At 34.0% G+C, this 72,089-nt stretch overlaps 6 protein-coding genes across 12 annotated transcripts; 3 read left to right on the top strand and 3 right to left on the bottom strand.

Moving 5' to 3' along the window:
* Positions 1 to 545: 545 nt before the first annotated feature.
* LOC140803374 (heavy metal-associated isoprenylated plant protein 7-like) lies at positions 546 to 2,797 on the bottom strand. The gene is made up of 5 exons (XM_073159236.1): positions 2,645 to 2,797; positions 2,303 to 2,543; positions 1,961 to 2,160; positions 1,764 to 1,851; positions 546 to 1,391 (listed from the first exon to the last, which is right to left on the bottom strand). Exons 1-5 carry the CDS (start codon positions 2,651 to 2,653, stop codon positions 931 to 933), a joined length of 999 nt encoding a protein of 332 aa, XP_073015337.1. The 5' UTR covers positions 2,654 to 2,797; the 3' UTR covers positions 546 to 930.
* Positions 2,798 to 24,375: 21,578 nt separating this feature from the next.
* On the bottom strand, positions 24,376 to 27,764 carry LOC140803373 (SUMO-activating enzyme subunit 1A-like). Its single transcript, XM_073159235.1, has 10 exons — positions 27,597 to 27,764; positions 27,481 to 27,532; positions 27,166 to 27,361; positions 26,801 to 26,880; positions 26,576 to 26,692; positions 26,264 to 26,314; positions 25,167 to 25,233; positions 24,921 to 25,024; positions 24,736 to 24,840; positions 24,376 to 24,650 (listed from the first exon to the last, which is right to left on the bottom strand). Exons 1-10 carry the CDS (start codon positions 27,677 to 27,679, stop codon positions 24,534 to 24,536), a joined length of 972 nt encoding a protein of 323 aa, XP_073015336.1. The 5' UTR covers positions 27,680 to 27,764; the 3' UTR covers positions 24,376 to 24,533.
* Positions 27,765 to 29,334: 1,570 nt separating this feature from the next.
* LOC140803372 (uncharacterized) lies at positions 29,335 to 33,414 on the top strand. Of its 6 annotated transcripts, none has more exons than XR_012111858.1 (8): positions 29,335 to 30,175; positions 30,251 to 30,436; positions 30,532 to 30,688; positions 30,962 to 31,019; positions 31,225 to 31,311; positions 31,409 to 31,448; positions 31,662 to 31,806; positions 32,391 to 33,414. XR_012111858.1 is itself a non-coding variant. In XM_073159232.1 (5 exons), exons 2-5 carry the CDS (start codon positions 30,951 to 30,953, stop codon positions 32,497 to 32,499), a joined length of 363 nt encoding a protein of 120 aa, XP_073015333.1. In that variant the 5' UTR covers positions 30,663 to 30,688; positions 30,913 to 30,950; the 3' UTR covers positions 32,500 to 33,414. The 6 variants fall into 6 exon arrangements, 3 of the variants coding, with proteins under 3 accessions (XP_073015333.1, XP_073015334.1, XP_073015335.1); XR_012111857.1 differs by having other exon boundaries at positions 30,913 to 31,019; XR_012111856.1 differs by having other exon boundaries at positions 29,337 to 30,175; positions 30,921 to 31,019; positions 31,695 to 31,806.
* Positions 33,415 to 43,889: 10,475 nt separating this feature from the next.
* On the bottom strand, positions 43,890 to 46,232 carry LOC140802883 (uncharacterized). The gene is made up of 4 exons (XM_073158504.1): positions 46,217 to 46,232; positions 45,311 to 45,634; positions 45,099 to 45,237; positions 43,890 to 44,473 (listed from the first exon to the last, which is right to left on the bottom strand). Exons 1-4 carry the CDS (start codon positions 46,230 to 46,232, stop codon positions 44,470 to 44,472), a joined length of 483 nt encoding a protein of 160 aa, XP_073014605.1. The 3' UTR covers positions 43,890 to 44,469.
* On the top strand, positions 46,187 to 51,451 carry LOC140803371 (CBS domain-containing protein CBSCBSPB1-like). Its single transcript, XM_073159231.1, has 15 exons — positions 46,187 to 46,278; positions 46,382 to 46,565; positions 47,374 to 47,542; positions 47,677 to 47,809; positions 47,918 to 48,088; positions 48,229 to 48,307; positions 48,412 to 48,525; positions 48,627 to 48,693; positions 48,935 to 49,040; positions 49,142 to 49,200; positions 49,904 to 50,007; positions 50,080 to 50,213; positions 50,556 to 50,641; positions 50,723 to 50,812; positions 50,997 to 51,451. Exons 2-15 carry the CDS (start codon positions 46,408 to 46,410, stop codon positions 51,174 to 51,176), a joined length of 1,650 nt encoding a protein of 549 aa, XP_073015332.1. The 5' UTR covers positions 46,187 to 46,278; positions 46,382 to 46,407; the 3' UTR covers positions 51,177 to 51,451.
* A 15,692-nt stretch (positions 51,452 to 67,143) lies between these two features.
* LOC140803924 (thylakoid lumenal 17.9 kDa protein, chloroplastic-like) lies at positions 67,144 to 69,409 on the top strand. Of its 2 annotated transcripts, none has more exons than XM_073159763.1 (4): positions 67,144 to 67,522; positions 68,464 to 68,590; positions 68,677 to 68,746; positions 68,936 to 69,409. In XM_073159763.1, the coding sequence occupies exons 1-4, from the start codon at positions 67,188 to 67,190 to the stop codon at positions 69,154 to 69,156; spliced, it is 753 nt and encodes a 250-aa protein (XP_073015864.1). In that variant the 5' UTR covers positions 67,144 to 67,187; the 3' UTR covers positions 69,157 to 69,409. The 2 variants fall into 2 exon arrangements, with proteins under 2 accessions (XP_073015864.1, XP_073015865.1); XM_073159764.1 differs by having other exon boundaries at positions 67,145 to 67,522; positions 68,464 to 68,581; positions 68,936 to 69,400.
* Positions 69,410 to 72,089: the final 2,680 nt, after the last annotated feature.

Below are 72,089 nucleotides of genomic sequence, written 5' to 3'. Positions count from 1 at the left end.
ATATAACTTTTTATGCTAAGAATATTACTTTTTATTATGAATATCGATATGATTGATTCATGTCACAGATAAAGATTCATAAAACTATCTCACAAAAAACATATTCTAAAAAAAATTATATTTCTTAGATTAAAGAAGATAATATTATAATTTTGTAATCAAACTATATAGTATCAAAATAGTTAAAACAATTTATTAATCTATCAAATATTATAGAGAATTTAAGACATAACTTGAAGTCTATAATATCAACTGTTCCCCATAACTATAACCTATGATAATTATATAACTTAAATATTTTAAATTATAAATGACTCAAATACCACCAAGTTTTCATCTTCCAAAAATTATACTTAATGATAATCGTTAAGAGATACTGCAACTCAACATCACGTTTCAATCGCTCAAAAAACTATAGCTCATGATAATTATACAACTCAAATATTTTAAATCAATAATAAATCTATTGTGAGACAATCTACTGATCTTTATATTTGAGACAGATCAACCGTATCAATACTTACAATAAAAAATAACTCTTAGCATAAAAAATAATAATTTTTCATAGATGACTCAAGTAGGATATCCACTTTATAAAATACGACTCGTGAGACTGTTTCATGCAAATTTTTTACTTAAACCAAATGGATAGCTATCTTATAAACAAAGGTACAAAACCAAATTAAAATATTATACCACGTCATAAGTATGTGACAAATTATATTATAATTTATGATATAAAAACAAAAAACACAAAAAAAGAAGGTACAAAATCATTGCAGAACTCTAAGCTATAGATGGATACCCCAGACAGGGCCACATGAAGAGAAGCAGAACAAAGAGATGGAGACCAGTGAAATTAGGCAAATGGACATTTCTCCATCATGTGCCCACTGCATTCCCCCTTCTACCCCTCCCCCTCCCCCCTATTTACATCACACTACATGCGTTCGGATTCTCGTCGCTGAACATCTGCGGCGGATATGCCTGCAATTCATGAACATGCATCTGAGGGTAAACCTGGTAATTCTGCAGGTACTGGTAGTTGTTGTAGTATTCATTCCTCCTCATCTCCAGCTTGGAGTCATCCGCCTCCGCCACAAGAACCACCGGAGCCGGCGCCGGTGGCTCCCCGACGCCGGACGGTGCGGCGTGATTCTTTTCTTTGCCGCCTTCTTCGCCTTTCTTCGCTTCTTTTTTCTCTCCTTCCTCTGTTTTCTTATCCTCTTTCCCTTCCTTTTTCACCTCTTCCTTCTTCTCCGGCTCCGTTTTGATGATCACGGCGTGTTTTCCGGTCCGTTTGTGGATGTAATCGGCGAGCTTTTCGGGTTCGATTGCGCCTTTTACGAGTACTTGCGAGCTCTTGAGGTCTGGTTCTACACTCTCAACTCCTATACACTCGAGAAGCAACTCAATTCAATGATATATATTTTACATTGTAAGAAATTAAATAATTATTACATTACACCTGTAAAGCCCAGATTCCGAGTGATATATATATAATGAATTAAATGGGAATAAAAAAATAGTCAATAAAGAAGGTCTAGATTGACCTTAGTTTGAATGAATTCAAACAAAACATAAAGAATATACAGTTCTCACAATTCAAGAATTAAGGAATCACATGAAAAATCTATACTAAATTTAGAGAATGAAGAAAAGTTGAAAAGGGTAGCAAAAAAATCATATCTTGAAAACAAAAATGTTAAAACCAAATGATAAATATACATATATATATATATATATATATACACACACACCACCTTTCATTTTCTGAATCCGCTTCTTGATTTCTTGTGCGCAAGCTTCACAGTGCATGTAAACTCCCAACACCACTGTCATCACAGGTAGCTGCACCAAGAAATATATATATATATATATATATTAAAGGATCAAATATTGTTTTTTTTTGGTGAAATATATATATAATTTTCTTGAAAATAGATAATAAATAACGAACCTCCTCCTTTTTCTCTTCAACTTTGACCACCTCTTTTTCTTCAGGTTTCTTGGCTTCTTCAGGCTTTGGGATTGGAGAAATAAGCTCCACGAGGCGGTGGCTCTTCTTCTGGACCCTCTCCAAAACCTTCAATGGATCTGCTTTCTCGCCTCTCACGATCACTTTACTGCTCCTGGAATCTGTTACCACCTCCTCCACACCTGCGAAAACCCAGTAAAAATCCATTAAAAAAACGAAACAATCAAGCTAAAATCACAAATCAAGAAATGGGTTTTACAGAATTTGATGACATAAAGACAAAAATCCCAGAAAAGAAGGCTTGGATCTGGTTTCGTTCATTACCTTCGAAGCCTTTGAGACAGCGGCGGACTTTCCTAGCACACCCCTCGCAATGCATGTACACCTTCAACACAATCTCACGCGGCGGAGGAGGCGCCGGCGGCGCCAGCTCCGCCGCCTTAGGCCCCTCAGGTTTCTTATCATCTTTCTTCCCGTCGGCAGCTGGTTTCTCAGCCTTGGGGGCTTCCTCTTTATTCTCCTCCTCCACCTTCTTCGCAGCTTCCTGCGGCTTCTTCGCCTCTTCCTGCAAAAAAACACCAGAAAATACATAAATAAATCAAAACAACCAAAATTAATCAAGAAAAAATAACGAAAAAAATTGTGGGAAAGGAAAGAGAATGAGACCTCTCCCATTGGGTTAATCTCCGGTGAAGAAACGGATGATAGATTCAGAGATACTCAAGTAAAAAACAGAAGAAGAAACACGTAGAGACACCTTGGATTGGGTGTTCTTCAAACAGAAGTGTGATTAGTATAGAGATATAGATATATACAAAGAGAGGCAGTGAACCGAGACAGCGTGGCTTGTTTTATAGTAAGTGTGGCACGTGCAGTGAAATACTTACGAGAAAATTCGTGTCATCAATTTTTTTTACAGAAGAAAATTCTATTTTGGGAAAATAAATTATTTTTTTTCTTGTTTCTAATTTTTGTTCTCGAAATTACATAGAAACTCGTTTTTGTATAAAATTATATATTAATTTGTTGCTTTTTTTAATAATAAAGTGTACAAGTTAGGTTATTCATAAAATATAAAATCAAATTTTATATCAAATCCATGAATTAGTTTTCCAAAAAAATGAAATTATACATAAAATTTAATTTTAGACATTGAAAACTTATTATCCCACTAAAATAGACACAAGCATGCATCAATAATATCTGGCTATAAAAATTCCATTGATTTCACATTATAACATAGGAAATCAAACATAGGTTTGCTGTGAAACGTGACAAAAACACGGATATTTTATTTAGATTTTAAAAAAATTATTTTTTTATATTAAAACATTTTTTTTTGTTATAAATATGATTATGATTGATTTGTTATCAGCTTTTTATTTAGATTATGATCAAATAATTATCTTTGCTTGGATAACGATCTACAAGTAGTGTTTGAGTTGTCTTACGATTTAAATTATATCGTTATTGTTTCGAGATATTAAATATGTATTTTGTATATTAAAAAAATTGGGTTATATAAAAAGATTATAAATTTAAAGATTTTCATTATAATTAATCGATTATAATTAATAAAGTAGGATAGTACTATTTGTTATTTTTATAATTTATTATAGTGTACTATAATATTTTTTCATTTTGTTGACTGGACTAATATGATCATTTTGCAAGCAAACCGTAATATTAATAAACAAATTAGTGAGTTAATTGTTTTTAAATTAAATGGAAACAACATTAATTATTAATTATTGGCCTTCAGAGAACAAAATAATATAATTATATTAATAATTAATATATAATGCGCCTATCAAAGCAGGTGCCAAGAAAAGAGAAGGTACAGCTTGTTGCGTTTCATAGAGCTTTACATGTAATTTACATATGATCTATTTAAATTTTTGAAAGAATAATGTGAGACGATTTTATAAGTCAATTTTGTGAGACGATCTTCTATTTGAGTTACTTATAAAAAATATTATTTTTATGTCAATAACATTATTTTTTATTATAAACATAGGCAGGATTGACCAGTTTCATGAATAAAAATCCGTGAAACCGTATTACAAGAGACTTAATTTTAATTTTTTAATATATAATACATAAGAATGTTTGTTAGATGTGTGATTGATTTATAAATATAAAAAATATATATTAATCTCACATGTCTAACATTCCACCACCAAGACATTTTGAAAGTATACTTATTTTCATTATTCAAATCTTTGACAATTCAGCAATTGTGCCGTCTATAGGATTTCATATAATTTGGATACGTTATTTTGGGATAATAAATCCGCAATCTGAGATATGTTTAAAAGTTGTGCATATTTTAAATATCGATAATATTTCCGTGTCGAATATAAAAATAAATAAAATTGTATTTTTTGTTATGTATTTTTACGTTTCTTCAATTTTATATATTGTGTTTTTTTAATTTCATCTTACTCTGATGAGTAGGTCTCTTATGAGACAATCCAACGAATCTTTATCTGTGATACGGGTCAACCCTATCGATATTCACAATAAAAAGTAATATTTTTAGCATAAAAAGTAATATTTTTTCATGGATGACCCAAATAAGAGATTTGTCTCACAAAATATGACTTGTGAGACTGTCTACACAAATTTTTGTCTAAAAAATATTGTTTTTTGTGATTTATTCTTTTCCTAATTGGTAGCAAAGTGGCGATTTTGTGGCGTCAACATAACTCCAATGTGTGCACTAGTACCACATTCATAGCCTCGAGGAAGAAATACTAAAACTCACAAAAGTTGAATGCATAATTAAGATTGATATTTGATAATATGAAATATCAAAATCACAGGATGACGTCCAAAACCACCAAAGTAAAATATATATTACTAAAATATAATTTTTTTGCGTAAAATTAATTGTAAAGTGATTGATAAAGTTATGTAATTTTCCAGATTAAATACTGACAATGTTCTTAGTTTTGACTAATATTATAGAAATTACTTTTTATAAACACTAATAATTCTTCTTCTTCCTTTTTTCAGTTAATTTCTTATTTCTTCACGCACATAAACGACAAAGGGTCAATAATTAAAGAGCAAATGATCGATGAATATTTATCTTAATAGTTAAATATATGTTTAATCTTTGTCAGATTGATTATTTTTTTGTATCCTCTTACTAACGGTTGGATATAATAATTATCCATGTTGGATTGAGCAATCGAAACATTGTGTTTGACATATTGTACGTTTAAAAAAAATTAAATTGCATTATTATTACTAAATATAGTTTTTATAGTTTTTAGTGAAGTGAAAAACAATCGCTCTTACAATTGATATCAAATCCAATGTCACAAATTTGATTCTCATTGATTGCAAGGAATACAATTATTGAGATAAATATTATTAGGTGCAATATTTATTAGTACTAAAGAGAGCAATCGAAACTTGGTACTTGAGCAACAGTATAATTTAAAAAGATTAGAGTTGTACTGTTATTATGAGTTATAGCTTTTGGTAAAGTGACAAACATTCAGTCCTACGATGACCCCAAAAAAAATTTCTCCCTGGGCTCACATGTAATTTTTCGGATGAAATTCAATACAAAACATTGAAAATCTGGAACAAATATATGATATTTCAGGAGTAAATATTTTAGATATGATACTAATGTATGATTTTTTAATACCCAAACATGTGTTACAAATTTTGATATATTCGGTTGAAAATTCTATACAGACCCTTGAAAATCTTGTATTAATATATGATATTCGAGTATTAAATGTCTCATATATAAGCACAATCTACACAAATATATGATTTTTTAGTACACAAACATATATAACAAATTTTTGTATTAGTGACACGATTTTTACTGATGAAAATTTGTAAATTTTTTTAAACATATAGTATTAATATATAATATTTTAGTATATTTCAGATCGGGTGCTAATATATATTTCAGTATAAACTATTTCAGATCGTGTACTAATATATTTTATTTGAACACACAAATAAGTTAAATAAGTATTGATATTGATATAATTGATCCAATTTTATAATCAAAATTTTATCTTTTGTAGTAAACTAATTTTTTATACTATATATATATATATATATATATATATATATATATATATATATATATATATGTTTTAAATTTAAAAAATTTTGTATTTTTCGAAAAAATAATTATGATCTATAGAGTACGAAAATATTATTTTTATGAATTAGAGATGGAAGTGAAAATTTTGATTTGACGAAAATTGAACAAAATATTTAATTATGACGTTGAGGGAAGTTATTGAAAAATCCCCAATCAAAAAATTTCTTTGGCTTCACTCCCTACCCACAAAATTGTGGTACTATGTCATACAAAATGTGGTACATTTCATGTGGAAATGTGATACATTTCATGTGGAAATGTGGTACTAAAAAAGAACCTAGGGACTGAACACAAAAAAAAATGGCGGCTGGAGACTGAACCCAAATTTCTCGATTTAAAAACATCTATCACATAATTAAATGTGACATTGACAACTCCCCCACAGTCCATGTGGGGTCGAATGCCCGACAACTTTTTATTATTCCATTTGGGAAAATTACTATAACCTAAAATCACAATAAGAAATTTCCATTTAAAAACACTATTTATTTATTTAATTTTTCAATAATAAAGCCTCATCAAATCACAACCTTTTTTACCCCCTAAAAAGTAAAATGTCCTTGGTAAAAAAAAAAACAAACTCATAGAAAATATATTATTTTTTATGTTAAAGTTATTGTTTTTCATTCAAAATATAAATAGTATCGATTCGTATCATGTATATAAATCTGTGAAACCGTCTAACATGAAACATATCGACACGTATATTCATTAAGTGATGTTAGATTTCGAGTTAGGAAAAATTATAGATGTTTGTAATAAATATTTGTATAGTACTTTTGGGTGGTTTCTCATAAATATTATTTTCCCGTATAACATAAATTCATTGCAATTAAGGATTTAACTGCCTCCCTCGTGGCTGTGGATATTTGGCTGAGGGCCCTCCAAATATGAATGATTTGGAAGAAAATTAAATGTTTCATTTAATGTGTAACTTCATCTTTTTTGTTTTACCTTTCATATCATTGTTATTATAAATATTATCTACCTACCAATTGCCTTTTAGACACACAAAAATCGCATTTTTGATTCTGTGTATTCCTTTTTTTTACGACTGATAGTTCTCAATATTGTCAAATTTCAGTTTTAATTTGTTATTTTTGTAGTTGATGTGAAACTGAAGTTTGTAACGTCACATCAACACAATTTAAAAAATCTAAAAATTACCCTCAAATCGAAAAATAAAAGATCAAGAGAAATTTGATGATATAGATTACAGAAATTGTAAAAAATCAACCGTAATGATTAAAATTTCAATTTTTCTTTTCTAGATGTATTACATGCTATTTAAAAATAGAACAACATCTATTTATATTTATCAAAAAGTAACCAACACAATAGTTTTTAAAAATTATAACATTTCATCCAAAAATTAACGAGTGAGTCTCATGCGTTACCGTCTCACGGATCTTACTCTATGAGACATGTCAACCCTACCGATATTCACAATAAAAAGTAATAGTCTTTACATAAAAAATAATACTTTTTCATTGATGACTTAAATAATAGACCCGTCTCACAAATATGACACGTGAGACCGTCTCACACAAGTTTTTGCCAAAATTAATTGTAACATTATTTTATACATTTAACAGGACAAAAAAAAAACTATTGTAAGATTCTTTTAGTTAGTATATAGTATAAAGAAATTATGACGTTGTTTAACTTTCTCTAAAATGCCATTAAAAGATGGACTACGATTGCTTGAAGTGGGCATTTATAAGTGGTTAAATTAAGTTTAATTTTCCTTAAAAACGTGAGGTGGTAGGATACCTTTGATTTAAAATAATATTTTACAGGAGCCCGAAGAATGGATATTTCTGAGAGTTTCCTCTGGAGGATCCGTTTCGTTTTGATTCGGAACGTATCCAAACCAAAACAAAAATATAATTTTTTTTGAGACGAGTTAACTTTGTTAATAATTACATTATAATTAAATTAACAAGTAATATATTTGATATTAAAAATAACATTTTTTTTCATGAGTGACTCAATAGAAGATTCATTTCATAAAATTGACTCGTGAGATCGTAGCGATTTTTCTTAAAAAATTCATATCAGATACTGATTAATATGGGTAAACTTCAGTTTCGTTGTGTACACAAAATATTGATATATTATATGATTTTTTATAATTTTTTTGTTGAAAAAATCCAACGTTTGTGAACCAACCAAATTTACAAGTGGAGAAAGGTTGACACAGGAAATCCATTCTCCTTTGGAATCATTGTCACCAATTGAAAATAAAGTAAAATTGGTATCACAATGCATCTAAGAGATAAGCATTCATTGTCACAAATTTTGAATATTTTTTTTTTAACATACAAGATAAAATTACATCAATTCCATGTAAATTTCTAGGTCGGATCAAATTATATATATATATATATATATATATATATATATATATTTGTGTGTGTGTTAAAGAAAAAGGCAAAAACTTGTTAAGACGATCTCACGGGTCGTATTTTGTGAGACATATCTCTTATTTGGGTCATCCATGAAAAAATATTACTTTTTATGGTAAGATTATTACTTTTATTGTGAATATCAGTAGTATTGACTCGTCTCACAGATAAAGATTCGTGAGACCGTCTCACAAGAAACATACTCTAAAGAAAATGCACCCAATCTAAGGTAATTATTCTTGATATATATTTTACATCTACTTTATTTCTCCGAAATATCATTCAAATATAAAAACAGTACTTGTTTTAATTATAAAAAAAAAGATAAATTAAAAAGGTCATGAATGAGAATTTAATTTTAAACATTGAGTGAAAATGCTTGTTCATTTATATTTTACATTGAAATTTATAATATGTAAAAGTTATATTTTGTATCAAACTATAATTTATACACACACATATGTAAAAGTTATATTTTGTATCAAACTATAATTTATACACACACATTCACTACTATATATATATATATATATTAAATTTGCGTTAAATTAAACTTATATTATGAAATGACTTTAGCTTAAAATATATGTGACATGATATGAATAATATAAAATGTCACACCAAATATCATATATCAATTAGGATAAATCAAATTCGATGGGGGCTTTTAAAATTAGAAATGATTTAGAATTTGACATAATACATAGCCAATTTTTGTTTTTGCTTTTTCCTTTCTAAAATACCATAGGTATCCGTTGAGATCGGATTTTTCTACGGACGACAATATGACGCTGACATGAGATCGATCACACGCTACATTGTGCATCATCGTATCAACTCTTCATACGAAAGATGATTTAAAACGTTAAAATCTAAAAGTATTAAATTAAGATTTAATTTTAACAACATAAACGACAAAAATTGTATAAGAAAAACATTTAAAGATGATATCGATATGGTTCAAAGATATAAATAACAATGAATAAAGTAAAATGTATTGGATTTTAATCAAAGATTGTACCAAGTAAAGTAATATTAATGAGGAGATATAAAAAGACGATAAAGTTGGTTACCCTTTATGTACTAACGATTGATATTATTAAATACAACCTTATCAAGTTTTTACAATTATTAATGTGACATCGAAATGTGGGATTAGACAAGGAATCCCAACATTTAATTCTATCAACGAGCAAAACTAATATATTATTTGGAGTCGATGAAATATGATAGTTTTGATAGATAGTTCTGCATTATGATTTTCGGTAAAATAACAAACAATATTTATTCAATTGATTTGTACATAATGCAAAAAGTGAAATAACTTAGAGGGAGATTGCTAAGAAACAATAATTTTTCATAATAGACGAACGATCGAAACGTGATATTTGAGCTTATGCATTTGAGTTATAGGCAAAAATTTGTGTAAGACGGTATTACGAGTCGTATTTTGTGAAACAGATCTCTTATTTGGGTCATCAATGAAAAATATTCATTTTTATGCTAAAAATATTACTTTTTATTTTGAATATCGGTAGGGTTGACCCGTCTCACAGATAAAGATTCGTGAAACCATCTAACAAGAGACCTACTCTGAGTTATATTGTTATAAACACCAACTCGAATCCTACGATTTTTTTGATTCATACATTTTTTCAATTGCTGTACTAACATATGTTTCGTCTCATATATCATTTTATTATATGTTGATATAAAATATGAAAGGACAACACAAATATTAAAAAAATATTTTTTCCAAAAAGTAAATTTAAAAAGTAAGGTTAAAATAAGTCACAGCATGGAACCTTGGACGATCATTATAAATGTATTGATAACATAATTTGAGTTGAAAGAAAGAGGTGATATCTCCCTTTAATTATTAGCCTTATAGAATGGAAAGCCACAATGTGATATTATTTAATTTTTCAATTTATTGTCACATTATTCGATTCCATTCATTTTTTTCCATGAAAATCATAATATAAAATTTGAAAAATGTCTATAAAAGTAAATAATGTAAACCATCGATCCATCATGCATGCACTATTCTTCTCAAATGATATAGTTTTTAATAGATAAATGTCTATCAGATCTAGTTATGAAAATCTTAAAATATTTATTTTATATTAGGGGTATAGTTTTATAACACGATATTTTGAACTCGAGATATCGTCATTTTATTGAGACAACGTACCCATGGCTAGTAGAAGATTTAATTTTACAGTATATTACTTATGTGACAAAGATGTGGATTGCATATACACAAGAAACTTTTAAATATTTATAGATTGTACAATTATTAAACTATTTTCTAATTTTTTTCAAATATTTTTTGTCAGTTGTCTATTAAAATATTAAATAACAAGAACTATAGGACTGCCTCAAGTGGGCTAAGCCCATTTATACCATATCTTAGCCTACTTATTACTACTACTAATGGGCCTTAAGTTTACCAAACTGAAGTCGAAGTTAAACAAGATTTGTCTAAATACAAAAAAAAAATAGGTCTAATCCCACTTAAAATCTCATTAAGCCAAAAAATTTATTTATACTAAATTGAATGAAGTAGATTAATTATTTTATAATCTAGAAAATCAAAACACTTTTATATAGCTTCATAAATTTTAAAATTGAGAAAAAAACTTAAATAATTACTTTATTTCATTGAGTTGGTTTCTTTGTGAGATGGTCTCACGAATTTTTATATGTGAGATGGGTCAATCCTACAAATATTCACAATAAAAAGTAATACTCTTACGCAGCATTTGGTTTACCTGATAAAGTATGATTGTTTAATTTTGTCCCTCATGATCCAATGCTTGGTTCGTTTTTAACTAAACCCACTCAATCCCCTATCCAATGGACTCTCTTGTACTAGGATGGCTTAAATAAACACATGGCCCAACCCATTATTATTAGTCATGTTTTTTATCCAACGTATCTTTTCCTATTTTACCCTTTCATCCAACCCAAAAGCTCAACCAAAAACTCTTCGCCCAACTAGAGAACGTACGAAGGAAGTTTAGATTGTCGCTTACGTATTTCTTGTCTGGCTTGAAAGCTTCGGAAATCAGGTGATTTTAGTGTTTAATTTTTTTCGTTTCATAGTTTAATTTGTAGAATCTGTTGTCGAATTGAAGTTATCTAATGTTCATTTCTCGGATTTACTTTCGCATCAATTCGAGGAGGCTCTCACTGTGTCGTCATCTGACCTTTCTTCCTGTTTACTTTTTCTGGCTAAAACTGTATCTTGCCTATTTTTAACTCATTCTTGTTTTGTTTTGTGTTTGTGTTATATGTGTTTGACGTAATCGTTGTATCTCTCCTTTGTTGAACATTTTTCTGGTGATTTTTTTATGCGATTTCATCATTATATTTAATTACACTGAAAAACCAAAACCGATTAATAATTTCTCATCTGATTATTTAAGACATGGTGGTTGATGTGCGTGTAATAATCCATATTTAAACAGAGCGGATTTTGTTTAATCGTCAAGATTGAATTGCGTTTCTTACTGACTTAAAATTTATTTTTCTTTATATTACTATTGATCCTGAAATAAAACGATTTAGAAGAAATTTTTTTCTCAAACTTCCAGTGGTGTGTATATGAAATTGTATTGGGTATTTGTAACTGCAGTTTTAAACAAATATAAAATTGTAATATGTTTTCAAGTATCTGCAATAGATGACCATTATGCGTAGACGCATTCTGCTTTTTGTGATGCTTCACCAAATCATGTGTCGATCCTTGTTGATAATGTTACTCTTGAGACGACAACAAATAAAGATACGTTCAAAACGACGGTGCCATTCGCGTACAACAACAGTCACCTACAACATTACACAAAGAATAAATGTCCAATTGAACCATTTGCACCGTATTATTGAAATATGAGACGTTCAATGTGTGGTGAACTTGCGAATGAATAGGAATGCATTTGCACGATTGTGTTACTTGTTAACTAATGTTGGAGGACTACTCGACTCTACATATATTCTGTAGTGACCCGTTCCAGAATCACCTACTAATCAAAAACTAAGCATGCAATTAACCTAATTAACAATAATCAGAGATAACAGCGGAAAAGTCAACAAAAATAATGGTTATACAACCCAATCGAAGTCTAGAATAACTCCAAAATAAAATATCCAATACAACCATATCGAATCAAAACAATACCGATAAACTAAACCAACCAGCTACTCAACGTCCTCCTCCTGCTCCTCCTGAGCTGTCCAACCTGAGGCCTGCCCCGAGGGAATGGGGTGTCCAAGAATAAACAAAACCGAGGACGTGAGCGATAAGAACGCCCAGTACAAAAGTATGAGTATACAGACCTATATGAAATGCACATGCTATGATATGATACCAGGGTAGTCAAGAAACAGGAATCACAAAGGATCTCAAAATGCTCAGTCTAGAGGCGCCAAGTGGATAGTGCCGCGCGGTCCAACCTCTGGGTCACTGCATCCACTACAAGACAGACGTGGACCTAAAATGTCCCGGACCACCGAAGCCCTCCCGACCCGTCGGCCACTGTGTACTCTCGGTGTCCATGCGTCCACAAGACAGGGCTGAGCGGCCCCAAGATATAGCTTATCTCGAAAGAGATACAGCTCAACAGTAAAGGCTATCTCGAAGAAGATACGGCTCAACATGATATGCAATATGCATCATAACTCGTGACATAATAACATGCATCATGTGACATATATCAATGCACCACATAATCATGCAACACATATAAGAATGTATACTCAACCAGGATATCTCGGATAGTACTTCCGTACCTCTATCACAGCAAGCCTAGCCTTACGCAACACCGCTAATCAGGTCTAGCACAAGCCTACGCATCAAAAGCACCCAATGAACAATACTACCATGCTCGACTAGCAAAACCAGTACTCCCTAGTACTACCAAAGGTTTAGGGTTTACCTTCGTCCGTCGACAGCCCTTTGATGTCGATTGCCTTGAAACTCAGGCGCCGCTACGCTACTACTCCTGGCAGCTCTTAGCTATCGCTCGACCAACAACTAACCCTAGAAACCTTCCAAACTCTCCAAAATGAGAGAAAACTCAAGAAATTGGCAAGTCAAAAATGAGAAATCCGAGCACTATTTATAGGCCATGTTCGGATCCTCCGAACAACACTTCGGAACGTCCGAACGCTACGTGTCCATTGGCTCTTGACAGCTCATGATCGGATCCTCCGATCATACACTTCGGACCGTCCGAACATGCACGTGTCCAGCTGCTCTTGACACCTCATGATCGGATCCACCGAACCTACACTTCGGAACGTCCGAACTCCCACGTGTCGATCAACTCTTGACACCTAATTATCGGATCCACCGAACTCACTTCGGACCTTACGAACTCTTCGGTGCTTCCGAACCATCTTCGGTCCGTCCGATCATGACTCGGTAAAAATTACACCTTAAACCTTCTTAATCACCATTACTCCGTTAATTACCCAATTTGGAATTCGGGTTACTACATTCTCCCCCCCTTAAAAAAATTTCGTCCTCGAAATCAGGCTTAGAGAATAAAACACCATTGTAATACACTGCAAATATTCTTCATTACAACTGTATAACAATTACATCCCAGGCTGATCCTGGTTCAGCGCAAAAACCTGACCTTGGGCACGAGGTCGAAGATTCGAACTACCCACTGCCTGACCCTGTCTCCTCTGCTGAACAGTCGTCTGGGATCCAGAACCAGATCCTGCTCCACCTCGCAACTGAGGACAATTCTTCTTAATATGCCCCCTCTCTCCGCACTGATAACAAGCTCCTGCGGCTACTCGGCATTGCTCCGATGGATGGTTCTTCCCACAATGCGCACAAAAATCCTTCTTCTCACCAAAGCGAACAACACCGCTAGACCTTGATCCAGATCCAGAAGAAGAAGAACCAGATTTCTTGAAAGACTGAGGTCGAGGGCTCAAAACACTCGGAGGTCTAGAAGAAAGAATAGCCCTACCACGCTGGAGACTGATCTCTGCTTGACGACACCGGTTCACCAACCCATCGTACGAAGTAGGATTATCACAGACAGTGACTCGATCAAAGATCTCCTGGTTAAGGCCCTGAAGGAAATGATCGTACTTGGCTTCAGAACTGCCACTGATATGAGGCGCAAAGGGTAACAACTCGAAGAATTTCTGCTGATACTCATCAACAGACATACTCCCCTGCTTAAGGTTCAGGAGCTCAATCGTCTTGGCCTGGCGAAGGGCTGGAGGAAAGTACAGCTGCATGAATGCTGCACGGAAATCGACCCAAGTCGCTCTACACTGCGACTGAACTATCGGCGCAGAAGTTGATCGCCACCACCTGCGAGCACGGCCCTCGAGAAGAAAACTAAGAGTCTCTATCTTCTGCTCCTCGGTGCACTGGAATGCACGGAAACAACTCTCCATGCGCTCTATCCAATCCTCAGCATCATCAGGAGTCTCTCCACCAACTAGAGGCTTAGGCCCCATCTGAATGAAACGATGCAAATCAAAACGCCTAGGACCATCCCGACGATGACGATGCTCACGATGACGTCTATGATCGTCCTGGTCACCCCATCGACCTACACTCCCCTGACTACTCCCGTCATCAAAATGGTCAGCCATTGCTACAACATAGAATAGGGAAACTAGTAAATTGGTCAACGGAATTCCTAAAACAGAAATCTATATCCCAAAATCGTATGCATGCTCTGATACCATAAATGTAGTGACCCGTTCCAGAATCACCTACTAATCAAAAACTAAGCATGCAATTAACCTAATTAACAATAATCAGAGATAACAGCGGAAAAGTCAACAAAAATAATGGTTATACAACCCAATCGAAGTCTAGAATAACTCCAAAATAAAATATCCAATACAACCATATCGAATCAAAACAATACCGATAAACTAAACCAACCAGCTACTCAACGTCCTCCTCCTGCTCCTCCTGAGCTGTCCAACCTGAGGCCTGCCCCGAGGGAATGGGGTGTCCAAGAATAAACAAAACCGAGGACGTGAGCGATAAGAACGCCCAGTACAAAAGTATGAGTATACAGACCTATATGAAATGCACATGCTATGATATGATACCAGGGTAGTCAAGAAACAGGAATCACAAAGGATCTCAAAATGCTCAGTCTAGAGGCGCCAAGTGGATAGTGCCGCGCGGTCCAACCTCTGGGTCACTGCATCCACTACAAGACAGACGTGGACCTAAAATGTCCCGGACCACCGAAGCCCTCCCGACCCGTCGGCCACTGTGTACTCTCGGTGTCCATGCGTCCACAAGACAGGGCTGAGCGGCCCCAAGATATAGCTTATCTCGAAAGAGATACAGCTCAACAGTAAAGGCTATCTCGAAGAAGATACGGCTCAACATGATATGCAATATGCATCATAACTCGTGACATAATAACATGCATCATGTGACATATATCAATGCACCACATAATCATGCAACACATATAAGAATGTATACTCAACCAGGATATCTCGGATAGTACTTCCGTACCTCTATCACAGCAAGCCTAGCCTTACGCAACACCGCTAATCAGGTCTAGCACAAGCCTACGCATCAAAAGCACCCAATGAACAATACTACCATGCTCGACTAGCAAAACCAGTACTCCCTAGTACTACCAAAGGTTTAGGGTTTACCTTCGTCCGTCGACAGCCCTTTGATGTCGATTGCCTTGAAACTCAGGCGCCGCTACGCTACTACTCCTGGCAGCTCTTAGCTATCGCTCGACCAACAACTAACCCTAGAAACCTTCCAAACTCTCCAAAATGAGAGAAAACTCAAGAAATTGGCAAGTCAAAAATGAGAAATCCGAGCACTATTTATAGGCCATGTTCGGATCCTCCGAACAACACTTCGGAACGTCCGAACGCTACGTGTCCATTGGCTCTTGACAGCTCATGATCGGATCCTCCGATCATACACTTCGGACCGTCCGAACATGCACGTGTCCAGCTGCTCTTGACACCTCATGATCGGATCCACCGAACCTACACTTCGGAACGTCCGAACTCCCACGTGTCGATAAACTCTTGACACCTAATTATCGGATCCACCGAACTCACTTCGGACCTTACGAACTCTTCGGTGCTTCCGAACCATCTTCGGTCCGTCCGATCATGACTCGGTAAAAATTACACCTTAAACCTTCTTAATCACCATTACTCCGTTAATTACCCAATTTGGAATTCGGGTTACTACATATTCATATTGAAGAGAAGGTCACAATGTTTCTGTCTATATTGGCTCATCACAAGAAAACTCGACTTGTTGGTCATGATTACATACGTAGTGGCCATACAATCAGCACCCATTTCCATCAAGTGCTCGGTTCAATTCTCATGTTACATCCTATACTATTGGTGAAACCATCGCCTGTCGATGATGCTTGCACCAACGAATCTTGGAAATGGTTCAAGGTAAGTTGAAGCCCTTCTTAATTACTTCTACAAAATAAACATTTGAAGTTATCATGTATGAGCATGTTGATAAATACATCCATACGAACATATTATTCTTAATTGTACATGGATGTCTTGGAGCTTTGGACGGAACATATATAAGTGTACATGTACCTACCACAGAGAAGGCATGATATAGAACAAGAAAATGTACTATTGCAGTAAACGTTCTTGGAGTTTGCGACCGGTACATGAAGTTCATATATGCACTTACGGGGTGGTAGGGATCTGCAGCGGATGCTAGAGTTCTTAAAGATGCATTGACTCGTGACGATACAATGAAAATTTCCAGAGGTTTTGTTAGTATGATTTTGTGTTATTAACTGTCACACTTTGTTAAATTTTTTATTTCTTTGTTTTGGTTGCAAACATTTTTCTTTATTTCCTCATCAATTTATTGCTTACATAATGTTAACGAGCTAATAAATTTTTTATTATTTTCAGGTTGTTATTACCTATGTGACAATGGATATGCCAATGTCGAGGGATGCTTGACTCCGTACAGGCGAGTACGATATCATAAGGATGCTTGGGGAAACCGTGCAAATGGACCACATAATTATAAGGAGTTATTCAATTGGAGACACGCGCAAGCTCGAAACGTAATCGAACGAACCTTTGGTTTGTTGAAGAAAAGATGAGCCATACTTCGAAGTCCTTCGTTCTATCCATTGAAGACACAAAACAGGATAATACTGGCATGTATTTTGTTGCATAACTTCATCAGGTTTGAAATGCCAGATGATCCAATTGAGGACTTGAATGATGACGTAGTAAGTCCGGCCAATGACACCCAAGATGATTTATCAACAGCTTCGAATCATCGTCTGAGTGGGATACGTGGAGGAAAAACCTCGCCATGTCTATGTGGAACAATTTTAACTAAAACATTCGGATTCCTGTACTTATGTAGTTGTACTTTTTCAGGACCTGTATTTGTGGCATTTGATGTTCATTACTTTTAAATGTTGACAACATGATTGAATTTTAATTATGTTATTTTTGTTTTATTGATTTCTGGTCCAACATTGAATTTTTCTTTTCCTAATTTAAATCTGACAGTGTCAATTATTGATGTTTTTCTCACATGCTTAACTAGTGGTCTGTGTTATTTGCAGGAGTAGGACAACATAAGTGGCAACATCCTAATTATGGAAAGTGGATGAACTTCGGAGAGTTGTGTTGGCAAAGCAAAGAAAGCAGAGAGGACAAGACGTACTGGGAGTGAACGTGAGGAAGAATGTTTGATACAAGCACTGAAAGATGCTTCCACAGAAGGTTGGAAGAGCGGCAATGGATTCAGACCAAGCTATTTATCTTTTCTTGAAAATCGTATGAAAGTTGCATTCCCTAACACAAACTTACGTGACAACCCACATATTAACTCCAAAGTGCATGTCTGGAAGAAATTGTATGGCTCTTTGGTGAAAATTTTAAGTAAAAATGGTGTTGGATGGAACGACACAGAGAAGACAATTGAAGCACCAAACGAAATATGGGAAGCACTAATTAAGGTAATTTTATTTTTCCAAAATGTTCTCCACTTATGTTCATCACTAAAATTTTGCACCTTATTGTCTTGTTTATAAAATTTTTAGGCATACAACAATGCACGATCAATGAGACACAAAAGGTGGATGTATTACCATGAATGGTGCGAAATATTTGGTAATGATCGGGCTATCGGAGACAAAGCGGAACATTTTACTGCAGCAGTCCAAGAGGTCCTTACAATGACACCTGAACTACCAAACAATATAAGTATGAGCCTCGACGAAATGTTCTCTGTGGACGAGGGAGGTGCTGAGTCAATGTCTGTGTCTGTGACACCATCGTCACGACCAACGTCAAATGCAAAGTCGAAGGGAAGAAAAGGAAGCAGGTGGATGATGATGCGATAGTAGAAGCCATTAATCATTTCGCCATCATCACGAAAGATACAATGACGGATCTGATCAAGCAATTGACAAAAGAAAAAGATGCAGAGGATGATAAGATGCGCATTGCACAAGACAATGTGTTAAAGGTTATGGACACAATTCGTGAGTTGAGCGAAGACGAGAAAGTAACTGTTATTGAGATATTGGTGGACAACCCTGCCAAGTTATCACTTTTTTTGCGTTTGGGTGATGCCGGAAGATTGAGCTTAGCCAGACGGTTGCTAAAATGACGTTGACTCTATGCCTGTAGTTGATAATCTTTTGTTTTGGTGTAAATTTCAGATTGACATCCAATCTTTTGGGTTATGAACTCGGGTGCATTTTGAACTTCCTACGAATTTTGTTTTCTCATTTGTTGATGAGAATTAAGTTGTGAAGAAATCATCCTGGTTAGTTTAATATAGCATCAAATATGTTAAAATGACGTTGACTCTATGCCTGTAGTTGCTAATCTTTTGTTTTTATCTTGACATCAAATCTTTTGTGTTATGAACTCTGGTGTGTTTTGAACTTGCTACGAATTTTGTTGTCTCATTTGTTGATGAGAATTAAGTTGTAAAGAAGTCATCCTGGTTAGTTTAATGTAGAATCAAGTATGTTAAAGCATCATGTAAATACGTGCATTAAAAATCTTATGAAACAATTATACTGCACTTTGTTATCTTTTGTTTGATTAACACCTACACTTTATAATGAAGTTGGTTCTGCAAATATCGTAAACATAGACACTTACGTCGAACATTTTTGTTGGTAGGGAATTTCGTAAATACACATAATTCACAAAGGAAAAGGTGAAGATCAGAAGTTCATTACAAAATATCGTAATGATTCGTACAAATCCCATTACGCCACACCAAAGAAAACCAGTCTTGCAAACCTAACCATGCAGCACATATATACAAATATAATACATTCAAAAATATACAAAAGGGTGGTTGCAAGACCGCATGCCTTACGTAAGAAAGTATCATTTTTAGCCACTTGAATCGTCCGATGTTTCGAGATTGACAACAAGTACACATTTATCAGTTGCAACACGAATCTTTTTGGACCTACTATCTGCAATACACCCACGTTTTTTGGTTTTTAAACCTTCCATTAGTTCTTTGTAGTACATGTCGGCGACAGGTTCAAAACTCGTTGTTCGGCCAGCTGTTCTCTTCAACGAAAGATTAGATGTCGTAGGAACAATCTTTTTATTCTTCGAGGCTTCTTGAGGTTGATCACCACCTTCGATTTCTTCATCTGATAACGGGGATACCACTGAGATTGTGTATTTGCTAGTAACAGAAACTTCAGAGTAGGTGGGAAATGTGACGTGCATTTTTTTGCCTACAAATTTAAGAGATATGTTATTTTTAGATGATGAATAAGTCATGCTTCTCAAAGCCCTTTAAATACACACCGACAAGCATTTATTACACAGAAATCTACCAAAATTAATGTCATATCCTCTAAGATATAAAATTAAATTGATGTGATATTTTAGGCAATCTAGGTCAAACACTACACATAGACATTAATTTTCATTCAGTACGTGACTTCATTCAGTACGCGACAATTACAAAGCAATTGAGAAGTAAAGAGACAGAAAGTAAATAATTATTATTCAGACGTGAATTGAAAGCATATCTCATCAATCTGCCTACATGTTTGTAAAGAAACTTGACAAGTGTTAATTCAACATACAGTGCTCACTGACCTTCGGATGCAGGAAGATTGAAATTTCAGATTACTTGATTTCTTACAACAAATGCATCGCATTGAACAACCACAACTCAGCAACAATCATGTACCTTAAACCCTGGAAATTAATTGTCCTCTGCATTATGGGAAATCCTCTACAAACAGATGTTGACATAAGTTCTTCTTTAAATAAAAAAATGGTAAACATATGAGAATGAGAGAACGTGCTTCTTACTGTCATCTTACCAATGCGTCAATGCATCTTCTGGATGGCCTTAGTACTCAAGTTGCAATGATCGATGAAGGTAAGAAGCCAAATGTAATGATGAAAGTGGATTCAAAATTATATTCAACATAAGAATCTAAACTAAAATTAATTATTGTTACCAAAATTTCAATGAAACCAACAAAAATCTTACACATGCAAAAACTTTTATATTCCACAACAAAATAGTGACCACAAGAACTCAATCACACATACGATATCTAACACCAACGTGTTTTTTTTTCGCAACAGATATTACATAACAGAAAACTTAGTCACAACAAAGTATTTATTTAGAAATTATAATAAGAACCATGAAAAACATCAGTAAACACAGTAATAGGCAAAAGCATCCAAAACAACAACAAAGTTGTTCCACAGATACAGGTGTTTGGTCCACTGCATTAGTGGCTCTCCCGAATGTGGTAGATGGCATAACAGAATCCGTTGTAACTTGTTGTTTCCTGTCAATTGTATCGGTATTCTTCAGAGTAGAAGTTTGTGACTAGAAGCTTCAGTGGATGCTTGTGTGTGCCGACGAAATGTTAAAGGAGACGTGGGAATTTGTGACACATTTGAACCCCCAATATTTTTTGATGATGGTTCATTGTTCCCAGATATCTTTTCCACATTATAATCATCGTACCAAAGGAATCGGTTCCGGTGTTTTAAACCGGCGGAACATATAACGTAATATTGGCCCGGTCGGGTGGAGTATTGACCAGCTTCACGTAATACCATAGACCCATTGCCGCACTCGCATTGTGGTGGGGTCTTCACATCCATGAGAGCTATGGAAAAGATTTGTTGAATCAATTTTAAAATTAGTTAGGTAACTACAGACATGTCCTCGAAAAGAAGTTTTACCCAACTACTCATTCGTAAACTACATAAATTTATTTACTACAAAGAACAAGTATAATATTTTTCAACTTCATCACAGAATATGAAAATTAAGTCGTACATGAACGAGAAACACACAAATCATACGTGAATAACCTTTAAAAAATACACCCAAATAACTTGCAATCCATTTCGGTTGTTGTAAACTTACAAAAAAGAATTTTTTTCCATACATTTACACTAAACAATTCGGAAAAGAAACAAAATTTGTAAATAACACAAACAGTAAGATTTTCCCCAAAAATACTCACATTAATGGCCAGTCACAAGGTTGGATATCCAATTTCCTTCCGCACAATTGTTTATCTGTCAAAGTTTCTGGCTACGTCGACGGAAAGAGAACGAGAACAATCTATACATCAGTCCTTCTGATGTTTGATTCAGCTGGAACAAACGACGATCCACAGATTGTCGAGAAGATTGCATACATCTATCCGGATCTATTCACGTTGATGTTGGCTAGGGTTTTCGTCCAACATATTGGGTGGACGATAGTTGTCGAAGGAAATTTGAGGATAGGACATACTGTCTATCTGAATTTAATAATTAAACAAATATGGGAAAGGGTATTTTGGGTACTACATAGTTAATTTAATAGTTAATCACACTCTTTAAAGTCAAACCAAACGCAACACCTATTTCAACACTAAATTCAAATCTGAAGTAATCATTTTTTTAATCATTTATGTGATAATCATTTAAGTAATCCTATCATTCAAACCAAACACAGCATTAATATAAAAAGTAATACTTTTTCATGGATGACCCAAATAAGATATCTGTCTCACAAAATACGACCCGTGAGACCGTCTCACCCAAGTTATTGTTATAAAAATTGAGAAAAAAAACTTAAATAATTACTTTATTTCATTATCAAAAACTTTAAAAAAATATTTTCATTAAGTTCTTAGTTTTAGCATGACAAAAATTTTTGTGAGACGATCTCACTGATCGTATTTTGTGAGACATATATCTTATTTGGGTCATCCATGAAAAAATATTACTTTTATGATAAGAATATTATTTTTTATTGTGAATATCGGTAGAGTTCACCCGTCTTACAGATAAAGATTAATGAGAATGTCTCACAAGAGACCTACTCTTTTAACATAATCCATAGCTTCTTAAAATAAAATTAATACCAAAAATATTTGAGGCTGTATGCATAAAATTACTAGTCAATTAAAGCAGTCCATCTAAATACAACAATAATAAAAATAAAATTAATAATTGATTGGCTATAATAATATTCATGTTGGAACCAATTCTCCATGCACCGATTCCCCGTTGCACCTCATTGAAATTAGGACAAAAATGAACACAAACAGCAAAATCACTAACCAAGCCATTGCAACAACCATGCACCTTCCACCTCCGCCGCCTCTCATCCTCCTGCAGCCGCTTTTCTCTGCCACGTTCCCCGGCTCCACCACCGTCTTCTCCTCCTCCTCGACCACTCCCTCTTCCGACAAAATCGAACCCGAGAACGTGCATGATCGCGATCGGCTCATTTTCCCATCATCACCACAATTTTCATTCATGATCACTTCTTGTTCTTGGATCATCACACCGCTATTAACCTCATAATCCCACCCCAGTGCAATCTCATTTTCCACCTCCATCGAGTCGAAAACCAGGCGTCTCCCCTTCAGTTTACCGCTCATGATCACATCCCTTCTGTCCATAATCACTTCTTCAACAGCAATATCACAGTTTCTTGCGTTCGAAATCGTGTCCGAAGGCGATATTGTGCTTTGAAGAGAAGACATGAGCTCTCTAGGCGAATTCTCGAGTAGCTGATCAAAAGAAGTTAAAATGTTGCCACCTTTTGATGTGCCAGTTAAATCCCTACGTTGGTTCTGTGGGGGGTTGGGTTTTTGTAAAGATATCATCAAATCTTCTTCAAGAATCTCGAGTTTTTGGAACAATTCTTGGTTTTTCTCACTCAACTGTAATTCGTTCGAGTTTCCTGCTTCTGATGATTTTTTCATGGTGGGATCTGTCTATTATGTTGGTTATTTTCTTGATGAATCGATGTATTGGTGATGGTGTTAATGGATGAGAATTTAGTGGGATTTGAATTTGCCCACGTTCCTGATTTTTCTACTTTTTAAATTTAAAGCCTAAAGTTCTAGATTACGATATCTCCTTTTCTATCGCTGTTCTTGTTAAGGATAGAACACAGTGATTGAAAATGGAAAAAAAAAATCGGATTAAAATATTATGGTGGGGATGTACATTCAGATTTTTTTTTCAAATACCGAATTCCCAAATTATATTTTTTCTCAAATGTCTTACAAGAATGTTACTCATCGATATAACTCAAAAGTCCAGAATGAGAAATTATGTGCAGAGTTGTCACGATTATGGATGATTAAGTCAAAATTATTTGAAAATCTATGTGAAATTGATTTAATAAGACACTAATATTGTAAAAGGGTTTTTTTTTTAAATCAGGTTTTTTTAAATCCAAGTGTTTATCATCTAAGCTAATTGCTCGACACGAAACTGCTTCTATTTCTTTTTAAAGAGCTACTTGAAAAGGTATCCAATAGTTCTGGCTGTTTGCTTAAACAATGCTGCATTGAGTAACAGATTCAGATTCAGATTCAGATTAAAAAAAAACATCATTTTCCTAGACGGTAGTAAACATCTGTATTCCAGTGAGCTGGAAAACACGAACCATTAGCCTAATCCGAATAATTAATCGAGAGCCTAAACTTCAGCCTTCAGTTTTCGCCTTGGATATATCTTCGATCAAACCTTTACCATCCATTGCATCGTAAAAGAAGAAATTTTTTAGCGGATCACCCTTGCCTGATATGGCTTTAATGACTTCCTGCGTGGATGAAATTTTGGAAATCAGCGGATACTGTAACTCATTTGCACAGCTACATTCAAGAGACTGTTTGGAAACATGGTACCTGGCCAAGGATTCCACCAATGATGGCACAAACAGGTGGGAATTCTGTTTTACCTTTCAACAATCTCACCAGGAGGGAGTCGGGTATCAGCGACTCACTCACTGACTACATAAGATTATAAAAGATCAGGTACAAAAATGGATGTTACTCAACTGTATGATTGATGAAAAGTGCACAAGACATACGTTTGCCTCACAAAGTTCCCTCCTCAACGTTTGGACATTGAACAAGTCGGAGGTCGATGTTTCCCCTGGACTGCGGCCTTCAAGCTCTTCAAACTTTTCTATCACTGAAAAGATTCACATAACCACTTCCAAAATGACAAGGTATAAAAATTGGTAATCACAACATGTATCAGGAGCAGTATAAACCAATTGTTTCCACTTCAGTAATCTTCTGTATTGCAAGAAATGACGACACCAAAATCATACCTCTCATAGCTAGGTACAACTTAGAAACCCTCTTTGGAAGTGATTTCCATGGGACAAAAATAGCCTCCTGTGTGGAACAAAAAAGGACATACGCCTTATGAAATATCAAGACAGAATTAGCAAAAAAATCAAGATTGTTAAGTGCATAAATAAAGAGGCAGATGGAAGCTGAATGATAATGAGTTGGTGTGCGGTGAGCCAGAGGTGAGATTCATGTTATCAGGAAACAGTGCTGGTTTCCTCCATAAGAGAGTATTAAGAGTCAGTTTTATGTTTCGAAGTAAAGAGCTTAAGCCCAAAGCATCTGACACCAGCTACTATTACCATTCACCCCTCAGCTTCAACAATCGGAACTATCCCTTATCATCTCCCATCTGTACCCTCATCTCTAACCCGCAGTTAGCATCGGCCAGGCTGATAAATGTTCTTGATATCTGATTCCCTACTCATGATCAAAATAGATCAATAATTAATTAACCACCTCTTAGAAGGAACTTTAGAGGTTCCTTTAGAGTGTCTAAAGTTCCTTTAGTGTTGCAACAGCAGTGGTCTATAAATTGGTTTCAACATGGCCTCTAAATTTCTCTTCTTTGCATGAATTAACTATCCAGTAAATGATCTTGTCGGTGATCCAAGATGGATAAGTTTGTCCTTATAAGCTGACCTAAATAATTTTCTCATTTTACCCATCAACTTTTTTAAGCTCTGAAGTCTGAAGTGGATCTTTTATATTCCAGTATTCCACAAGAAATAATGATGGAATTTCTACTCCATACTATATCAATAAAACTGCAGCCCACAAACAACAGACAAACTAAGAACATGCTTGTTTTTATCCTCAAAATTCTGGAGTTACCAGTTTACTACTACCAGTAAAGTTCTAAGCTCAGTTTAACTTTCTTGGAGGTTTATGCATCTTATATGCCATGTCAAAAGAAATTCTACAGCATCTCCCAATAAGAGTAAAATGGTAAGTCCAGCAATCCGAGTCACAGTCTATTTTTATGCTTACATTTAGCAGAAACTAAACCATCATCTATTGTAAATAAATTGGTAAGGTGAGAGGTTAGAAAACTGGTCAAGCATAACAATCATACCTCAAAACTGGGATACTCTACAAGGCATTCAAACTTCTCATCACCTTTTTTCTGCCACAGGAGAGAGGAAAAGAAATTGAATTTCGATTTCAACCAAAAATACACAATGAAGACACGGTAATAAGTTCAGCTGAATAAACCACACAAAAGACTGAAAATCTCAAGCTCAATCCCATAAATCACTTAACAAGATCATTTAATTTAAGCAATTCACAGTCCATTAAAGGAAATAAAATCATGGAACATGAAAAGCATGTGCCACACAAAACCAAATAATCGCAAGGTAAAATGTTGAACTGAGTTATATATCACCTTCAAGTATGTGTAATTCTGCAAATCAACAAATATTTCAGCACATGTGTCTCTGCAATCCAATGTATAAAAGGCAACTCGTTTTAACATTTTGCGGCACTTCTCATTAACAGATTTCTGCAGTAGATTCATTCAAAACAAATAATAAGAAACCTGCATTATGAAAAACAGTAAAAAACAACAGCCCAAAGTTTAACTTTCTCCAACTACATAAGGGATGCTGACCTTTGTTGCTAGGGAGCAACAATTTATAACTACCGCGTCAAACTTCCCAAATAAATCAATACTAAAGCTAGATAATTCACCTGAAAGAATCAAGAAAACTTCATATTAGATTAAGAAGTCTACGACAATCATAGCAGCCAAATCCACGACACTTGGACCAGTTGATGATTAAAGAAGATGAAGCAAAAATTAAACCGGGGTTTTCCGGAACATTACTCAACCAGAGATCATAGATATTCGAAGCCACACATAAGTACAAAAAAAAAAAAAGAATCCACAAGCAAGAATCCAAGTTTCAGAATTATCTCCAAACTCCAAACTCCAAATCAAGCAATCTTTAATCCAAGACGAAGCCAGGATCCCACCTCTTTCAACAGAAACTCTAACCATGGGGTTAAAATCTTTCAAAGACTCGCAACACAGCTCAGCAAGAGATCTCCCAGAGTACACGCTCTTGTCTAGAGGTATCAAAAAGTTGGCCGACAACAACTCCTCAGTCGCCAAACGATCATCGTTTATAGTCACACTGCCTACTCCAGCTAACACAATATTCTTGCAAAACTGCATCAATATCAGAAAAATGGTTATCATAAAGTTCCCAATTGATTCAACCCCACCTACAATAAAACTAAACCTCAAACTCCGACAACTCAGGCATCATAAGAAAGTAGCACAAATACCTCAATAACACTGCCTTCAAGCCCACTGACGAGTATGTGAGACTTGCTCAGCCTGAAAATCAAATAAGCATTATACACACTGCGCTAGAAACAAATAAAGCAAGAATCTTTAATACCTTCGTTGAGCATCGGCGCCCCATACACGAATTTGGCGATCATAGAGAGCAGTTTCGTGCTCCGTTAACTCTTCTCCTTCCATTTTCGAGTTCAGCCTGAGGTTAACAGACCAAATAAACCCTAAGCGGGAAATTAAGCTAGCAGGGGAAGGATCTCAAAAGCGCGTTTTAATTGACAAATAACCATAAAATCGCTCTTCACCATAAAATCGCTTATTCAACAAAAAAAAAATCGAAAACAAATTAAATCTATTCAAGCATTAATATTAAGAAAATTTAAGTTAGTAATTAATCCAAACATGTTCCCTGATTTCTTACCAATTACTTTTGTAAAAACATAAAATCATATAATTTGAAAGAACGATATTTCTCTTCATATATACAAAAATGTCCAAAATACGGAAACAAAAAATAAAGTTTATAGTAAATACCTTAGATTTAAAAACCTAGAAACGAGCTTTTGCTGATTGTTTCTTGACAATAAATTCGAATTCTCATTATCTTTTTCTATGTCGTCGTTTTCCAACAACATTTTCAGACCTAAATCAATAAAATATAATCCATAAAATGTAATCCATATAATCCATAATTTTTTTCCAAAATCCATGAATATTATCGTATATCGACAAGTAGTACACATACCTGAATCATGAAGGTCGTGTATCCATACTTTGGACATATCCCCGGAACTTATCTTGAAGTTGAAACTAATGAGAAGTGTAGATTGAATCTATTATATAAGCTTGGTGGATTCATGGGGGCAATACTTTAACAACAAGAAGTTGTTCATATTCCATTTTATCAGCAATTAATGACTTTCAAACAATTATTATTGGCAATTATATTATTATTATAATTATAATAATGAAATAAAAAGGATAATTCATGCAATTTTAGACTCCTAATATTCCTCCCTTTTTCAGGTGAATTGCACACCAACAGTCGAGCCTGCATTTTAATTATAATTTTGTCAGTGATATCACAAAAATATATAGAGGTGAATTGAAATATTTTAATACTAAACAAAATTTTGAAATAATTTTTTTTAATTTAAAAAATTAACATTTGTTAAACGGGAGTGTAATTTTCGACATTGATAAAAGTAATAATATTCCCGAAAATCATTTAATTTACAACCAAGTTAAAAACATAAAGTTTATATTTTAAATGACAAATTTTTTTTTAAAAGAGAGAAAAATGGTTTTCATTGGAAAAATATAAAAATAACTGTTTTTAATTTGGATTCCGATTATTTATTATTTCTACGTATTAAGATTCTAAAAAACATGAAAGGCCTTTAAATAGAAGTTTAAGCGTAAAAAAATGTTTGTAATTTCTAATATAATTTTAATAAACTTGAGCCAAATAATAGTTGAGATAGTAAGCCTATATTTTTTAGGAAAATAATCTCGAATTGTTAACTTTTAATAGTATTAATGCTTAAATTAAAAATTCAAAAGATCAACACAGTAACTTGTAAATCACGTTAAAATTATCTATTTGAAGTTAGTATTATGAATATAAGAAAAATGAAGTATATAAATACAATATAAAATATGAATTTTGATTTTCACTATCGACATTATAATGTTATGTTGACGTTAAATATAAAAATAAAATATAATAAAAAGATTGAAATTTGACATCATAAATAATTAAATTTAATACAAATACACGTCTGATTTGTTTTTAAATTTTGTTTTTACTAGATTAAATATGACACTGGGAACTAAGAAAATAGAATCGTTTTTCGCTTTATGTATTAGCGACTGCATAAATGCGACTCTCGCTTACATATTCATAGTCCTCCGTACACAGTGGTCCGAAGGCTCCGCTACTCTTCTTCTCAGGCCGAAAGCGGCGATGGAGAAACAGTCCATTCGATCATTGAAGAAAATGATGAAAATGAAGGAGAAATTCCATTCAGCAAAGGTGGGCGGCGAGGATATCATCACCGAAATCAGCGATTTAGTAGAAGATCTCTTACAAAAAATCCTCAGCCAACTGCCGGCCGTATTCTTCGCATCATCGGCGTGCGTCAGCCGCTCATGGAGCGCTCTGTTAGATGGAAACTGGGTTCCTTAGTCTGATAGGCTGTTATGGATTTTTAACTGTAGTTTGCTGATTTTTGAAACTGGATAAACCAAATCTGTTATCATATAAACCAGATATTTTGCAATGTCATAGACTGTGCGAGTTCGATCCATAATTCCGTGCAAATTTAGCAAGGGTACTTAAGGATATGTTTAAATCCATACTGACATGTAAGCTTTTAGTTTACTGTTTTTCAATTATTTTTTAAGAACTTTATGTAGCAATATGATTTGTGGCTTCTAAGAAAATGCAGCGCGATCATAGGAAAATCTATCTGTATGGTGGACGATTTTGAATTTTAAGCATTCGATTAGTCTTATTTTATCTCGGCTCTATCCAATAATATTATGTCTCTCTGTTGTTATGGTAGGATGCTGTGGATGAGGTTGTGAACAAGGTTTCTCGGAACCAATTCGACCTCATTTTGTCCTGGTATCCTTTGCCCCTATAACCCCTATTTGCACTTTATAGCAGCTCAGGAGCTGGTATTGTTCCCAGTTCTCTGATATGGGTATCCTATACATGGTGTTTTAGCTGGGTAACAAGTCGATGCTCTGCAGATTGAAGAAAAATTTAGTCCCACGATTCCATAGTTTTCACTGTATCTGAGTGAGTCGTTGGGAGAGACGTGCTTACTGATGAGCTAACAGAGGTAATTACTTATTGTTACGATGTTTATGGTGATTCGCTGCAATAATCTTGAACTTTTGTAAAGTCAGCATCACGCCTCCGTGCTTATTACTTAGGTAATTGTTCTTTGATTTAGCCTTTTAAAGTGTTGATTTTTTTTTAATTATATACTAGGTCAAAAAACATTCTACATTATCATATAACGTTACAGACTTATCGGTTAGGTGCAATGGGGAACACATGAGGAGTTTGAAAATTTTGGAGATGGGTCTCCAAAGGAGGAACTTGGGAACATAGGATTACTATTGATAGTTGGCTTTCTACCAGGAATAAAGACAAATATCATTTCATTGCCGGTCAACCATCAGGTAATTGTTGTTGGTTTATGTTCCTAGAACAAAAATGTTAAGCTCGATGCATACTTTTTATTTCAAAGTTTTAATGTACTACTCTGGAGATGTGGCTCTGTACTTGTGATCTGAGAGTTTAAAATTTGGAAACACAGCTACCTTCTGTGCTAACTGCTAGTTATCATACGATAGTCCGAATACCATTGTATCTCAATTCGCTTATATTTGATATGGGTGCCAAGAATCTCAGTCACCGGGCCTTCACACTGATGACTTTGTGATGGATATCAGACATTATTCATCAGCTGTTTCGGAATCTTCATCTCCTACTGGAATCCTACTATTCGTTGTGAGTTACATTATCTTGGGATTTTCTTTATCATTTTGTCTTAACGATGTTTCAAATAATTTGGTTTGTTTTTATCCAGAAAATCTAGACATGTACAATTTCTTGAACATTTTCCTTGTTTTGAGATTTGAATGACCCCCTATGGATGTTATTTACCTTCGATATCGGCTTTAGCGGTGACTTATCTCATGTTATTACTCTGTAGAATGGTGCATTAAATTTTTGTTAAGCTGATCATGTTTGCAAGTATGGAAACCGGGAACTCTAATACCAGTTCAATAGTCAAAGACTTGTAATAACTTTATTGAAGTTTTAGACAATTTTTGGAATTTTTTATTTGAAAAGTCTACATTTTAAAATGTTTCTCACCTTTAATTATTATGTGCCAGGATCTTGGAGAAAACATCAAACCTATCCTACAAGTGATGGGTGAGTATTGAGTAATTATATCCAGGCATTATGCATGATATGAAATTAATTGTATATGATATACATTGATGTTTAAAGTGAAATACAAGTACAGTTGTCAGTAAGTGGAAGAAAAGTTAATTGTATTCATATAAATAGTTGAGCCTGAATTTTTGCGTATCAGCATAGATTAAGATGAACAATATGCCATTGTTTGTTGCCTGTTGTTGGCAGAGTACGCCTTTCCAATAGACACTGTCATTGTAGGGACTCCGATTGTCATATCTTACACAAATGTCCAAGCAGAAATGGTACGAGACAATGTTCCTATGCTGCTGCAGTTGCACTTGTATCGCAAAGGACATGAACAAACGAGAAGGTGAGGTTTCTTTAATTCTGCCTTACACGTAAAGTTTCTCATAGAATATCATGTGACAAAAACTTGTTTCACACCAGTTGATCATCGCTCGACTGTAATTGTTTAGCTTGATTAGGTCTCTGATACCAATATCTCCTATATTTTGGTGGCATATTTATTTGTTAGATGTTGGTGAAACTCAATTTGATGTCATTTTATCAAGCGGCATATCACCAATTGGTACTCCATACAGTTTCTGTTAAATGTAATGACAGTCAATTTTGCTCACTGCTGAGAGATTAACACATCATGAACATCTTGATGGTCAAGCTATCTTGAATCAAATTTATGACGAGGTAGCTTTTCAAAGCTTTTTTTAGAACTTATCCAAGCTTTACTTCGATAATGTATTCTTATTTTGAGCAGATAAAGTGAACAAAAATTCTGAAAGTATATGCTTTCGTACCCAAAACTAAGATTTAAGCTTATTAATCGTGTTGATCAGCAAGTTTCCAAGTTTCCATGGGAAATGAGGCATGTATCATTAGTTCTTTGGAGACCATTTATGCATGATAAAGTCCTCTCTAATGCGTTAATTTATACAGCTTGGAGATCGCGTTCTGGATCCTGTTCTATACATTGGAGTCACGAAAAAAAGAAGATGTTCAATTGGGACGGAGAAAGTTAGATGGCTGCATTTTCTGGAATTTATGAAGTTAGGGTTTTTTTTTCAAGGACTCACTATCTACATTCTAAACTTGGTTAGCAAAATGACATTAATCGGTAAAAATAGTTGGAATGCTTCATGTTTTTTGAAATCTTGAGATTTAGTCCAATTTTAGAACGTGTGATGCTTACTATTTTGATGAAATTTTGTTCTGTGGAGGCGGAAATAAGAAACTGTGTCGTGTCTTGAGACAAGCTTCTAGGGACGACAGCTTCTCTTGTTTTTCAGAGGAGATGACATTAATCGGTAAAAATAGTTGGAATGCTTTCATTTTGTCTCGGACTCCAAAGCCGCTTTATCATCTTGCAATGAAGTCTCTGATACCCTCCGACATTTGAAACAAAGTTGCGACAAAAGAAAATTTTTTGGTGGCATCATCTTCACCTGCTGTTGTCCTGGTGACTCGTTCTTTGGGCAGCCCTGTATTGATAGCTCCCCATTTTTGGAAAACTTTCCCGGTGGTTACTTTTTCTGGAAATTACTGCGCTGGGGAAATAGATCGTGGGAAGTTGAGTATGTATGATGTAGGCGTCTCTGTTCGGAGCTGTCTGCACTTATACATTGCTGTTTACCTAGTTATGTCATATACTCCGGCTCCACAGTGTTAGAACCCGGTGGATGTCTTTTGCAGTTTTGTCTTCTCTTGAATCGATCCTTGTGAACCTGAAAATTTCGAAAGGCGGGGTAGAGGACTCGTCGTTGCTGGGAGTTGAGTGCATCTAGTAAGTATATAGTTGGTATGAGCGCACATGACTTAACTTTTGTGCAGACTGTAAGTTTGGTGCATCTTCTGTCCGTATCTGTTATTTGATAATTCACACGGATGCCCAAATTGCGATATTTAATTGATAATTTTGTCACTACTCTTAAGGCACGATTAATAGTTATTCTATAGTTTTGTTTCATTTATTGTTCTATATACATGAATATTTTTATATGTTGCGAAGTTTCTTTCTTTACAAATGTTGAACATTACCATATAGTAATTTTGCCAACAAGAATGAGAAGCAAAACATCATAGAAAAATTGGAAAAGAAAAAAAAAAGAAACTTGATAAATAATAGATCAAATTAATAATTATCTGAAGTATATTCGAACATGTTCGAGTTTGTCTTACTTGTTCATTTCAATGACACAAATGCATATCCATCTTATTTATCTTGCATTTTCCCACATTTAATGGCCAATTTCAAACGTAAAATTTAATGTATCAATGAAAATAATCCACCATATGACGATAATCTCTTCCTATTTATATTCAATCCACTACCAAAAATATTGCTCAATTAATTATTATTATCCATAATAACGAGTTAATAAAACATAAATAATTGAGAAATCTTATGTATTTGAATGTGAGATACTATATTTTCTTAAAAATTATTCGACTGAATGTGGAATTTCTCATCATAACCATTTCCACACAAAATTTTTGTGAAACGGTCTCATCAATAAATTTTGTAAGACATATATCCTATTTAGATCACCAATGAAAAAATATTAAAATGTTTATGATCGAATTTTTCCAATTCTTTATATTGTCTAACAAAGACCTGCTACCATCTTAAAATCTTTATTTCTGATTTTTATTTTATTTTTCAATTCTAGCTCTTTCAGTTCAAACACATATTTAAATCAATATTACAAAACTTGATATGATATTGGCACGGCTCAATCAAACAAAATGACCCGATTCTCGGGCGATTTGATTTGATTGAGTCGTTCCAACATCATAATTAGCAAATAGGAGCAAAAAATACCACAAAAACTATTTTTGAAATCCCATAAAACATTACCTATATTGCATCTTGATATCATGAAGAACCTCAATGATTTGCTGTTTCAAATTCGAGACCCAATTATAACATATCCCTTTCTCGACTCAAAAAAATAATCATGAAGAAAGAATTCATGGACTCATTATTTTATCAACTCCTTCTGTATTCAAATGTGTGCCTTGGGATGGATAGGGAAAAAAAAACAGATGATAGAAAATTAGAAGTGAGAACGAAGGAGAAAACATAGAAACTTGTGTTTTTGATGTGGCAAGTTTTTGCCACACTCAAAAGGTTGGAATTTATATAAAAAAAATCCCTATTAAGTCTTCCATGAAACATAGTGGTTGGTGACATATATGTAATGACACAAGGTGTCCCTATCTTTAAATCTATTAATCAATATTAATGACTATTTTAGAGCATTTGCCAACTTGGAAAAACCTAATTTCGATACGAAAAGTTACCATTGGCACATCATTAAGCAAAATCTTTCTGCAATGGGAAAATAATTTCGACAAAATCACGAAAAATATTGGACAAGATGTTGTCGTGTCTTGTTAAGATAAAGGTCTGTATGATAATTTTTGCACGTTTCTTGATTCAGATAAAAAAAAACTATGAACAGTAATAATAATTTGAGTTAATCAATTTTAAAAATTAGAACTAAGAAAAATTAATTGTCGATGAAACCCGTTATGCATAATAGTACTTAAAAGAATCTGGAACTAGATCGAGAAGTGACACTTTTAGTTCGAAACTCGAGTTGGATGAACATTATGTTTAAATATCCATATTCGATGATTTAAAGAGTTTGCGACCATTGAATTATGGATTTTAAAGTTAAATTCACGTTGTGCTTGAAGTTCAATAAATGAAAAGGAAAAATGAGTCAAGAAAACAAGTTATTGCAAGCAAAAAAACCAAATATGAAATTTAAAAATATTACCCTATACTTTTTTTAACATATTTATTGAAAAAGTTCTAACAATCATTGGGATTTAAATAACGTTTCTTCACAAAGTATCTAACTTGTAAGATAATTAATTTTCTACAATAATTTAGATTCCATTGACAATTATTAAATTGTTTTGGGTTTAGAAGTTTCCTCTTACTGGCTAAGTGGTTGGCCAATTGACAATTGTGGATGGGATTCCCATTATTATAAAACAATATTATTTTAAACAATTTATTTATTTTTGTCTGTTATGTATATAGTGGAATACATTAATTACTGGAATCAAATCTATTTGGAGATATGCACATGAAATCATCAATTATGATTTAAAAAAATTCGTTTTATTGCTTATTTCAATTTAATATCTGGGAAATAACTTTTGTTTTTAAACCCATTTATGCATTTTTTTTCCTATTAATTTCCTACTAATGCTCTCCTGGTTATCGAGCACTGGATAATTCCAGACTCCTCAAGTTCAAGTCTTCACAAAGATGATTGTAATATCCTAAATAAATATATCATCTCGTCGTAGTTTTCATTTTGCGTTTCGATCAACGAATCAAGTTACCTATGCTTTGGCTAGGAAAGTTGTTTCTATGCATGGTCCGGTGAGATCACACCATCTACTACTTTTATTTTCAATTTCATTGTAATTATTCCGAACTTGTTCTAACAATATTCACAGAATTTTCCAAAAACATAATGTTGAGTTGAGAGAAACAAAAAATCTTGATTTTTATGATAATAAAACTTGTTATTGTTTTTCTAACATTTTTACTCTGAAGTTGCTAGCTCAAGTTGGAAGCTGAAACTCGAAATCAACCAAACAGAAAATCTGGCAAGCTGCAGTTTTTCGATAAAATTTACACTGAATAGAAACACAACTTTCCATAAGTTGTATTTCACAACAGCTTAGTTGGTTTGAATGTTGTTTAGGCAAAATATTAGTCGCAAGACCGAGCTGTCGGAAAAGGAAACAACAATCAGCTCAGTATGAGCAGTTATGATATTTTGGTCATATATATCAACTTGGTTATTCAAATAGAACGATTCAATATGTATTACGAAGCTAAGAGAATGATCTACAAATCATCTTCATAAGTTAAAGTCTGAATCAGATCAGAAGTAGCCGATAAACCAAGATGAAGTCACTTATTCTGCACTGAATGAAGAACATGTTCCAAATTGCAGACAGTCTGATCTATCAAGAATATATCTCTTATACAAACTCAGAATTGAGTGATTCTCGATTACAAAGCTAAGAGAATGATCTAAAAATCATCTTAATAAGTCAAAGTTTGAATCAGATCAGAAGTAGCCGATAGACCAAGATGAAGTCACTAATTCTGCACTGAATGAAGAACATGTTTCAAGTTGCAGACAGTCTGATTTGTCAAGAATATATCTCTTATACGAACTCAGAATTGAGTGATCTCGAGTCTATGAAAAGCTAAGAGGAAGGGCTACGACTTTCATATTCATTATTGTGCCTAGAGATCGATGAATAAAGAGTCATAATCAAAAGAAGAGAATGGCTCACTTGGAACAACTCTCATCAAATCAGTAGCTCAAGCTAATCAAATCAACTTAGTCAGCAAGATCAGCTCAGTTTGATCTTGAAATAGCATTTGAAACTGATTTTTATTTTAAAAATTCGAATTTTCATATTTTTCTAACACGCACACACACACACACATATATATTATAGCTTGTAGCAATCTTGGAAAAAATGACATACCTCCTTGTCTGATTGCCCAAATGATAAACAATTTTTTGTGTTGCAAACTAAACTCGTAGAAGATCCCATTAGTATAAAACTTACAGCCTAGTTGTACACGATCAAAAGAAGCTTATTGATTAAATTTGAGACCAATGTGCTTCCACAAGAAAGGAAACAAAGGACAAAGTTGGAGTTTCGGCCAAGAAGTTCCAGGCTATTGCCACCATCAATGGAAAAGAAAAAATTCAAATTTCAGTCGTATATTATCAAGAAAACTTGGTACCTTCACTCCAAGTTATATTTATTCTGTGGTACTCGAGTAAAATACCAATTAGATCTTCCATCTTATGCTAGCTTGGTTAGCAATTCTTTTACATTTGTTGATTGTGTTTAATGACTAATAAGGGACACTTTCAATGTTTATGAATATTAAAATTCGTAAGCATGTTTTGATTTTGTGTTGGTTAAAATTTATGAGTTTGAGTTGTTTATTCTTGTTGAAGCTAGATGGTTGAGTCATATATTCTCGTGTTTGATATTATGTGCTATTATTTGAGCATTGCATATTTTGAAAATATTTGCATTAGATAGTCATCCATCTAATTTTATCAATTTCAAGCTTTCAAAAATCGAGGGAGATAACTAATTATAAATTTAAATGGGAGATTGATTTTAAATATTGAAGAAGAGATAAATTTTGTACCTAATCTGATTTAAAAAGCTATCTTTTTATTCATACAAAAGAAGGAGAAATATGTTGATTGAATAACTGTTTATCCAAGTTTTGTGATCATAAAAGGGATTTTTGGGTTGAGAAACACAAAAAATCTCGATTTTGATCATAAAAAAATTTGTTATTGCTTTTCTAATATATTTACTCAAATATTAAATTTGCAGCCTAGTTGTGCACGATCAAAAGAAGCTTATTAGTTCAAGTTGAGACCAATGTGCTACCATAAGTAAGGGGACTAAGGCCAAAGTTGGATTTTTGGCCAAGAAATTCAAGGTTATTGGCATCATCAATGGAATAGACAAAATTCAAATTTCAGTCATATATCATCAACAAAACTCGATACCTTCGCTCCAAGTTTTATTTATTCTATGGTACTTGAGTAAAATACTAATTAGATCTCCCATCTTATGCTAGCTTGGTTAGCAATTCTTTTACATTTGTTGATTGAGCTTAATGACTATCAAGGGACATTTTAAATATTTATGAATATTGAAATTCGCAAGCATGTCTTGATTTTGTGTTGGTTGAAATTTATGAGTTTGAGTTGTTTTTTTTTTTTTGAAGCTAGATGTTTGAGTCATATATTCGTGTGTTGGATATTTTGTGCTGTTATTTGAGCATTGCATATTTTAAAAATATTTGCATTAATTAATCATCCATCTAATTTTATCAATTTCAAAAAATTTCAAAAATATAGAGGGATAACTATTTATAATTTTAAGGGGGAGATTGATTTTAAATATTGAAGAAGAGATAAATTTTGTGTTTAACATGCTTTAAAAAGCTATCTTTTTTATTCACACAAAAAATGGAGAAATATGTTAGTTGAATAATTTTTTATACAAGTTTTGTGATCATAAAAAAGGTGATTGTTGGGTTGAGAAACCCAAAAAATTTTGATTTTGATGATAACAAAACTTGTTATTACATTTCTAATATATTCACTCAAGTGTAAAACTACTAGCTTAATTTGGAAGCTAAACAATAAATCAACCAAACTGAAAATCCAGTGATCTGCAGTGTTTTGATGATATCTCATAGCTCGATGATGCAAATGACAAGCCACCAAAACGATCGAATATAAAACTCAATTTTCCACAAGTTATATTTCACAACAGCTCAGTTGGTTCGAATCTTATCTAGAAGAAATATTAGGCACAAGATCGAGCAAATGAGAACAAAAATAACAATCAGCACAGTCTGACCAGTTCTAATATTTTGGTTATATCTCCCAGCTTGATTATTCAAATAGAACGATTCAATATGTGTGACAAAGCTAAGAGAATGATCTACAAATCATCTTCATAAGTCAAAGTCTGAATCAGATCAGAAATAACTGATGAACCAAGATGAAGTCATTGATTCTGCACTGAATGAAATAAATGTTCAAGATTGTAGACAATCCGATTTGTCAAGTATATCTCTTTCGTACGAACTCAGAATGAAATGATTCTTTAGTATATGGAAAGCTAAGAAAATAGATACTATTTCACGTTCATTGATTTGTTTAGAAATCGATTAATCAAGAGTTATAATAAAAAAAGAGAACAACTTACTTGGAACAACTCAGATCAAATCAACAGCTCAAGCTAATTAGTGCAGCTCAACTCAGTCAGACCGGCTTAGCTCAGTTTCAGAAAATGACTAGAAATACGAATTTGATCGTTGTAAAGTCAGAATTCGCACACAACATTTTCAAGAGTCATATTCTTGTATCTAACGTGTATATCATTCTTGGAGGTCATATATACAACATATCAAGATCAAATACAAGCTTTGAAAGAAGATTCAAAACATGAGAAGACTATATGAAGAAATTAGTTAGAATAAGATCAAAACCAAGTGTAATAATACATTTAATATATACATACACTGTAAAAATCCTTAGAATGAGAGCAAGACCAAGTGTGAGGATACAGTTGATATATACATACACTGTAAAAATCCTCACACATAAACATGAGAGTTGAGATTCAAAGTTTAGATAAATGACTCCACATAAAGACATTAAAGATTATGCTTGTAGTCTTGACATAAGAGTCCTTAACTATTATGTGTATTGTGATGTTGCAGCCTATAATTGTGAGTGTGATAGGAGTTTCAATTAAACAATGAATAATTCCCAAGTTGAAGTGGGTTTGTACAAGAGGTTGTACTAATAAAAGTTCTCCAGTGAATTCTTCTTAGGTGGAAGAACGGGTGTTAATAGTTGTTAATCTTCGAACACAATAAACAATGAATAAGCCTGAATGCATTATCGGACAACTACTAACACCCTTTCTTGCTATTAGGATGAAGTGCTGAATGCATTAGGATGGAGTGCTGTCCGATAATAAATAGGTGTTAATAGTCTCAAACAATGAACCCTCCATAAGGATGGAGTGCTGTCCGATAATGCATTCAGGCTCGATCGTGCAAGATCGCAACATACTATAAGCGCCAACCGTGACAAATCTTTCAATCAATGTTTCTGCTGGTAGCCCTGTCTAATATCAAAGAAAACTTTAGCAGGCGGCTGCATTAATTGTACCTTATTTATCTAAATGGAAAACAAGATCACTGTTAAATACATCCACAATGGAACTTCAGCAACTAGAAGCAACAAAATAGCAGGCAAATATTAGGAATTTTTTGTGGTAATCGGCAATTGACATGTCCCTGGTGAAAGATTTAGTTATACGGCAAGCTTCTGCCAGAAACCACTTTTCAGAAGAACTCTTGTTAACAGTAGGTGGCTTAAGTAACGAATTTATACTTTATTATGTCTAGTCACATGTGAATTGAAAACCAGGAGTTTATCCAGATTTAATATATAAGAATTACATGAATATATTACTCCGTTATTTGATTTGACAAGAAAGGCCTAAGAATTAGTATACAAGAGTGAAATATATGAGAGTTTCGACGCTAGGGGTTTGTTTCCACGTGTGCTCATATCCCAAACAATAATTTCATAGTTTAACAGCTTCATGAATAAATATCACAATTTCCTTTTTTTTATTGATAAGAAATGATTTAGTTAACAAACATGGATGTACAATTGAAATATAAGACATCTTTATGGTCGTTTTTTGAAAACATAGAATAAAAACCCAATTCGTATATCAATTCTCAATGCAAACACATTTTCTCAAGTGACAGCAATAATATTAAGGAGCCTGATTCAATTTTGCATCCATTTGTAGGAATGAAATGAATTGGAGAGCTCAACACTCCTGCAGGTGTTGTTGCACTCTGCATCCAAAAGATCTTGAATTTTATGAGGTTTGTGTTTCTCTTAGAAATAAAAGATAGCAGTAAGAAATTGCTGCCCAAAAAAAGCCCTAGTGAGAGAAAAATTTGAAAATGCCTATCCCTCCCTACGGCGACGTATGTTGGTCGACATCATTCGAGGTTCTACTCCGGTGACTGTCGCCGGCTGCCGTCGCATCTCATCGTTCTTCTCCGACCACCGGTTAACCACCGGCGGCTCGTTTTTTCGGTTTCCTTCTGTCAGTTCGTTTTTTTTTACCCACTTCTCCTTCATTCTCGGACCTTCGTTAGCTCCCCCATTCGTCATCGGCGCCGATAGACAACTGTTGGACGGCCGATTTCTATTTATATTCAACACTCCATTTCAGTTTAGTCTCAAAAATTTTTACGCCGATGGACTTCAGAGATGTGGTTAAGATTGAGTTTAAAACTTTTTCACTTAGAAAGGTGAACGGAGGATTTTCGATATTGTGGTCGGAAACAACAAGGAATGCGACTTATTTTCTGGAATTGGCTAGGGAAGAGGCAGCATGGGTCAGTTCAAAACTCAAGGAAATATTACACAAGCATCAACCATCGCTGGATTTCTATCGCCTCAGGGGAAAAAGCTCGACAGTAATATTACAAAGATTTGCTAACAGGAGAGGGCAGTTCATTGAAATCTCAAGATTCAACCTGTTGGGGAGGAAACAGAACATCATTGTGCCAAGCGGTGCAAACTCTTTTGGGTGGACAAGGATTTCAAACATACTCACTAGATTTTTGACAGCGAATGCTCAGAGACCGTTTAAAGCTACAGTCGATCATGAAAATCCCCCTACCAAAGATATCCCTCATCACAGGCCTCTACCAAGAGCAGCATGGGACTTCCAACGAGATTTACAGAAGAGTCAACAGACTTGTGAAGCGAAACGATACGAGAGGAATTGGCAAGAAGCTATTATCGTCACCAAGGAAAGAGTTAACATACAATGGGAACAGATTGAAAAGATATTAGGCAATGATGTCAAGAGAAGAATCACATTATACCCATTCCAGGCAAATAAAGCAGTGTGGTGGCCTTCAAACCGGACGGAATTTCTTCGTTACTTTCAACTGCGAAGGGGATTTTTTGATGGCGGCGTATCTTTATTGTTCGAGGAATGGAGACCAAATATCAACTCGTCGCCTACAGTCTACAGGTGTTGCAACAGCTGGATAAAAATTTATGGTTTGCCGTGGAATCTCTGGGAATTCATCAACTTTAAAACTATTGGGGATCGGTGCGGAGGATTGGTGGAGATCAGTCATGACACATTATCTTTCCGAGAGTTGGGAGCTGCCAAGATAAAGGTCAAAGGTACCAGAGATGGTTTTATCCAAAACAAAATTATGGTACAACTAAACGGGGAAGAGTTGGAGCTCGACATATCTGTGGAATCTTTCGACATTATGGCTTATGAATCTTACGCAAAGCAAACTTACGCCCAAGTCGTGGTTAACGGGAAGAAGATGGCGGCGGGGTGGGGAAATTCCAACATCCAAAGGATCAATAATGCAGAGGGACATACTATCTCCTATCAAAACGATAAGCCGACTGAAGAGCAAATAATTACGCAGTCAACACCAGCACTAGCAGGGAATCCCAGTAAAAAATTGGATGGAGATCAGAAAATAGGAAGAAAGGTGGTAAAAATATTACAACGAGTTGCGCCAAAAAATATCGAAGATTTCAGACGAACCACAATATCTTCAGCAATCGACACAGCAACTGATATCAGTGCCAAACATCAAGGCGACATTGCCACAACCAAGTACTGCCTTCTCTCGGTTACACCTATCGCCGAAGAAATAGAAGAGTTCACAAGGATGACGCGGCACTGACAGAAATAGAAGGAGATTACAAGGCGGATGACATGCTCACGGAGGAAGAGATCATGGAAGGGGATTTTGATGACCCCCAACATGAATGTTTCGATGATTCATTTGCATCTTCAGATTCCGGGAGTCAGCTATCGAATTACACGGATTCTTTGGAAGGCATTGACACCGAAGAATTAGACCTACAGGGGCTGTTCTTTCAGGAGAATACAAAACAGGTCAACAAAGCTCCACTTTCCCTAGGCAACACTTCACCTGTAGTGGGCAAGGTACTTTCCAGGTTTCGACCATTGACTCTTCCTCACTCACTCAAACTCCATTCTCTTCTTCCTGCGTCTTTTTGTACTTTCAGTTTGTATAGAGGGTTCTTAGGGGGGTTATCTCTATATGACTCACTCACTCACACAAATTCTTTTAGTGTGTTCCCATACCATTACAATATCTGGAAAGTACCGATTCCACTAAAGGTTAAGGTGTTTTCTTGGATTGTCGCTTTGGGGAAATTACAGACCTGTGACGTAGTGCAAAAGCGGATGCCGGGACTTGCTGTGTCCCCACAGTGGTGTACCTTATGCAAGAAAAGTGACGAGACTCAAGACCATATTCTGTTACATTGCTCGTTCACGACGAGAATATGGGCACAAGTTATGCAACATTTAGGATTCGAATGGGTTTTCCAAGAAGATCGCAAGACATGTTAATCATCGAGCCGGGATTCATCAAGGGAAAGAGTATGACGAACTTTTGGTACTTAGTGGTGCATTGCACTTTTTGGTCTATTTGGATGGAACGCAACAGCAGAATTTTCAGGGAAGAGAACAAATCTTGCGAAGATATATGGGATAGTATCAGAGTCAGAGTGGCTACTTGGGCAATAATCGATCCTCAATTTCAGCACATCACATTATCAGAGTTAGCTAGAGATTGGAAGTTCATTTGTTAGTTTAATTTCCTAGCATATGATGTATGTGGATTGCTCAACTGTGGATTGCTCATCCACTGTAACTGTAACAATCTTTATTATTTAATAAAATATTAATAGTTTCTCATCAAAAAAAAAAAAAAAACACTCCTGCAGGTGTTAAAAATCCATCCAGATCATTATGAACCCTCTTTTTGATTCAAGGTCTTTCATGGGATATTTTGAAGCAAATATATTTTTAAACAGCTTAAAAATCATGGGACGTAGTGTAGCATCAAGTTACGTAACAGGAGATGACCTATGATCAATCCAACCGGGACACTGTGAAGTATATGAATAAGATGAACAATGCAGGACTTTTTAGTCAGTCAAATTCTTCAAAAAGATGAAGCATCAGTGTTGGGGGTGTTTCATCTTTCATGGGCAACAATTGAGAAATGATTAGCATATTTTTATAGTTTTAGATGTTGAAAGACAAATTTGTTTATAGAATTTCAATTCTAGTATATATTATGGACATTCAATTGCAGGACGAAAATTTTAGATGATCGTACCATATCAATCAATATCAGGAACAACTTCAGTCTTTTGCTCTATCCACTACTCCTGAGCAAACTACTAGACCAGAACAAATATCTCCTGATCTACCAAAAACAATGACTTGTACACTGGTGAAACTCAAATATTTTAAATTATAAAGTAACCCAACGCACCATATTTCGAGCGCTATGTCATAGTCAGCTGCAAAAAACAGGAGAGACAAATACTGCTTGCCGATAGGCTAAATAACCGTTCAAACTACAATCCCCTAGTTTCTGCAACAAGAGTCTACAAAAATACTGTCTCATCACATAAAAAGCTTAATAGGTCAATCTATTGTTACTAAACAGATGATCACAGATCATCAAAACGATGCTAAGGAAGACTATATTTCGGCCATCCGTTACCATTCTTCTATAACATCTCGTCCGGCGATACTTCAATTAGCTAACATAAAAGTTTAAATCAATCCTCTAGTACTTCAAAGTTTCAGTCTCCACTAATCACCAGGCACACAACTGAAATGCAAGATATTTTGCTCAATTGCATAGCATATTCTGAAGAAGTTCTAACAACCCCATCTAAAGCGGAATCAAATTGACTACCGTTTCCATAAATTTATCCTATAAGCTACACAAACAAAGCTGATTAAAATGCAATAAAATCCATGGTAAAAAAACATGTTCCATATTGCAGCATCCATAGAATTGCTAAGGACAAAAACCTTGCCGGTTGCCCTATCAAATTCTGGACAAACACAGAAGGTGAAACAAAACGTACAACCATTTCTGCACAATGTACAACAAGACACAGTAAAAAAACCGACCTGTAGGGGAAGACCAGGCGGCGTGAACAACAACATCGCTCCTGCACATTGGAGCAGAATCCAGCAGTGATCTTATTAAGATCCCCGCGCAGAATGGCGCTGTTCCACACGGAGGCGCCGTCGTAGACGACCACTTGACCTGCCAAAACGACATTGGGCGCCACGTAAGAATCGACAGCTGTCTTCGGGATCAACTGCCCTAAAGGTATTACCTTTCTCTGCCCCCTGTGGTCCCATTTCACCCGATCCGGGAACTCCCTTATCGCCTGAGCTGGTGGAGCCTCCGGTGGGACCGATTGGACTGCTGCTTCCGCCGAATAAGCCCTGCCCGAAAGAGGTCTGGAGAAGGTTCGTGGCAGGATTCTTCGGAATAATCGAGCTGGAGCCGAGCTGCCATTTTCCCTCTTTTTCTTGCTTTGATTTGTAGAAGAGAAGGAAGAAGGTCCAGTTTGTCGAAGGCCGAGCGAGCTCGAAAGATGGATCGAAATGATCCGGGTCGGCCTTGGGAAGGGTCGGGTTCGTATATGGGTTACGGGCTACATGTCCAATTGGACTACCTCAGTAACTTGATGATCCAAGTTTTAGAATTATTATTTTTTTAAATAAACTCACACTCGTTATTTTTAGTTAAAATTTTGATCTAATCGTAATATCTGTAAATCACGTTAATCAGACATACAATATATTCACTCGAAGATGTATTTTTCTTGAGAATTATATTGTTTGATTAAAACTTAAAAATAAATCTTTTAAAAAAATTGATATACTCGATAAAATTTTGAATAAATAATGAAAAATTATGAGCATATATAAACAATATCACATTCACAAAATATCTATAATTTTAATAATATATATTGTAAGATTTTATAAATTTTAAAAATAATAAAATTATCCAACTTAAATAATAATAACCAAAAAGAATTTAAAAAATTGATTTACATACGGACCGTATTAATACGGTTCAATAATGATCGAAAAAGAACCTCAAGACAAGTGCGAGATTAGTGGCTTATGTGTCTGTTCTCTATTGGCTAAATAAACATATCCTAATTATTAAAAAAATGTAAAATATAAACAAATAGAAAAATCTTAGTCCCTCCTTTTTCTTTTCTTACAACGTTGGAAAATCATTCATGTAATCGATTCCTCTTTGACTCCTTCGATACGATTGCAACAGGTATGTTACTTTCCTGTAATCAATCCAATCTGATCCTGAGTTTTTCGTTTTGTGAACGACTGATTTTGTTTTTGTAGTTCCCGGATTTGTGTACAATTGTTAGGTGGTGAATTGCTGTTGATCGAGTTGATGATGACAAGTCAAGGAGGATTATCTTCGCGGAAAAGCGTGTCGTTGAACAGCTCATCGTCTCAGGCCAGGAGGAAGGCCGCCGCGGCTGCGGCGGAGAACGGTGGCGGAGGAGATTCGTCGTCTCACCGCAAGTCTCTGTCGGCTTCCCGTTCAATGTATGCTCTGTATCTGATTTTTTTTAAAAGAAATTAGGATGTTGCTATGCTTTGTTATGTTTTATTAATTCTTCAAAAGTTTATTGGAAATGCTAGCGAGTCTTTTTCTTATTGCACGCTTGTACTTTTGAATGGTGTCGATGCCTTTTGAATTCAGTTTTAGCAGATTTTTCGTGTGGATACCGAGGGATGCAAGGTGTGTGTTTGCACGTGTTTTATTTTAGCTTCTATGCTGCTTTATCGTGCTAATTTGGGGGAGAAACGTGTCATTTTCTTGGACTGTTGACTCTTGAGATAGCAAACTTCATTTGGAACTGGTGGTATGGTCAATTTTGATGGAAATGCCAAACCAATTTTTTTTTATGAATACAAAATTGCTTCGATGATCTACTTTACAGAAAGTAAAAGTTAGGAGATTTTTATCCCTTTTTATGTGCCTGAGTTTATTATCAAGCGCTGTCACGAAATCGAGATTTGATAAGAATCTGCAAAGATAATGAAACATATCTTATTAGTAGATAGTGATCAATGTTAGTTAACAACCTCTTCTTTAATTGCCAGACGCGTGAGGTCAAAAACCATGTTTCATCATACATTGTTGATCACCGTTCACCGTAAAAGTTGAGGACATTAGTGTATTCTATTTAATTCATTGGCAAACAGGCTAATTTCAATGTTTATTTATTTCTTTAATTTTTGGAGTTACTATAAATGAAACAATCAACAACTTTCTTCAATGTTTAGAATCATGTTTTGTTTGTTGATAGTACTATAAACATCTTAAAGTCATTCCTCACATTTTCAACAGGGGACTGACAGGAGAACGAACAGTGAAGCGATTACGGTTGTCAAAAGCCTTAACAGTACCTGATACTACTAGTATCATTGAAGCTTGTCGTAGGATGGCTGCACGTAGAGTTGATGCTTTGTTGCTGACTGATTCAAATGCTTTGCTGTGTGGAATCCTGACAGATAAGGTCTGACTCAGATGGACGTAAATGACAGAACTAAGCGCTTTGGATTTTTATTTGCAATTTTATAATTTACTTTTAGTAGTTTCGTTTCACCGAAAAATGAAAAATTTGTTGTTTCTGGCCCTTTGTCGTCAAAGGATATAGCTACAAGAGTAATTGCACGAGAGGTTAATCTTGAGGAAACACCCGTTTCCAAGGTTATGACAAGGAACCCTGTGTTTGTGCTTTCTGACACTCTTGCAGTCGAGGCCCTTCAAAAGATGGTTCAAGGTTGGGTTTTCATCTAAACAATAGCGCATCAGACTCCAATAAATATATTTTTTCAATCCCCCACCCCCGCTCTGCCCCTACCATTTTAATGCCATAATTTGTCCACAGGAAAGTTTAGACATTTGCCAGTTGTTGAAAATGGAGAGGTGATTGCTTTACTTGATATCGCAAAATGTCTGTATGATGCTATAGCTCGTATGGAAAGGGCATCTGAGAAGGGAAAGGCCATCGCGGCTGCAGTTGAAGGCGTCGAAAAACACTGGGGAACATCAGTATCTGGTTGGTGGATGATGTTTCTTTTCAGAGTTTTTTTCCTACTGCAGTTTCTCACTTTTGTTGACTCTATGATCATATATGTTAAAACAATCAGTTGGCTCGACTATTTCAGAACTTACTTTTTTAAACTGGATGATGTGTAGGCACCAACACATTTGTTGAGACACTTCGGGAGCGAATGTTCAGACCCTCCTTGTCCACTATAATCTCTGAGAATTCAAAGTAGGTAATATCTAGACTTTTCTTATTAGTCTTATGACCATTAGAAATTAATCACTGTAAAATGGGATTTACATAGCCTTTTTACCCCATCATTCTATTGATAGGATTGTCACACTTGATCCAAGCGACACCGTGCTAGTTGCAGCAAAGAAGATGCTTGAAATTCGAACTAGCTCTGCTGTTGTAATCATAGAAAACAAACCACGAGGAATACTAACGTGAGTTATGAGGTTTCTCTAATGTTTGAATTTTATTAGATGTTTCTGGACATGATAAAGTTAAGATAATTTGAATTGTGTGCCTTCTTACTCTTCGTCAGTTCAAAAGATATGTTGATGAGAGTTATAGCTCAAGATCTTCCTCCAGAATCTACTCTGGTGGAGAAGGTGATGGTCTTCCCGCTTCTTCCTGCATCTCTTGTTAGAGAATTTGTTTATTCTGCATGACTTTGAAATATATTTTGATAATTAGATGATAATCATTCAAATTCATGCTTGAATGGTATCAATTGAATGGGCTGTATAATATCACAAATAACCTGCAATAATATTAATTTACCTATGTTTGGCTAGATGCATATTGACCTGTAACTTCTTTCTCTATCTCTCTCCTATATTATTTCTTCAGGTGATGACCCCAAATCCAGAATGTGCTACAGTTGATACCCCTATTGTTGATGCACTTCATACCATGCATGATGGAAAATTTTTACACCTTCCAGTTGTTGATCGAGGTAGATATGTTTCTCTATTTTTGCTGTAAGCTGATGGAAAGTAATGTTATGATTTCATTGTTCTTTACAATGTACTTGACAAATGCAAACAAAAAACACAGATGGAGTAGTTGCAGCTGTTGTTGATGTGCTTCATATAACTCATGCTGCTGTCGCCACAGTAAGTCAGTAATATTCGATGATTTTAATGCCGGGAAAAGTTATTGAATTGTGGGTATTAAATTTTCTGCTGATGAATTAGTAAAGGCATGATTATTTTATCATGTCCAAGGAATATCATTTATCCCTAAACTCTCATCTGATTAGACTAGTCTCTGAATAATGTGGTGTTCTTTAGCTGGCTTCAGAGCACTGTACTAACAGAAAAGCTCCCTATCTCTTTCTTGCCATATCTGGTGCCAAATTAGTGAGGTTTCTTGGGCATACAATAGTTCGCAATTTTTCAACAATCTATGGAACATATTTCTGTTGAAACACACTAACCTTTTTTTGCTAAGAGTGGTTATCATGCCTGTTAAACATATTGTGTCTGAAGTTTGAACAGTTTTATAATATTATCAGAAAATTTGGTGCGTATAATCCATTTACAACTTGCAACAAGCAACATTATTGAGCAATTATAGAATGTATATACAGTTTATGATTCTTGCTGAATCGTTGTCTACTTATGTGGTATGATGAGCAAATCCTGTTGCACTTCATATTAACTAACAGTTAAATCCCTGATGTGTGCGAATATATGCATCATTCTTGCTATTTCAGATAACAATCAACTTATTTGGTATATTTATTGATTGAGTTGTCAATGAATAACATGTTAGTTTTTTGAAGATTATATTGGCTGATTGATTGTAGTTATCCAGGTTGGTAATACTGTTGGAGTCAATAATGAGGCAAATAATTTGATGCAAAGGTTCTGGGATTCTGCAATGGCTTTAACTCCAGATGACGAAGATGAGACCCGAAGGTTGTGCAGTTTATATTAGATACCGTTTGTGGATTTGAGGATCTTCTCTTACATTTATGTATGATGTTTCAGTGAAAACTCATTGAAGATGCCTTCTGATGGAGGAGAGACTGGCCGATCCCTTCCCTATCCTTCTTCCACTGCACCGAGTAATTTTGCTTTCAAAATTCAAGACAAAAAAGGAAGAATGCATAGGTTTATATGTGGTACGTTGAGGCAAGTTCTATTTAATGAAAACAAAGCCTTCTGGCTCTAATTGTGTTGCATTAATATATCATTTGAAATACATCAACTGTGCTACCAACACTTATTTATCTTTTCATCCAAGTCAATAAAACTGGCCATTTTTTGTTGCAGTCCATTAAATTCCTATTTAACAGTTCAAGTCTGAACACTAGTTAAAATATGTGCTTGCACGTGTATGAAAAAGTTTGGTATTCCATGAATGAAAAGTTTTATCCGCATCATTGTGTTTTAATTTTTCGACATTTGACTTCTTCCAGTTAACTATTCAATGGTCATGATTTTTCTTATTGTTCTGATTTCAGATACGCAGAATATGGCTGAACTCATAACAGCCATCCTTCAGAGAATAGGAGACGAGATTGACCGTAACAACCTCCCACATATTCTGGTTAAAAACTGCCTATAATCCTCAATTTCTACTTGATTTTTTCGTTTTCTGTAAATCTTATGAAATGTCATCATTCTGCAGTACGAAGATGAAGACAATGACAAGGTCATACTTGCATCAGACGGTGATCTTCAAGCAGCTGTAGACCATGCAAGATCAGCCGGTTGGAAGGTATCAAAGATTTTTTCTTGACTCCGTAGTGTTATATTATGGAAAAAAAACGAAATGAAGCCCAACACAAATTAAATCAACAAGTTTCCCTTTATGGTACACTTGCATAGCTCATCGGTGTGGCACTTCCCTTTTCTCTCTATCTCTCTTTAAACTGATGAATCTGATTTACTGAACTTGATAGGGATTGAAATTGCATCTAGACTATTCAGGAACTCCTGTTCGTCGAAAGGGATCCTACTCCGGAGGCCTGGAATATGCCCAAGCAGACGCTTGGGCTTCTGCATACAGCACCGTTGCAGCTGGGGCTGCAATAGTTGCTGGTTTAGGTATACTAGCATTCTTGAAACGAGCTGGAAATTGACCTTTTCTGGTAATTTCCAGCTGCCTGCGGCGAACTTTTTCTATATTTTTTTAGGGTTGAACACGAACTTGAGTGCTATATCTCTATTGGATATGTATATTGAATATGCATAGAGAGTGTTGATACTTGATATTTTCACCTGCTGCATGAATGTTTGCGGGTGTGATTCTAAAGAAAAATGGATTTGGTCAGATTCATTCGATAGCATATTGAGAAGGGAGTTTTGTTTCTTTGTGTATAAATTTGAAGAAATAACAGTTGGGCTTGTATATTATAGTCTTTTAAAGGCACAAAAAAAAAAGTTTTACCCAAATTTCTTCTTCTCCTTTCAATTTTGGAGATAGTTGTGGTCTCCAAATTATAATATCTTTATTATCACGTGTACAATTTTTGTCTTTGCAAAGGATATCCCAAAAACTTGTACATGGAATTTCCAATAAATAGGAAAAAAATAAAGGTCAAGTCTATGGAGACTCGGAGACTTAGCGAGAGAATAAACAAAACTTATATATATTTATAACAAGTCAAACAATAATATCGTATGACATATATAAATAGTGATGTATCATTATAAAATTATTTTATTAAGTAAAATGTAATAATTGTTCAGGTCTTTGAAATGAATATCACGAGTTAAAGATATGGTTTCCACCAACATTCGATGTATCACTTTTTCCTACGTATTCAAGTAAAACATGTACCATCGCCGGACTGAAATCATGTTCGAATGAACCATATATGCGAGTTTAAACCTGTTGTTCATTGGACTCAATTTTCGAATCGAGACCGCATTGTTAAGTGGACTAGCAATCTGATATATAGATTGTTGTCCAGGATGACACTCATTACCAGGCAGGAACTAATAATTTCAGAAATTTAAATATGCATAATAATATGATCAATAAATGTTTGCAGATTTTTTAACAAGAGATGGACAGCATTGACATTGATGCTATTATCAAGATGCAGAGGCATTTGAGGGAACACCTTGAAATGCTTCAAACCGAGTTTAACAAGTTGGCCGTTAACGCAGAAGTTGCGGGAAGGCTACAACAGGTTGATAAGAGAATTGTCTCTGATCGAATTACAGGTTGTTTACAGGCATATACTCAGTTATGGTCTGTAATGCAAAGGCCTATCCTCCAAGGCATTGAGAAACCACTGGTTTCCCAAATGGAGAGTTTTCGAGTACAGGACTCTATACCTGTAGCGGGGGATTCAAATACCCCTTGCACAAGTGTTAAGTCGGGATCATCACCAGATGAGTCGACTGAAACAAAAATTGAGACTCCTGATCCTTATCTTGAGTCCTCAAGTCAACCCTTCACCTCGGGGATTGAAGAGGGAGAGATCAACCTTAGGCCTCGTATTGACAAAGGCAAAGCTAAGGTTGGTACTAATGAAGGTGTAATTTCTCCTTTTCAGGTTTATCAACAAAATTGGGAGAAATTGAAAACAAGAATTGGCATTAACCCAGCTACCAATAGGGTTGATGTTTCAAGAAAATATCCCAGGGTATGGATGAAACAAAATTCATATCCAAAGGAGGTCAAGGTATGGTATGAATTCGGGGCTCTTGCCTCAGTTTATACTACATCACCCAGCTTTCCAGAAATATCAGGTCTACCAAAATGGATCCAGGAAGCTGTTCACGAGACTTGGGCAAATAATGACTATTTGTCCAGAGGAGATATTTTGGAGCTATACTTTTTCAGTGCAGCACCAGAACCAGCAGGGAAAGGTTTCCATGAAGCCTTTCATTTCATCAAGCTAAGGAGGCCGGATACAAATGTCCAAAAATTTATCAAGGATCCTCCAACAGAAGAAACACCCCTGGTTGCTTCAATTTCTGAAGATGATATGTCTACCAGAAGAGCTTGGGGTCTATGGGTCTGTCTCACTGAGATGGACAAAGTCAAGTTTCCGTTCAAATTTTATAATCATTCAGTGAACGGATCATTCCTGTTAAATACCATGACAGGAAAAACTACAAGTTTTGCAGAAGATTTATTCGAGAAAAAGAGAAATCTTTTGTGGAATAGCAAGCTGCCGGCTAGTAAAGAGACTCGCCGAAAATTCTGTAACATGGCACACATAGGAAGATGGTCAGAAAACATCTGCCTGGAATGCCAGAACCAGAAGGAACCAGAATTCGGTAAAGGATTCAAGCCGAGATCTGATCGGAAACACTTTACCGATACAAGTACAAGTGGGGATGGACCACATTCACGTTTTCCTCGAGGAATCCGAAAGCCAAAGATTCCTCGACAAAGTTAAAAGGAACATGTGAGCATCCCACCAAGAAAAGAAGGACCACCATGTGAAATAACATGTGAGTGGAATTTAAGGACCACCAATAATCGGTGGAAAAGGAACAAGGACCACCAATAATCGGTGGAAAATGACAAAGGACATTGGATTCCTTATCTTTAAAGATAAGAAAAATTTAATAAAAAGACGAGAAACTGGACCCAAATAAATCTATAAATAAGATCAAACGGGAACAGTAACTCACACCAAACTTAAACCGAAACTGGAAACAAAATGTATTTCGCATATCTCAGAGTTTCCAGGAAAAGGATTAAGGGAACAAGAAAAGAGCTGAAAAATTTCATAGAATATCAAAAGAAGCTCAAAGAAACAGGAAGAGAAATACAAGCTGTTCTGATCCAAGTGCATATAAACTATTTATGCAGGCAGATAAAATTGCAAGAAATGACTGTTTCTAGATTAATAATCTAGAAGAAGACAAATCAAGAAAGATGGAGGGACCATCTTAAAAAGACCACTCAACCACCGCAGGGTCCATATGCAAGCTGGAAAAGGCTTATCAAGATTTGAAGTCCGAGTTTCAAATCCGAAGGAGCCTTCTATAAATAAGGAAGCAGAAGGAAGATGAAGGCATCGATCAACCTCTTCATTTTTCTTCAACCCATTTGTAATATTTTCTCTTTCAAGTTTATGTGTGTAGTAAGTTCAGCTACTATTAGTAGCTAAAACAAGTTTCTCCTCCTCTACAGGAGGTTACTATGTAATAAATAAATGTTTGTGTTTGAATAAAAGAGATCTTTGCTCTCAGCCCCTCTCATGTATTATTTTCAAAATTTTATTTTATACTGTACACTCTAAGGTAGGAAACGAATTAGAGTTGTGCCAAGTGCTGCTGAAGGAATCTGCGTCTGTAACCATCGGTTGCGATCGTGTGGTTGGACTGTGAGGAGCAGTTCGTAAAATACGGTGGATATAACCCGGTGGTACTCCAGTCAAAAAGGTATAAAATTTAATTTATTTTACGGAAGCATGATGGGCCGTTATTTTAAAAAGAAAATTCAATTATTTAAAAATGGATAAGAAGGGTATTTTAGGAAATTGGGTACCAAAACCAAAGTTTATAAAAGTTGGGTACTGATATACAAGTTGCCCTTATTAAAATAGCATAATTATATTATTAATAATATTTTATATCATTATAATAATATATAGATAATTTTTTTAAAAAACATTTCAATATAGAAAAATTATATATATATAATGTATATAATATACCATATATATATATATATATAAATATATATATGATGTTATTAAATCTTATATGTTAAAAGTAAATTTTATGGTAAAAAGTAAAAATCTCAAACTCTCAAAATATATTAAACTACACATTTTATAAAATTTTTTCTCTACTTAATTGTGTTTTTCTTCATATATTGAGAGACCTATTTATAGAATTTCTTTGGAAATAATCCAAAATTAAATACATCATTACATACATCATCACACATAATTTTCAATATTTACAACTCTTATTTTCAACATTCAAATATTCAAACTCCTATTTTTCAACATTCCCCTTGTGATGATGATCACGATACAATGATTGTATTCATTACGTCCTTTATACTATCTCGTTAAAAACCTTATTAAGAAAACACATTGGGATAAAAACCATAGTAAGAGAAAATAGTACAGTCACGTAAATTCCCCCTCATGTTAACACGGACGATTCTTCACAAATTTCGTAGATTGTGCATCCCAATGTTATATATATGATTTCTGAATATTATCGTGAAAAGTGCTTTTGTGAAGAGATCTGATGAGTTTTTACTTGATTGAATGTAACGAATATCAATATCTGTATTCTTCTCAAGCTCGTGGATGAATGCGAAGAACTTAGAGGAAATATATTTAGTTTTGTCGCTTTTTATGTATTATTCTTTCATTTGAGCAGTGCATGCATCATTATCTTCATATAATGTCACAGGCTTCTTTTCTAATGATAATCCGCATGACATTTAGATATGTTCGGTCATTGACTTTATCCACACACATTCACGGTTTGTTACATATAGTGCAATAATCTCGGCATGATTTGATTAAGTTGTTAAGAGTGTTTTGTTTCTGTGAACACCCAGAAATTGCAGTGTCTCCACGAGTAAATACATATCCTGTTTGGGAACATGCCTTGTGTGGGTCAGATAAATATCCAGCATCGGCATAACCAATTAAGCTTTGATTGGTATCTTATGAATACAAAAGTCCCAAGTCTGTCGTTCCTCGTAGATAACGGGATATATGTTTAATTTCGTTCCAGTGTCTTTTTCTTGGATATGAACTAAATCTTGCAAAAAAATTTACAGGAAAAGATATATCAGGTCTTGTACAATTTGCAAGATACATAAGAGCATCGATATCACTTAGATATGATACTTCTGACTAAGAATAACTTTATCATCTTCACATGGACGGAATGAATCTTTTTCTATGTTTAATGATCTAATAATCATTGGAGTACTTAAAGGATTTGACTGGTGAACAAATATTCCACATTCTCTGTGTTCAATTTACAAACCTAGACAATACTTTGTTTTTCCAAAGTCCTTCATTTCAAATTCTTCCTTCAAGTATGACACAACTTTTTGAATTTCCTTATTCGTTCCAATGATATTTAAATCATCAACATATACAGCAATGATTACGTATCCAGATGTTGTTTTCTTAATAAAACGCAGGGGCATATTGAATTGTTTACATATTCTTTTTTAATTAAGTGTTAACTTAGCCGATTACACATTCGGCCAGATTGCTTTAACACATATAATGATCTTTGTAATTTCACAGAATAACATTCTCTGATTTTGAACTTTGTGCTTCAGGCATCTTAAATCCTTTATGGATTTTCACACACACACACACACACACACACACACACACACACACACATATATATATATATATATATATATATATATATATTACTATCGAGTGATCCGTATAAGTAAGCTGTGACAACATCCATAAGACACATTTATAAATTTTCAGATACCGTCAAACTAATCAAATACCGAAACGTAATTGCATCCATAACAGGAGAATACGTATCTTCATAATCATATTATCAATTACTTTCAATAAAAATAATAATTTTTATTAATAACTTAAACTATATTAATTTCAATAAGTGAAGTAGTGATCCACCGGATAAAAAATAATAATTTGCTCTGCAAACTTGTGAATTTCATCAATTTCAAGTATCAAACAAAGCGATTACACTGTTTGTAAATTTTATTTTCATCAATTAGCAATATAAGAAAAACCTTGTGCAATAAGTCGAGATTTATATCTTACTATTTCATTTTTCTCTTTTCGTTTTCGAATAAAAACCCATTTATATCCAACAGGTTTTACACCTTCAGGTGTAAGGACTATAGGCCCAAAAACGTTATGTTTATTTAGCGAATCCAATTCAACCTGGATGACTTCTTTCCATTTTATCCATTCTTGTCAATTTCTACATTCACCAAAAGATTTTGTTTCATGTTCTTTATTGTCATTTATGATGTCAAATGCTACATTGTAAGAAAATATCTCATCAATTTCTTTTATATCTTTTCGGTTTCATATTTTTCCAGTATTAATATAATTGATAGAGATTTCATGATTCTCATCAGTTTGTGGTTCTGACAGAACATTTTCATCATCAGGTATTTCTGTCGGAATATCATTCTCTATTTTGTGATCATCGTGTTTTTCTATACTTTTTCTTTTTCGAGAATTTTTATCCTTGGAACCTATTGACCTTCCACGCTTCAAGCGTTTAATGACATCATGAGTGCATTCAATTTGTTTCTTTGGAATTTCAATTCGAGCAGGGGAATTTACATCATGTATATATATGATTTAGTAATCCTTTTTGTATCTGAAAATGCATCTGGTATTTGATTTGATATTATTTGCAAGTGCACAATTTGTTGTACATCTTTTTCACAATCTTTAGTTCTTGGATCCAGATTAACAATGATGATGTATACTATGTACTTTCTTTTTCGATATTTTTCTTTTCTCACCCTAACATTGGGAAAATTTGCTCATTAAAATGACAATCAGCAAAACGTGCTGTAAACATGTTGCCTGTCTGAGGTTCCTCATTAAATTCCGATCTTTTTTTGAGGTCTCATTGTTGTTCGTTGAGGCGGTGTAATAGGCACATATACCATACATCCAAAAATTCTCAAATGAGAAATATCTGGTTCTTTACCAAATGCAAGCTGCAATGAGGAGTATTTATCATATACACTTGGTCTGATGCGAATTAATGCAGCAGCATGTAAATTTGCATGTCCCCATATAGAACAGAGGGTTTTGTTTTCATAATCATTGGTCTAACAATCAGTTGTAGACGTCTAATCAAGGATTCAACTGATCCATTTTGTGTATGTACATGAGCAACACGATGTTCAACAGTAATTCCCATTGACATATAATAATCATTGAAAGTCTGGGAAGTAAATTCACCAGCATTATCAAGTCTAATTTTCTTGATTGTATGATCGGGAATTTTATTCCGCAATTTTTTTATTTGAGCAAGTAATCTTGCAAATACAACATTCCGAGTTGATAATAAACTACATGTGACCATCTGTTGGAGGCATCGATCAATACCATAAAATATCTAAATGGTCCACATGGTGGATGAATTGGCCCATAAATATCAGCCTGAATACGTTCAAGAAACATGGGTGATTCAGTTTGGATTTTAGCTGGTGATGGTCTTATAATAAGTTTTCAAGAGAACATGCTTTGCATTGAAACTTATTATTTGAAAGATCTTCAGGTCTTTCAGCAGATGACTACATGTATTTTCTATAATTTTTCGCATCATTGTTGAACCAGGATGTTCTAATCGATCATGTCAATTAATCAGTATTGAAGAATTATCAACTGCCATGTTTGATTCAATTGGATTTATATGTGTATAAATGTAATTCGGAAGGGAGCATTGGTAGTTTTTCCAACTACATATTTCTTTCCTGATTTATATGTGGTAATACACATATATTTATCATTTCTTTCATTTATTGTCTGAGTATCATACCCATGAGAATATATGTCATTAAAATTCAACAAATTTCTTTTCTATTGTGGTGATACAAATCATCATTTATCAAAAAATTTGTACCATTAGAGCACCTCCAATGGGAGGTTCATGGCATGAGGTTTATAAAATAAACCTTACCAAACAAAAAACCTTGCATTGAGAATTGTAGGTTCAAGGTTTATAGGATAAACATGGTCCATGGTTTTAAACCATGTTTATTGTATGGGTCCCACCACAATATAAAAAGTTGTGCCAAACTTTTGTTTTTTTATTATTTCTTTAGTTTGATATATGACCCACACAAACTCATATAATTGTCCATTCCTTTTTGCATGCATTCGATTCTTTTTTTTTGTATAATTTTTTTTATTTCATTTAAAAAATAATAATAATTCCATTTTTGGCTATAAATAGGCATAGTCTCATTCTCTACCCAACACTATAATTTTTCTTCCAATTTACACAATTATATTTTCTTTCTTGCTATCCACAGATGATAAAAATTACCGTCAATATTGTATGAATTTGTTGGGTTCTTCCAACTCACAAGATAATTCATCTTCGGACAATCCAAATATTCGCCCTCATAATTTTCAATATTCCCCAAATTTACCAATGAATCTGAATAATAGCCAGGGAGCTCCAGTTTTCATGTACCCACCGGAATTTTTTCAATATCCTTTCATGCCACCACCTCCTTATGGAATTCCTCCTCCTATAGCAGCGGGTTTTGGTTCAGACGAATCAAGAAGGACTAGTACAGAGGGAACTGGCACGGAGAAAGAATCCATGATGCCTACTTCTGTACCCAGATCTCATTTGCCACCACATTCATCGCCAGTTGGACTCGAGAATATTATCCTTGATAAGGACACAGATTCAGGCAATGATGACCATGCACCACAACCAAAAAAGATTTCTTGGTCACTCGGAGAAGAGAAGGTCCTTGCAATGTCATGAGTTGTATTAGCACTGATCCTAAAATTGGTAATTCTCAGAAGATGGAACAAATGTGGGCTAGGATCGCAGTGGAGTACAACAAAAATTGACCTGCCAGAACTATTGAGCGACGGTGGCAACCATTGAAATCACATTTCTACTATATGCAAAAAATGACGTCATTGTTTAATGAAATATACAATAAATTTAATAGTCAATGGGGAAGTGGTTGCAACGACGCTGATATACTTATAAAGGCGCATGAAGAGTGGATGACTGAGCCAAAGAACAAAAACAAACCGTTCAAGTATGAGCATGTGTGGAGGATTCTTGCAGAGTGCTAGAAGTTTGCTCCATCATCAATCGATCATCGCGGAATGATGAAGAAAAAAACTTCTGCTTCAGGGGAATACACGTCTTCTTAAAATCCAGAGATGAGTGTTGACGAAGATCAGGAGCGAAGTTGCAGTCGACCAATTGGGAAAAAAGCGGCAAAAAGAAAGGGAAAAAACAAATTAGCAGCATACGAAGAGTTGAAAGAAAGCATCGACAAAAATATGGAGGAATTTACTGACTACACGCAACAAAAATTGGAGGAAATCAGATCTCACAACCGAACACGTGAATATCAAATCCTTATGAAAGATACTACTGCAATGAAACAAGAGCAACTTCGTATTCACGTTCATATGTGTGACGAAATTAAAAAGAAATGGGGCATTTAGTAGTTGTTTAATTTTTCTTACCTTGTTTTTTACTTCTTATCTTCTTGTATTTTTTTTTTGTTTTTTTATGTGGTTGTATCTTGTTGTTGTCTGTGCTTTTTATTTGTTGTTTGTGGTTTAAATTTGCTCGTGCTTTCTTGTTGTTTGTACTTTTTATTTTTAAATAATGTAATGTTATATTCTAAATTATTGTCTGTGCTTTTTATTTGTTGTTTATGCTTTTATCGGATTACAATCTCTTAGTTGGTTACAGCTTTTGTTTGTTTAGAGAAAGCAATTCGAATCTGACATTGATTTGCCACACAATACTTTACTTTCCATAAAAAAAAGGCATCTGATGCTGAAATTAATATAATATAACAATTAATATTATTAATAATTAAAATCCCATAGCTTTTTTTATCGGATTACAATCTCCTAGTTGGTTACAGCTGTTATTTGTTCAGAGAAATCAATTCGAATCTGACATTGATTTGCCACACAATACTTTATTTTTTCATAAAAAAAACATCCGATGCTGAAAATATAATATTTATTGATGTTGAGGACAACAATAGGTAGATATTAAAGAATAGACTATATACTTTACTTTATCATAAAAAAAGCATCCGATGCTGAAATATATTATTTATTGATGTCGATGACAACAATATATAGACATTAAAGAATAGTCATAAAAAAATGTATGATTAATTAAATAATTTAGAAAATTAAATTGATTAGTATAAATATATATTTAGTCAAATATATAAGTGAAAGTATAAAATAAAGGTAGTAAATTAAAATGAGTAGATGAATGTGTGATTTGATAGTGGGGTCTACAAAAATTGTGTTTTTGGGTTTATGATTGGGGTGGAAAGTTTTAAAAATAATGAGATTTTTAACTTTTGATGTGGCAGTGATGTTGCACAGAATAAACCTGGTGATGAGGTTTTTGACTGGAGATGCCCTTAGGTAACAAAAAATGTGCTTTACCACAACTTTTTATCAAGTCTACAGGACCTGATATTGTATTCACCATTGTTTTTGTTGGTTTTAGTTCCAAAAAATATCTTTTTTCTCGGAGAATAGTGTGCGTTTTATCACTATCAAATATGCAAACTTCCATGGGATTAGTTCCTTGTTTAGCTTTGTTCATAGCAGTTTTCCATATTTGAACTTCAAAAAAATATGCAATGAAAAAAAATTACTGACAATATATATGTAATTTATTGAAAAATATAATGCATATCACAATTATATAATAAAACATTAACATATGAGCACATGAAAAATAAAATATTTTATATTTCACTTTCATCAATATATTGATCATTTTCAGAAAAATTAATCAGAAAATCTGCAACATCAAAATTATTTGATCACTCAAACGACCACCATGTTCAGTGAAGTTGATATCTTTTTCTTTCCTCTTTATAGATTCTTTATAGGGCTTATAAAGGTGATCGGAGACTCGACAAATACGAGACCAATGTCCTTGAGTACCACATATAAAATAAGAACTTTCAAATAGTTTTGAGTGATTTTCATTACTACTAATGTTCTCATGATGCCTTTTCAGTGGGTGGTTCGTGACGCTCTTTTGAGATGAGTTATAAAAATAACTATCTCGATTGTTTTCAAAATCATGGTCGTGACCATGACCACGACCACTTCTACGTCCACGCCCACGTCCACGACCACGACCACGACCACGACCACGACCTCGACCTCGACCCTGTCTCTGAATTGGATTTTGGTTTCCAGGTTTAAATTTATTTTTACTTATAGCATTTACTTCTGGAAATGCTGTTGATCCGGTGGGTCGAGACTGATGATTTCTCATTAGCAGCTCGTTGTTCTTTTCCGCCACAAGAAGACAGATGATAAGTTCAGAATATCTCGCAAATCCACGCACTCTATATTGTTGTTGTAGAGTTATATTTGATGCGTGAAACGTGGAAAATGTTTTTTCAAGCATTTTCGATTCCGTAACCTCATGTCCATAAAATTTTAATTGCGAGAATATTCGATACATCTCCGAATTGTAATATCGGACTTTCTTAAAATCTTAGAATCTCTATATATTCCATTCATCACGAGCGTTCGGAAATATAACTTCTCTTATATGTTCAAATATTTCTTTTAATCCTTTCCATAGAGCCATGTGATCTTTTTCGATAAGATATTCATATTTTAAACCTTCATCAAGATACCGACACAAGATTTTTATAGCTTTTGCTTTTTCTTGTGATGAAGAGATATCATTTTCTTTAATAGTCTCGCTTAGACCCAATGACTCAAGATGCATTTATACATCAAGAGTTTATGGCATATAATTTTTTCCTGTAATGTTGATCGCAAAAAATTCTAGCTTTTCCAAGTTTGACATGGTGGTACTATAAAAATAACAATGCATTTTATTAGTTAAGATCTAAATTTATTGATATGATAATAAAAAGTAACAGATAAATTATAGATACAAGCATTCTTAAAAATAAATAAAAAAACGCGAGGCAGATATTCTCCGATAAATACTTGACTAGCGAGTATAATAACCAAAATAATTATACAAAATATCCTTGAAAGAACCATCTTCTTCTTCTTTGAAAATTTTGATGAATAAAATTTTAAGGGATGAAGAATAAGTTTGGAGTGATTAAATGTGTTTCTGAAGTCATATTTATAGGTAAAAACTAGCTGTGTATGACCATTACAAAATCTTAAAAAATAAATGTATGTATATGTAAATTTTATAGTAATAATATAATTTATATAATGTTAATCATGTTTAGATAATTATGTATATCATATAACAATATTATAATGTAAGGCTCGAGATTTATTAGTCTTCATTGACGAAATACTCGGAAGATATGAGTATGCATGATATAGGGCTTGAGATTATTAGTCTTCATTGACGTAAGACTCGGAAGATATGAGAATGCATGACATGCAATGAGGGGAGAAAAGGCATGAGAAATTAGAGTTTTGAGTACAAGATAGACCGCACCCGCGCTTAGGAAGGGAGTGCACCCGTGGTCATAAAATGTGAATTTGTGAAGGTGAGGCCGAAATCACACCGCACCCGCAGTCGATGTCCAGTAGGGTAGGAAATTTTATTCGAAGCAAGACCGCACCCGCGGTGCAACCAAGACCGCACCCGCGGTCGTTGAATTTCAGAAAATGAAATTGGTGCCGAGAGCACAGCGCACCCGCGCTCCTGAATCTACCGCACCCGTGGTGCTGCATGCGAGAAAGCCACCTTTGCTTCTTAAGTTGACACATGGCATGGTATATATATATATATATATAATTGTGCTGAGTCGTCATTTGTATCATTTCCAGCAGCTGAAAACGAGAGAGAATAAGGATTCTAAGAATTCTTCTCCACTTTATCAATTGATTGGGTAAGATTCACTCATTCATAGTTTAATCCAAGCTTAGATTCTTGTTCCTTGCATCATAGGCTACAAGAGGAGGTAAGTTTGGTTCATTTTCAGCATGGTTCGAAATATACGTGTTGGAGAAACTCAAGTTTGATTTGTATTATGTGTTCCCATGATTATGAGGAGCATAGATTTGTAAACGAATCAAAGAACGGATATGTTACGCTATTGATATGAAATCCCAGCATGTTTAGAGTTAAATATGCATATTTTGGGTACTATCATATGATTATGATGATGTTTATGAATTGTTGAGATTTGAGTTGATCGGTATCGAGAAATTACGCCGATATGCCGTCGAATGTTATTCAGATTGAATATCAAGTCCTATATGTATTGAATTGATTGAGAGATTGATAGAATGTACATTGGTGATTGCCATTTCAGATTTTATTGACGATTTCGATATCGAGATTTCGACTACGACAGATTGTACTACAAGAAGGTATAATTCATGTTTTGTTTTGGGGAAGACACAACTCAAATGAGATTCAATTTGAGTTTCCCAACAAAATCACATACTAGATTTATTGTTTATGTCTTTGATATGATTTGGATTTGTTTATAGATTTATATTCAAATCTCTTGATATGATCATGCTTTGTCTATAGATTTATATTCAAGCATTGAGATAGGAGAGTCGTTGACAGATTTGTCAAAAACTAGACGTTTGGTGTATCGACGCATAGGAGCAGACTTCCTCTGATTGTAGACATTCGATACAGACACGACCGAAGTCTAGTAGTAAGACGTACAGTTACCCCGATTGGGAGGGTAGGTAACAGACAGTGACGTCTTATTCACCCCGGGATCCCTAGAGTAGAGTCGAGTTGAGTCAAGACATGAGTTGATTTGCATTGCATGTTTTTATAGATTGGTTTCATAGACTATGGAACCTATGATTTATGTTACATGCATGAGATTGTGCTTTATGATTTTATTATGCATATGCATGTATACATGTTTTATACTGGGATTTGTTCTCACCGGAGTTTCCGGCTGTTGTTATGTCTGTATGTGTGCATAACAACAGGTGGGGCAGGATCTGGGTCACGACAGAGATGAGATCAAGATAGCGTGGTGACTACGGGCGCAGAAGATGACTAGTGGTTTTACTAGATTTGGACTATTTGTAGTTTATGGTTTGTATTTTGTATTAAACACTAGTTAGATAGATGTATTAGAACAAGACACATTTATTATGTTTGTACATTATGTGTGTTGTAATTTAATAAAGAAAGATTATGCTTAGTATTAACATTTGATTTAATGTTAAAAAGCGAAAATTTGACCCACATTTTCTCACAGATCCATTTAATCCCAGACAGAATTGAGTAAGAGCCCGGGTCCCCACATATAATGAGGTGTCAGAGAATCCTTTTATATAATACCGTGACATTATACAAATATATATATATATATATATATATATATATATATATATAAATATAATTATTATATAACACAATAAAAATATATAAATAGTGAAATAATCATATCACGTTATTATAATGAAGTGTCATTGACTCCTTTTATATAATAACTTGATATTACTCAAATATATACACACACACACAATAATTAAACAATAACAAAATAAAATTATATAAGCAGTGTAACCACATCACGTTATTATAATGAGGTGTCATAGAATCTTTTTATATATGACATGATATTATACATTAAATATATATACAATAAAAATAAATAAATAGTAAAATAAATACTCTTACTTTTTAAATATTGTTATCTTTTTCTTGTGTTTTGGAGCTTGGAAAAATATAGAGCGCCGAACCTTCGAGTATCGTGCTGATAACGTGTTAGAAGTAAAAATTTACGATAAAAAGTAAAAATCTCAAAATCTCAATATATATTAAACTACACACATTATAAAATTTTCTCTCTACTCAATTGTGTTTTTATTCACACAATGAGAGAAACCTATTTATAGAATTGAAAATAATCCAAAAATAAATAGGGGTGTCAAAATGCGACACGACCCGTCAACCCGACACGACCCAACACGAGACAAATCAGTTCAGGTTGGGGTTTTCGGGTTCGGGTTGGGTTCGGGTTGGGTTGGGTTGATTCGAGTTAGTGCCATGTTAGGCAGGTTTCGGGTTGGGTCGGGTTGGGTCGCGGGTTGACCCGCGAAATGTTTTTTTGAAAATATTACCTATATTTTTATATATTGTATGTTTGAACAAAATTTATTGTATATTTATACGATAAATTTTCATCATTTAATATTTATTTTGCATATTTTTATTTTTTTATTTGATTTAGTAAATATACTTTTAATTTTCTACGATTAAACTTTCAAATTTAAATCGAAAATTTTGTTATTATGTGTATAAATTAAAATATTGTTATTATTTTTTATTTTTTTTAAATTTTTTAAAAAATTTTAAAAAATTAATAAAATTCGGGTTAGGCGGGTTAGACGGGTTGAGTCGGGTTATACGGGTTCGTGTTCTAGTTGGGGGTTTTCGGGTTGCTTCGGGTTCGGGTTGGGAAAAAAATTTAAAAAAATTCGCGGGTTGACCCGAAACCCGACCCAACCCACCCGATTGACACCCCTAAAAATAAATATATCATTACATACATCATCACACACAAATTTTCAATATTTACAACTCTTATTTTCAACATTCAATATTCAAACTCTTATTTTTCAACATTATATAAGTATTTTTTTAATTATTTATTAATTAAGCATATTTAATGTTTTGTATTGTTCAATTTATTAACTTTACTGGTAAAATAATAAAATTCATTAATATAATTAAATTATTATTATTTAGAAATAATTTTATTTATTTAATAATAATAATATTATTATTATCCAAATCTATTAATTAATTTTTTGAAGTGTTACAATGGCATTATTCTTGATATTGTTGGATTTCTGTATCATATTTTGAAGTGTTACAATGGCATTATTCTTGATATTGTTGGATTTCTGTATCATATATATCTCGGCCCCAATCTGAATACGCCAAGAAAAAATTCAATCGATTTAAGGAAAAAAAAATTAATAATATATTGTTGTCCTAAAATTTCGAAGTAATTAAATTTCTCTAAAGAATTGAGTACATTGAAAATAGAGTAAATCTATTTATGTAACATTCAATTCCATATTAAATTAATAATTAGTCGTCATGTATATCAACTTTTAACGATTTCTAACTGCAACATAGTTATGATTTGTTATATCAATAACAACTTACTCGTGACAATGTTCACAAAAACTCATGTGTGATGTTCTCACGAGTCAATTTTATGAAACAGATATTCTATATGGGTCACCAAAGAAAAAGTATTATTTTTTTATATCAAATATATTAAATTTTACTGTAAATATGAAAATGGTTGATCTGTCTCACAAATAAAAATCCGTGAGACCGTCTTGTGAAAGAACTACTCAACAATGTTATAAAAATTAGATAAATGATTTGTTTAATTGAAAATGTAAAGAAAAGGGACAAGTTCTAAAAAAAATAAAATTAAGCAACTGAAAAAACTGAAATATTAATCTCCAAGAATGATGTTGGGACCGAGGATTCATCACCATCTTCCTGCCACATTCTTCATCTCCAAACCATCCCAAAAATCTACCACAAAATCTTCTTCGACAAATATTCGGAGTAATTATGATTATATTTTCAAGAATCGACACTGTAAAAAAGATGATAGTGGCACGAATTTAAGGCCTTCCAAATGGTCTAACAACCTCATCTCTCTGGCAATTGCTGTGGCTTTGATCACTCCACTGCCTTCTTCAGCAATTCCTGCTTTCGGCTCCAAATCCCTTTCACTTCCTTCCGCCGCTACTCCGTTCTCGCAGGCCCAGAATTTCCCTACTGGACTGGAAGATGGGTATTTTTTTGCTGTTCTCCGTCCTTAAATTTTAGTTGGTTTCTTGTGTGTAATTTTTTCCATTTGCTCTGTATGCTTTTTTATATTGAAGATGTGTTGCTGGTTAAAATACGAAAAGGGTTATTGCTGATTTTTGTTTTTCTACGTTATTTTTCTTCTTCTTTGGGAAGGGCATGGGTGCTATGGCTTAGAATATAATGCTTAATGAATTATTTGTTTTTTTTTCCTTGTGTTGGTGTAAGCTCGAGCTTTGCCATTTACGAAAAGACAATGATTTTCGATTCTTGTGACAGAGTATGCCATTATTGCTCCTCAACTATTACAATCGGGATTCAGCACTTCAGTAGATTTCGTTGTTCTTAAGAAATTTTCATGTGAAAACTCAAGTTGTGTATGATACTCAGTTTATACTTAGATCTTCATCTAAGTCATCTGACAGCATTGTTGATTTGAGAGTGTGATTGTAAATTATTTTTATGTAAATATGTTTTATAAATCAACAATGTCGCAACTTAGTTGAAAACATGAAATGAAATTTGATGCAGAGAGGTTAACAAAATCAAATCAAACTTGAATGTATACCGTGTGTCGGTCATCTGGTATTCACTAGGCGTAAAACAGTATACCATGTGTGTGTGTGTCTATATATAAGTCAAACCAAACACACAGCAGAAGATCTTTAAAGAAGAAAAAGAAAGGAAAGGCTTTTGAGACTTCTGCATCTAAACATACTCCAGTATACTCGGGGGCGGATTGAGAATCCTCAGTCTTTTATTTACATGAGTGCTCGATGTATGCTTAGTCTCTTTATACTCGATAAGTTGTGTTCATGAACCGTGATCAACATTACCTTTTTGAGTTTGATAGGAATAAGGGGTCCTTTCAATCTTTTGCAGTTGGATCAAAAGACTTATGACTAATTCAATGATCTTTTATCGCAGGAAAATCCGACCTTGCCCTTCAATAAACCCAGGCTGTGTGTCAAGTAATCCTAAGTCATCAAGCTTTGCATTTCCATGGAGCATATTGGGGAATTCTACCAATAGTTCTGCTGTTCAGGTTTTAAGGGTTCGGTGTTTTCGTAACTAATTCTGTCTCCTAAACGAAGGATCTTGTAGTACTAATTAAAGCACATTTTCATAATGACTTACCAGTTATTGGAAGATGCAATTCTTAAAACACAGAAGAATGTGAAGCTTCAGCCAGTTCAAGATACACCTTCAGGTGATTAAATTTGTAAAATGGGATTATAAAAATAAGGAATTTGGATGCATTGGCTCAGGGAGACATAAGGGGACCTGTATTATATCCCCTTATATTATGCATAACTTATATCCCATGGGCTAGAAAATGATAAGGTGTTTGTTTGTTTGTTTGTTTTTAAAGTTTGATGATAGTGTGAAAAAATTGTAGGTAAATATTTGCAAGCTGAGGTGGATGGAGGATTTGGTCGAGACGTTCTTGAATTTTTGGTGAATGGAAACGTGGTTGCGTTTCGAGCTATGGCTACCAAGGTTACATATGTGTATCCCTTCACGACGGCCTTAGGCGACTCAAGAGGACAGGAAGAAAGAATGAAGAAGATTGTGAATGAGTTAGGATGGTATGCTCCAAGTTTTGATGATATGGATTAGGTAACAGCAAAGTCCTTGCACCGGTGATTCTACTTTTAACATCGAAAATCCATTCATGGAGGATGTATAAGCCTACAAATGTCCCTATGAATTCTCTCCAAAAAGGTTGAAATCTCTTCATCAACCTTTGTAGATGAAGATCTTATTATTAGTTTTTCTCATGAATAAGAAACACATGATAATCATTGTGTAAAAGAATTTTATGTTTTTAGGAGTATCCATATGAGTTAATTATTATTTTGTGCATAATTGTTGTCCCAGGGTGACCAAGTTTGTAATGCCATAATTTGAAGCTTTGTTCGTAAAAACAGCTTGATCTGGTTTGTGTCAACGTTTGCTTCGATAGTTTTATTATTGTAAAATGCATATCAGAAAGGAGTGCACATAATTTTTCTTTTATGTACTTCCGGTTCGATACAATAGATGTTATGCAAATTTATTCAATATTATTATCATTTAATGTTTTGATATGGTATCCATTTCGACGGATATCTTTAAAGTTAAGAAAATTTATATCGAACTTACTAGTATATATTGCATTTTCAATATATAGGCTTGTATCATTTGGTAAAGTGATTTTTGCCTTTCCAGAGCTTTCAAAAAAATTTTATGCACTCAATATTGTTATAACATTATATTCAGCTAATGTTAATTCCAAAAAATATCTTTTATTTTTAAGAATAATATGTGTTGTATCACTGTCTGATGGACATTTATCATGATATGACATCATTAGTCTAAAATAAAATATAATTCAATAAGCTACTACTTCAATAAAATATAAAAATAATGCAAGAATTTGAAAATAAATATTTTATTGAATAATAAATAAAAGAAATTCAATAAAATTCATTGTCAATCCTAGAACACCATCCCAATGTTATATTATCGAGTATGACTTTATTGATAATGGTGTCAGTTTGATATCCCTATCCAACAAAATCCGCATAACTTAAATACAAGACATATAAATCGCTAGGTATTTCTTCTGGCGTGTAAAATAAAATGGACAACATTTTCTTTTGTATATTGTTTTACGATGAATAAATATTAACAATACTATGCTATGAATCCAGAAACTGAATTTAAAATATTTTTTAAATTAATAAGTTTTAAAATTAAATATATTTATTTACTAAATATACAAATACCACTGTATACGAATTTTTTTAATAAAGAAACAAATTTGTGAATGTTATAAATCTGATATGGACAAGAGTAATAATAATAAAGCAGATCGATTAGCAGCTTAATCTATGTAGGAAAATGAAAAACCAATATGTATATTTTAATTAACGGCAAAAACTTGTGTGAGACGGTATCATGGATCGTATTTTGTAAGACAGATATCTTATTTGGGTCATCCATGAAAAAATATTACTTTTTATGCTAAGAGTATTACTTTTTATCGTGAATATCGATAGAGTTAATCCGTATCACAGTTCGTGAGACCGTCTCACAAGAAACCCACTCTTAATTAACATATCAAAACATGCATATGGAGAACATATCATTTACTTGATATCAAATCTTTATTCTTTAGGAATATATATATCTTGCATCTTACCCAAAATTGTGTGTGCTACTTCAAGAACATCAACATAAAATTAATAGTTATGCTATTTGAAGAGCATATGCGTTATATTAAAGGTTGTCTCTTCACGAGCATAATAATAGAATTTAGAATTGTGCTATTCAGGAGCATCTATGTAAAAAAAAAAAAAATCACGTTCTTCGGGAACAATTAAAAAGAAAATTGTGCTCTTGACCATCATAGAAATTATGAATAAAATTATTATCAATTTATAATTATCTTAAGAACATAATAGAGCTCGTGCTGATAATGTGTTGTGGATAGTGAAGAATATAGAGATGAGAGAATGAATATGAATATTTTATTCATCATTGAAGATCTCTATTTACAGAGTACTAATTTCACAGAGTTTGAATAGTTGATAACATGATAAGAAAATCTTATCTCAATAATATTCTAAAACACTTTATCTATAACAGTTTTATTCAAATTATACTATGTGAACACCGATGAGATGATATTCACATATCGAATGTATAAACTTTCTATGTTTCATCATATCCAATATGTAGGGATGACAATGGGACTAGGCGGGGGCGACCCTTTTTTCTAATCAGGGATTCCCCATTTAATCCCCTCAGGGATTGAGTCCCTGTCGGGTCCTCATACTGGTTATATTTGATTGGCTTGAAATTTCTCATACCGAATTCACGGACATTAAATCTTCATCCTAGTCCCCATCTTTATTTCAAATAATCTAGAAATGAAAACTAGGCGGGCGTCATATTTGTCATCATCATCCTTGACCTGACGTAAATTAAATCACTATCCCTATCATCACTTCAAATACCGATTGAATTAACCAATTTTTTCTTTTTTTTTTCAAGTTCACTTAAAGAATATTGAAAAAATAACCCAATTAAATATATAAATACTAATATTATTTTAACAATACAAATTTTTGTAATTCATGGTTTGAATGTTATGAATTTGAGTTTTTTTGTGTGTTAATTATTAGGAAAATTCATTATTATTATTAGTACTATTAGTAGTTAAGATTTTTATCGAGGGCTTAGAGGCGGGTTCAAGGATGGAGATAACACACCCATACTGGTCCCTAATTTGGTTCGAGGATTTAAAAACCGCCCTATTTCGGGTTTTCCCCGTAGGGCCCCAAACCTTCGAGGAAAATTTCCATCTGTACCAATATGTGAGTGATGATTAATGCCATCCCTACCAATATGTGAGTGATATTTCATCAGTGCTCACGTAAATGTTCACGACGGGTTACTATATATATATATATATAAATATATATATATATATATATATATATATATATATATATATATATATATATATATATGATACTCACGGGAAATTTAGGGTCCGCTCCCAG

The sequence above is a fragment of the Primulina eburnea genome, chromosome 10 (assembly GCF_022965805.1).
Source record: "Primulina eburnea isolate SZY01 chromosome 10, ASM2296580v1, whole genome shotgun sequence".
Taxonomy (NCBI): Eukaryota; Viridiplantae; Streptophyta; class Magnoliopsida; order Lamiales; family Gesneriaceae; genus Primulina; species Primulina eburnea.
This window is presented reverse-complemented; position numbering and strand designations above follow the sequence as displayed.

Excerpts from the sequence above, each read along its gene's own strand:
- LOC140803374 (XM_073159236.1), bottom strand. Across the intron at positions 2,161-2,302 it reads CTGTCTCAAAGGCTTCGAAG|GTGTGGAGGAGGTGGTAACA; the intron begins GTAATGAACGAA and ends GGGTTTTCGCAG. Across the intron at positions 1,392-1,763 it reads GCGGATTCAGAAAATGAAAG|GAGTTGAGAGTGTAGAACCA; the intron begins GTGGTGTGTGTG and ends TCGAGTGTATAG.
- LOC140803373 (XM_073159235.1), bottom strand. The coding sequence starts at position 27,679 with ATGGAAGGAGAAGAGTTAACGGAGCACGAAACTGCTCTCTATGATCGC. Across the intron at positions 26,881-27,165 it reads TAGAGTTTCTGTTGAAAGAG|GTGAATTATCTAGCTTTAGT; the intron begins GTGGGATCCTGG and ends TGATTCTTTCAG. Across the intron at positions 24,841-24,920 it reads GGGAACTTTGTGAGGCAAAC|TCAGTGAGTGAGTCGCTGAT; the intron begins GTATGTCTTGTG and ends AATCTTATGTAG.
- LOC140803372 (XM_073159232.1), top strand. The coding sequence starts at position 30,951 with ATGGATATCAGACATTATTCATCAGCTGTTTCGGAATCTTCATCTCCT. Across the intron at positions 31,020-31,408 it reads CTGGAATCCTACTATTCGTT|GATCTTGGAGAAAACATCAA; the intron begins GTGAGTTACATT and ends ATTATGTGCCAG. Across the intron at positions 31,449-31,661 it reads ACCTATCCTACAAGTGATGG|AGTACGCCTTTCCAATAGAC; the intron begins GTGAGTATTGAG and ends TGTTGTTGGCAG.
- LOC140802883 (XM_073158504.1), bottom strand. Across the intron at positions 45,238-45,310 it reads ACCACAGGGGGCAGAGAAAG|GTCAAGTGGTCGTCTACGAC; the intron begins GTAATACCTTTA and ends TCGTTTTGGCAG.
- LOC140803371 (XM_073159231.1), top strand. The coding sequence starts at position 46,408 with ATGATGACAAGTCAAGGAGGATTATCTTCGCGGAAAAGCGTGTCGTTG. Across the intron at positions 48,308-48,411 it reads ATAATCTCTGAGAATTCAAA|GATTGTCACACTTGATCCAA; the intron begins GTAGGTAATATC and ends TTCTATTGATAG. Across the intron at positions 50,642-50,722 it reads ACAACCTCCCACATATTCTG|TACGAAGATGAAGACAATGA; the intron begins GTTAAAAACTGC and ends ATCATTCTGCAG.
- LOC140803924 (XM_073159763.1), top strand. The coding sequence starts at position 67,188 with ATGATGTTGGGACCGAGGATTCATCACCATCTTCCTGCCACATTCTTC. Across the intron at positions 67,523-68,463 it reads CCTACTGGACTGGAAGATGG|GAAAATCCGACCTTGCCCTT; the intron begins GTATTTTTTTGC and ends CTTTTATCGCAG. Across the intron at positions 68,591-68,676 it reads CTGCTGTTCAGGTTTTAAGG|TTATTGGAAGATGCAATTCT; the intron begins GTTCGGTGTTTT and ends ATGACTTACCAG.